The 72,089-nt window shown below is 38.9% G+C and overlaps 3 protein-coding genes and 1 long non-coding RNA gene across 7 annotated transcripts; 2 read left to right on the forward strand and 2 right to left on the reverse strand.

The window, feature by feature from the left end:
• Positions 1 to 2,289: 2,289 nt before the first annotated feature.
• On the reverse strand, positions 2,290 to 9,399 carry LOC143849718 (BEL1-like homeodomain protein 2). 4 transcript variants are annotated; one of them, XM_077358877.1, is made up of 5 exons: positions 9,124 to 9,399; positions 7,398 to 8,702; positions 6,159 to 6,544; positions 4,921 to 4,981; positions 2,290 to 2,978 (listed from the first exon to the last, which is right to left on the reverse strand). In XM_077358877.1, the coding sequence occupies exons 2-5, from the start codon at positions 8,628 to 8,630 to the stop codon at positions 2,463 to 2,465; spliced, it is 2,196 nt and encodes a 731-aa protein (XP_077214992.1). In that variant the 5' UTR covers positions 8,631 to 8,702; positions 9,124 to 9,399; the 3' UTR covers positions 2,290 to 2,462. The 4 variants fall into 4 exon arrangements, with proteins under 4 accessions (XP_077214992.1, XP_077214994.1, XP_077214995.1 ...); XM_077358879.1 differs by lacking the exon at positions 9,124 to 9,399 and adding an exon at positions 8,977 to 9,112; XM_077358880.1 differs by lacking the exon at positions 9,124 to 9,399 and adding an exon at positions 8,964 to 8,984.
• A 7,489-nt stretch (positions 9,400 to 16,888) lies between these two features.
• On the forward strand, positions 16,889 to 17,953 carry LOC143850648 (protein FAR1-RELATED SEQUENCE 5-like). Its single transcript, XM_077359867.1, has 2 exons — positions 16,889 to 17,388; positions 17,497 to 17,953. Exons 1-2 carry the CDS (start codon positions 16,889 to 16,891, stop codon positions 17,951 to 17,953), a joined length of 957 nt encoding a protein of 318 aa, XP_077215982.1.
• Positions 17,954 to 20,882: 2,929 nt separating this feature from the next.
• On the reverse strand, positions 20,883 to 23,118 carry LOC143849334 (uncharacterized). The gene is made up of 3 exons (XR_013235647.1): positions 22,836 to 23,118; positions 21,497 to 21,648; positions 20,883 to 21,411 (listed from the first exon to the last, which is right to left on the reverse strand). It is a non-coding gene; the product is annotated as an uncharacterized LOC143849334 (long non-coding RNA).
• Positions 23,119 to 27,629: 4,511 nt separating this feature from the next.
• LOC143851945 (uncharacterized) lies at positions 27,630 to 36,325 on the forward strand. The gene is made up of 3 exons (XM_077361458.1): positions 27,630 to 27,795; positions 31,921 to 35,168; positions 35,281 to 36,325. Exons 2-3 carry the CDS (start codon positions 32,091 to 32,093, stop codon positions 35,287 to 35,289), a joined length of 3,087 nt encoding a protein of 1,028 aa, XP_077217573.1. The 5' UTR covers positions 27,630 to 27,795; positions 31,921 to 32,090; the 3' UTR covers positions 35,290 to 36,325.
• Positions 36,326 to 72,089: the final 35,764 nt, after the last annotated feature.

Raw genomic sequence — 72,089 nt, forward strand, 5'->3', positions numbered from 1 at the left:
TGCCCTTGCATGTTTTATGGACATGATTAAATTAGGAATCAAACTTACAAAGAGTGTTTATATCCAAAACTCCAAGTTTGTGAATAAGGAGAGGTGGCATCTTAATAACCACTACCTCCTTTATATAATATAAAAAGGAATTATTAAGGTCCATACACTTTAGTTTTAGGTGGCTAATCAATTCAATGCATCATGTCTTATAAAGCTAAGACCAATTCATTATACTAGTCACTCTTGTGAAAGCTTGGATCAATTTGGTCTCAAACCAATGCATCTAAAGTTAATAAACCCATCACAACTAATTATATACATGGTTTTAAATTTGGACCGAATTTCGGATTTCAGTGGAGACCGACACCGAAACCACACAAAACCGAAATTGTCATTTATTTCGGCCGAAATTTCGGAATTTTTCCGAGATATGACACAAAAAAACTGTTTTTTTAATATTAATTTAATATTTCACTGAAATTTCGGTAATTTCGGCCGAAATTTAACAATGAATAAAATATTGTTTTTTCGTTTTGTACCAGATTTCGACCGAAATTTCGAAATTTCGATCGAATTTCGAAATTTCAAGGTCCAAAACATAGGGCTGCAACTTGGGTCGGGTTTTGGAGAACCCAACCCTACCCGAGAAATATCTCGGGTCGGGTCGGGTCGGGTTTTTTTTCGGAAAACCCACGATTCCCAAACCCGGCCCTACCCATGATAAATCTCGGGTCGGGTCGGGTCGGGTCGGGTTTTTTCACGTTGACGCAATTTTTTAAGGAAAATTCTTGTTTGGCAAGGCAACTCAACTCATAGAAGTAGAAATTACACTCACATTACACTCGAATCAAACAAATGATGTAATTACACTCACATTACACTTGAATCAAACAATGCTGTAATCAAACAATGTTGTAATTACAATCAAACAATGCTAAATCAAACACTTGAATCAACTCAACTCATAGAAGCAGAAATTACACTCACATACAATAACAGTGGGTGCGTGGGTTTTCACTTTTAACTTTTAACTAACAATAGAAAAAAATGTACATACTATAACTTATGTAACTCGGGTCGGGTCGGGTCCGGCCCCTTCAAACCCGGCTCGACCCGAGATTCATGCGGGCTTTTGAATGCTCAACCCGGCTCGACCCGAAACCCATGAAACCTGCAACCCAGGCTATTTTCGGGTCGGGTCGATGCGGGTCGGGTAAAACCCGGCTCGAGTTGCAGCCCTACCGAAACGGGTACCGAAACCGAAATTTTAAACCTTGTTATATATATCACGGCAATAAATTTGGGTTCTACCCGCAGATGGACCAAACAAGTTCCCATTTTTCACGCAACATGGCAGTTTGAATACGTATAACAGCTGCAATGAGTGTTGTGCATCTGTAGTTAGCATTCCTCTATCAATAATTATATATAAGAAACTAAGTTAGGTACCACCAAATTTAGTATAGAAATGTATAGAAAAATGGAGCATTTATGATGATATTTAAAACTTTTAACTGCATAGTTACGCAAAACTAGTTTAGAAGTCAAGCAATATTGTGAAAATGAATTCTTCCTACCATATTGATAGTAAAGAAAAAAAAAAAAAAAAACTGTCCAATGCTCCAGTGTATGAAGTAAAATTCTACTAGTGCTGGCATACATGGAGTTAAACTAATGATATTTGCAAATAGAAACCCAATTTTGTAGCAATGTTCAATAACATTTCCATATAACTAGATTTGAGTTCTGCCTACCATATTGATTTTAAAGAACAAAAAAAAAAAAAAAAAAAGCACTGTCAAATGCTCCAATATATCTAGTAAAATTTTACTAGTGTTGGCATACATGGAGTTAAACTAATCATATTTGCAAATAGAAACCCAATTTTGTAGCAATGATCGATATTCTTCTTCAAAAAAAAAAAAAAAAGCACATACAGTGTAGACAACAATAACCAGACCCTAGCCAGAATCAGGTATTGGAATCGGTTTTACCTTAGAAATGGAATATGAAAACTTAAAATAAGAAATTTAATTAAAAAAAATATTCAATAAAAATTTCATTCTGACATGGGCAGAATCAGAATACCACCTATTCGAATGGGAAACAGTTTCCAGCATTCTTTTACTTTTAATTCCACCTCGTTGTAAATTCCGCCTCCTCATTGCTTAATCAAACACTGCAATCAGAATAGGATACCAATTCTTGCTATAATTCCGGCAAGCCAAACACACCGTAATCGCACATACATCTATAATTTTCCAAAAAAAAATTAAAATAATAATAACACAGAGAATATTAAGTAGCCAACCATAATAATCAATCTAATAATCTACTATACATTTAAATAGATTTAAAAAGTTTCTCATTCATATCTTCTTTCATAATAAAAAAAAGAAATAGAAAATAAGAAAAATGGATTGATTTTCTAGCTTGTTTTCCTTTTATTTTGATATTTTTTTTGAATTAATCTAACAACCCCCAAAATCTCTAATAGAAAATCTTGTCTTTTCAGGCATGTTCCCAGCATGCCTTAGCCCCAAAGTAAGAGACACATCCCCACTAGTCCCAAACCTGACCATGGTGGGCCCATTCCCAGTGGTCCCAAACTCTCCCATATGACACGTGTCCTCCTGTGATAGGACAGCCATTCCTCCCCTTTGCATGTCAGGCTCATGGGTCATGGCCAGCGCCGGTGCTGGAATCTGACCCACGTCGCCGGCGGCGACTTGGTTTTCCGAGAAGAGTTGTTGTTGTTGTCTATTGATTGTGTTTTGTGAGGGGTCGTTTTCTATAGCATTGAATTCGGATCTTTTGCCTGTTGTTGTGTCTGTTGTGGGCTTTGATGTTTGTGCTCTTTGGTGGGTTTTGCCCTCTTTATTTGTTTCTCTCTCATCTTCTTCATTTTCTTTGGACTCTTGTTGGTACATGTCTTCTACCATGGGTTTCCACAACCGAACCCTGGCGTTAATAAACCAGTTTGAGACCTGAAAAACACAATAAAAATTCAAGACAAAGAGGGTGACAAAGAGAGATAAAGAGAGATCAGAATAATAGAAGTCAAGGCATTGATGATGCATGGGATTGTGCGATGATGGGATGTCTACATATTTTTTTAGCATTTGCTTCTTTTTTTGTGTGTGGGGTGAAAGGGGGTGTCTTTTTTTTCTTCCTTTAAAAAGAGAGGTGTCTAGTTTTAAGTAAAATAACCCATACAGAGGGAAAAAGAGGGAAAGAAGTCTTAAATAAAAAGCACTATAAAAGATCATGCAAAGAAAAAAAGAAGCTATAAAAATAAAAATAACTAAAAAAAATCATGCAAAGAAAAAAAGAAGCTATAAAAATAATGTAATAAAGATAAGTATTGTTTAAAAATGTGGATGCCGCAAGGAATGTGAATGAAGAATATCCTAGTAGACTCGGCATGATGCGGCTGAGTACTCGGTTGATGCAGCCATAATTTGTGAGAGTCGAAAAAAGGAGTTCTTTTTTACTCTTTAGGGCAAAACGGAGAACGCGGATGCAGCACAACATAGAATGCAGCCAAGGTAAAAGAGAGACGACTTGGGGGAGTCAATGCGGATGTGGTAGTGTTTTAAAACTATGAAAATAAGTATCCATTAATGAACCCGTTTGAGACTTGAAGAAGCAATAAAAATCAAACCCAAAGAGAGAGGTCAAGAAATTGATGATGCAGAATGAACTGTGGGATGATGTATATCTACATTTTTTTTTGTAAGCATTTGATTTATGATTTTTATTCTTGTTTGCTGAAATGGGTTGCTTTTTTTTTTTTTTTCCTAGCTTGAATTTTGTTTGCTTGGCGTCAGACTGACTGGAATAAATATGAGAAAAATAACTAAGAAAAGTGAAGGAAACATCAAATAGAGAAAATATATTTTTAATATTATTTTATTTCTATATTTTGAAAAAGGGTGGGTAGAGGGAGAGAGAAAGGACAGAGAGGGGAAGAGAAAAAAATGCACATAAAGAATTAAAAAGTCCTATAAAAATAAATAAATAATATAATAAAAATGGTATCCATTATTCATTGTGTGTATGTGTCATGTGGCAAATGATATTTTCACTTCCTTTGGCTTTTTTTGTCTTTTTCTTAAAATGACTTCATATTTTTAGGAAAATGCAACCAAAAGGGAGTGGAATTTGGAAATGCTAAAAAGGAAATAAGAAATCTCTCTCTCTCTCTGCGGAAATGCTGAAAAAAGAATAAACGGAAAAGGAAATATGTATACATAAAATAGTTGCCAAAATAAAATTTAGTTAATTTTGTTACTCGAGTCACCTTCTAATGTTTGAAATGCTTATTGCTATTAGAATAATGAAAGGCATTAATACAAAAATACACAAAAAAGAATAAACATAAGAAAGTAGAAGAAAAATTCAAAGAAATAAAGTAAACTAAAGAAAAAAAATAGAAGAAAAATTCAAAGAAAATGGAGAGCTACAATCATCAGGTCCATTTATAAGTAATAAACACTGTTTTGATGCATCTTCCCCTCTTCTGCTTCTTATCTAAGGCCATGTTTGGATTGCAGGAATTTTATGGAAAAGTTTGGAAAGGAAAATATTTCTTAATTTTTTTTACCTTTTATACTTACCAGAAAAGATAACTTGAACCAACCCTAATCATTTTTTATGGAGAGGGACCTTCAATTTCTGATAATATTCCTCTAAATTAACCACAATCATATCACTTCCCTCTAAATTGTGTAGAGAAGAAAAATTTCCCAAGAAATGTTTTTCTTTCAATCCAAACAAGGCTTAAAGAGAAAAAAAAAGTGGGAACTTTTGTGAGAAAAAAAGGAACCAAAGAATTTAACAGACCAAAAAACAAAAAATAAAGAAATTAAAGAAACATGAACAAACTTTATTGCTGTCATTTTCATTTTTGAAATAGAAGAGACTAACCTGATTTCTTGATAAACCTGTCTGTCTAGCCAACAAATGCTTATCTGCATCACTTGGGTACCTGAAAAGTAGGGAGAAAATGACATCAGACCCTATATAGATCCAAGATTTATGTACTGTTTTTCTTATGGCGTGAAAATCTAGAGAGAAAGATAGACCAATAACTGAGAAAAAACTGCACCACTGATCTCTCTTTCAATGATGATAATTATACGATTATATGATTTTTTTTTTCCATTGGGTTTTGTTAACTAACTAGAGGGACCACGATTGGACACTCTGCAGCTGTTTTGGATCTGAAAAAAAGCAAAAAAGGAAGAAACTTTTTTCAGCTTTTTGGTCTAGGGGACAACACACAAGGACACTGCATTACTGATCTTTTAATACAAAAGTTAATTAAATAGAAAGGGATAAGCACTGTCAAATAATATTGGAAGACTCCTAATTCATACAACAATCATAACAGAAATATAGAATAATAAAAGATAAGAGACAGTTATATGTTATTCTTTGGTTGAATTATATGTAAATTGCCAAAATTCCTTTGAAAAACTCGTGGATCCAACTATCTTCAAGAGGCCTCATCTGCAGGGTGCCTCTTGTTGAGACTAATTGGTAGGATGAATGATGGAATTATGGAGATGCAAATGATCAAAGTAGGAAACACAAGGAGAAAATAGAATGAGGTATAGAGACAGGAATTAGGCAAGGCAACCCAATTAAGACTTTATCTTAAAAGACTTTTATTTTCCACTTATGCAGGTGGCTACATGGAAATAAAGTTCCAATGGTACAATGCCTACAACTATTAAGCTTGGGGAGACCTAGTAACCCCCCACATGGATATTAGATAGAACAGAAAAAGGACAAGGAAGACCACATTTCTAGAGACCCTAGATCATTATCAAATATTTTTTTTAATATGAGACACTGAGCCTTCTTTTATAGAAAATTACAAGACACTAACGAATCCTTTCCCATAAAATACCCTTTCATTTAAAATAAATATTTTTGAATAATCAAAAAACCCTTTTCATAAAATTAAGTGTCTTTTGAAACAAAACATATGCTCACATTTTTATTAAAAAATAAATATATTTTGAAACTATCCAACACCTCTAAGCTAAGATTAAATTTTATGTGCAAGCTCACTCCTAAGAAATCTTTCTAGAGTTAATTATCGTTTAATACTTTTTAGCATTAATGAGCAATGACTGATAGAAAGAAGGAGAACATACGGGTGAAGGAAATGCTCAAAGAGCCAAGCTCTCAAGATACTGACAGAACGCTCTGGTAAGCCTCTCTGAGGCCTCCAAGTTTCTTGCTCCATCATCCCAAACTGGTGGAAGGCTCTTTCTTGCCTAAGGCTTTGTTCGAGCATTCGAAGCCTCGGTGTCTCTCCTTTCGTCACACCCGAAGCTCCTCCGCCATCTTTATCCCCTAAGAATTCACATGTAATCTTCAATTGCGTGGTAATTGCGTCCTTGAGGCATCGAAAGTGTCGAGACATGGCTTTTTGAGCAAGGGCTGTGTATGGAGTTGCAGCCCTAAAACCCATCACTGATTCAAATGAGTTCACCACCATTTGCATCTGCTCGCAGTAATGGTTGTACCTTCTATCCACCTGCAACACATAAGGGAATTAATGGATCTAAAAATACAAAACCCATTTGGTCTTTTATTATTTTTTATCACTACATATCTAATTTTTTGGCATACAATTTAGAACAAGAGTAGGAAACCCATGTCATAGATAAAAAAGTTCACAATGACTACATTGCAAAACCATGTTTTTTGGCTCCTTGTTGTGTTGTTCTATACTGTTTTTCACTAACCAAATGCAAAACTATAAAAACCCAAAGTCATATAAAGATAATCATTGGTTTACTAACTCATCTTGCTAGGTTTGATTTTCATGAAAGAAGAAAAAAAACAAGAAGATTTGAAAACCATTTTGTTTCTACTTTGTTTTAGATTCCTTCCCATAACTGATAAAAACAGCAAAAATAGAATCAATGAATGCATGAAAAACAAGTCCACCCCTACTTGCAGCAGAATGATTGTGTGGAAGAATATACTGATATTTTTTTCCTCTATGGTTGTATAAAAATTTCCTAGGTCAACTTAGGGTGAAATCAATGGCTTTTCTGAAGTTTTACTATCATGGGTATGATCTCTAGGAGCAGCAGACTTCCTAACAACCTCCTACGTGTTATAGGGCTTATAGGCGATTTTCCCAATCAAAGGGGTGTCGTTTCCCATTGGTCATCCCCCTAAGTTCACAGGTTGCCTCAAAGAAAAATCCAAAGTACAAAAGCTGCATCAAATAAGAAACAAGAGAAACAAAATACCATGGAATCAACTCAGCTAACTAGTATGCAGAAAACCAACATAGCAGTCGGCTAACTTTCATGGTTTTTTCTTTTCGGTGTGTTTGAAAAACAATAGAGAGATAGAGAGAAGGGGATTTTACATGCCTCATCAAGCATGGATAAGAGCTTGGCCTTCCTTCTCTGATGCTCAAACCTCTCAGAAGGTGACAAGGGAGGGAGATCTTTTGAGGTAGATGAAGATGCACCACCACTGACAAGACTAGGGTTAGGGTTTGTGCTAGGGTTGGGCCTCCCATGCCCACCACTGACAAGACTAGGGTTAGGGTTTATGCTAGGGTTGTGCCTCCCATGCCTGTTACCCTTGAGCTGCCCTCTCCCTACACTGCAAAACTCCTCCAATAACTCTTGTGCTGCTTTCACATACCTTGAATTCCTCAACAAGTTGACTACACTCATTGACCCAAAACCCACATGAACTTGGTGTTGGTGGTTGTGACCAAGAGTTTGGCCATGACCAAGACTTGGTCCTTGATTGTAATACAAAACACCATCTCCCATCCTCAATTGCTCAGCCTTGTTTGCTTCTAATTGCTGTAGAGAAGACGACAAAGACAGCGAAAGCCCTTGGTTTTCCACTCCAATTTTGTTACTATTGGGATTGTTTTCACCACCGCCGGCAGAGACCCAAGTGAAATGGGAGGTGGGGATTGGAATGTTGCCTAGAGTGGAGGGATTTTGAAGAGTAGGAGGATTAGGGTTTGGAAGCAACATGTGGAGGGGTCTAGTACTAGGAGGAGGAGTTGGGGTTGGAGAAGGTGATCTTGGTTGTGGGTTCATCAGAAAAAGCTGCATAGCTGCTGCTGAATCTGCATTTATGCCTGCAATCCTATGCTGATGAACTGCTAAGTTGTTGTTTTCACTGTTATTTACTCTATTTTCAACCCCCTTTCCTTCCCTGGGCCACCCCACTCGTTGCCTGTTTCCATACCAATTGCTGCCGTTGGCCGCCGGGTGACGGTGGAGGCGATAATTCGCTTGGATCTGATTCTCGAGCAGGTCAGCCGTCGTCGCCGGTGGGAAATTGAACATCTCTGACAGCATTCCGTAGGCCGTGGAGGGTTCTTCTTCGTCCTCCATCGCCAATAGTGGCGGTTCGAATCCACTTTGAACCCTCAATTTATCTCGCCGGCTCTGCTGAGCGATGTGTTGGTGATGATGTTGTTCTTGGTGGGTCGAATTGTCGAAGCCATCGGAGAAGTTGAAGATCCCTTGAGGGAAGCCTTGGGACATAGAAGTGGTGGAATTAGGCGCGAAGGAGAGTGCAATTTTGGCAAGTAGGTTTGGATGAGGGAGGAGAGGTTGTGTTGCTATGCTCATGTTGGTGTACTCTTCTTCTTCATCTCTTTCTTTCTTAGCTGCCGCGGCCGTTGGTGATTATTCTGTTGGGTCCTGTGGATTGCCATGGATCAATTACAAGGGTGAGAGATAAAGAAGACCCATGATCAAATTTCAGCAATTCATTATGGAAAATAAAAATCATCAGAAAGGATAACAAAAATGAGTAAAGGTAGAGGGATAAAGAAGACCCATGTCTTAATTCTAGTTGTTAGACTTTTCTAAAGAGAAAAAACACACAAAGGATGACATGAGAGAGAGAGAGAGAGAGAGAGAGAGAGAGAGAGAGAGAGAGAGAGGGAGAGAGAGAGAGACAAATGAACCAGACCCATGATCTAATTCCATTGATTACAGACTACGGTAATTAAGGATAAAAAACACAGACGAGAGAGAGAGAGAGAGAGAGAGAGAGAGAGAGAGAGAGAGAGAGAGAGATTTTAAAGTTTTTCCCTTCACTTTTTTTGTTCTTGTTTACCTAGAGTTGCACGGTTGAAAGAAAGGGTATAAAGCTCTCAGACATCGTTGTCTTTCTGTGTGATTGAAATCTTCTTGAATGCCACCATCAGTCTTTCAATCTCTCTCTATCTTCACCCTTTTCTTTTTATGTTGTTGCTCTTTCCACTCTCCTACAATCGCCTTCTGAAGAAAAAAATAAAAGAAAAATGAAGAACTTGGAACTGATCTCAGACAGATCCAAGAGAGAAAAAAAGGGGGTCGCTGTTCTTCTTGCCTCCTTCCTAATACCCTCCAAATTTATCTATAATATAACTTCAAAGCAAACAAAAATAAAATAAAAGACAATGCTTTTTTTTCACTAAAATGACCGAAATTGCCTTCAGTTTAATAAGACCACACCACAAAAATGAGGGTACTCGTGTCCATACACAGTTGAAAAAATATCACCCCTAGTTCCACACCAAGGGATGACAACTTTGGTCAAATTGACTAAACTGCTACATTCTGCTAAAAATTTGACATGTAAGTCCTCTACTAGTGATCAATAAATGACTAGAAACAAGTGAGTGGTAAATCAATTACACCCATTTGATTGGAGGAAACATATTTCTGGTGGGAATTTTTTTTCCTATATGATTTACAGGGAAAGGATATGGTTATGATTATTTAGAGGGATATCATTATGAATTGGTCCTGTACAAAAAGGAGTCATAAATACACTAGTGGCAGTGGGGGTGGCCCAGGGAAGAAAAGGAGGGTGAATATATCACATCCCTTACTTTTATTTTCATAATCAAATAATGGAAAAGTAAGAAATTCTAGAAAGTTTCTTATTTTCTAAAATTTTCTTGCAACCGAAATTAGGCCTCATTAAAATAGAGGAATGTTAAACCTGAAAGACACCCCTGCAACCTCACTCTTTCCCCCTCAACTATGTCCCTCTCCCATACTACTTGTCCCTCTTCCACCATTGAACAAACTAAATATTCCAGGGAATAAATTTTCATGGACTCCAAACATGGCCTTAATTCTATATGTTTTCAGTGTTATCAAATACAATTGGGCGTAATCATTCTACCTCTATCTTGCTTCTTCCTCCCGTTCCTCGTAGCTTTCTAGCATTTGGTACATTCCAGCTCCTAGAGTTTGTGCATTTGGATGGACAGCTTATTAATACAAAAAATACAAGATTAAGACCATAAAAAATACGTCTTTGCCACTTGCTTATAGTTGACCATTGTGCCCTGTGCGGGGGATGGAGAGATAGGGGACTACATGCTTATTCATTGTATCCTGGGGAAACATGGGCTAGGATTTTTGACTTGTTCGACATTCAAGGCTCTCCCCTGCTCGTATTCTTGGTCTCCATGCCAGTTGGTTTTTTGTGCCTTGGCCTAGTAAGGGAAGGATCCTGTGGAAGCTTGTTTTGTTGCCCTCTATTTGGGTTATGCGGAAGGAGAGAAATGCTCGCATGTTTAAGAACGCGTCTAATAGTGCTTGCACTTCTTATTGGATGATCATAGCTTTAGTCATCTCCTAGGCTAAAGCCCTTCATGAATTCAATTTGTATTTGGCTACAGATATTAGACGATGCCAGAAGGAAATTTGTCTTAGCAGGGACTTTGAGGAGATTGTTGCCCCTAGGGACTTTGAATACCTCCTAATCCTGGATGGAGGAAGTTAAATTTTGATGGCTCAAGTTTTGGTATACCGGGGCTGTTGGGTATCGACAGGGTTCTTAGAGATGAAAATGGTTTCACAAAGCGTACATTCTCTAGGCCGATAGGGATAAAGGACTCAAATGAGGCTGAAGTTAGAGCGATTCTTCAGGGTACTAGAGCGATAGTAGGTGGAGCATTGGACAATATTATAGTAGAAGGAGATTCCCTTATTGCCATCAGGTGGATGGAGGGGAGGTCTCCCTATCCCTGGAGATTTTTAGAGTTTATTGATGAGATCCTGGACATATTGAAGGGCCACCTAGTCCAATTGCATCATGGCAGGAGATCGGCAAATGAAGAGGCATACCAGCTAGCTCGAGCGGGAATGTCTAGAGCAGCGTTTGAGATATTCAATTTCTTAACCCCTTCCCCGCTCCCTGAGTCCTGTTGCCCTTGTAGAAATTTTTTGCTTTTTCTTGCACTCTTAATTACCATAACGGTCTTACTTGTGGCTTTGATTATCTAATAAAATTCCACCATTTCAGAAAACATACAATTAGCTGATGTGGATCTAATGGGGTGCCCTTGCAAGTGGATTTTTGTACCCTTCAAATTATTATTATTATTATTATTAATATTTAATTATCCCAATAAAGAAGAGGTTGTTCGTATGCTCTTTTTCATTTTTTTATTAAAACCCAACTTTATTCCTCTTAAAAAAAATAATTATACCAGTGAATGTTGTAACAGCTGCCTCTTGCATGCACACATTAACAAATTATGATATTTTACTAATTTCTTAATACTATTACAAGAGAACCAACCAGTGCTTTTATAGAGCACTTACATGATAAACATAGAAATGAAATTATGATAACCATGGAAAGAGATAATAACAGAATATTCTAATCTAGCCTAATTTCTAATTCAATCTAGTTGCTTAATTTAGTTAGGTTAGCTCACTAACCAACTTGCCTAATCTACCACAAAGATGATCCGGTGGTGAGATCTACACCCGATCTAACGGTTGGATCTCACATATTCTAACATGCCCCCTCAAACGTATATGGATTGGAAATCGATATACATTTGATTACAATAAAATTCCCCGGTAAAATTGAAATCCCCAAATTTCTACCAATTTGATTAACAGTGTCAAAAGTTGACGACGAAGATCCCTTGATGATGGCTATGTTGTTGTTGCCGATGATTGCCGAAGAATGCGCCGCCTTGTTGATGTGCCGTCGAGAGCCTCAATGGGCTTGGTCGGACTCTAGCCTCAACGAGCGAGTCTTCGTGGGTTGGTTGAAATACCAAACCTCATCGAAATGGGTCACTAAGGACCAATTCCATGATGGGCAAGAATGGCTCAAGCCTCGATAGGTGAGTGAAAATGGGTCACGATGGACCAATGCCAGAATGGGCAAAAAATGGGTCACAATGGACCAATGCCGGATGGGCAAGAATGGGTCACTATGGACCAATGCTGTAATGGGCAAGAAGAACATGGGTCAGCTTTAGATACCGATCCTCATGGAAGAGAATTACACTCTTTGGCACGCACTTCAATGAAGTACCTCAACCAAAAGGATTGGATATTTCAGGAACGCACTTGAAGAAAGGTAGAAGGATGATGAAATTGAACAAATATGAAAGAAAGGGAGATCACAAATAGCGGTTTGGATCACGAAGGCAATCATCAATTGAAAATTTTGGACGGTGCATATATAAAATATGGAGAAACTTCCAAGAAAATGAGTGCTTTAAAAATGCAAAGGGAAAAATATGGAAAATGAAATCCAAGGGGTGTCAATATCAATAACTAGGGTGAATGTTATGGTAAGGATCAAAGGAATTGGGTGTCCTGAGTAGAATAGGATGATGTTATTCTCACCATATCTTTACAATGGTCTTAAACCTTCTTGTCTAGACACATTTACGGTTTCCAGTGTTAGATAAAATGAAAGCTTCATTGAAAAAAGAGTGGGGCTTGTTGTTTTGTCTCATCTGATGGTCACCACAGAAAGGCCTCAAGTTTGAAGCAAAGCTTGATGAATGGCGATTATTATCCGACCAATCAAATATACAAGATTAATGAATAGGCAACATCAAAAGCCGAACCTTCTTCAATCTTTAGATGTGTTGATAGTGAAGGCAAGACCAAGGAGAAGGGACGGAGGCTGCATGGATCAATGGTGATCAGGCAAACATGGTAGGAAACATCACGAGGATCAAGCGATTAATGAAGGAAATGAATACAGAGACAAATAAGTGGAAAAAAAGCCGGGCGGACGGCTAGATTAGCCGCCCGCCGGAGACTGAAACTTTCTGTGTTGTGCTCAAGCCGAGGTCTGATAGACCTGCTCTGATACCATGACAAATTATAATATTTTACTAATTTATGAATACTATTACAAGAGAACCAACCAATTCTTTTATAGAGCACTTACATGATAAACATAGAAAGAAGATTATGATAACCATGGAAAGAGATAATAACAGAATATTCTAATCTAGCCTAATTTCTACTTCAATCTAATTGCTTAATTTAGCTAGGTTACCTCACTTAACTAACTTGCCTAATCTACCACAAAGATGATATGATGGTGAGATCTACACCTAATCCAACGGTTGGATCTCACATATTCTAACACACCTGCATGAAAAAGAAACTTCAGGAAGTTTGAGAGCTTCCTTAATCGACTAAAGAAAATAAAAAGGACAAGTATGGCCTTTTCTCCCTTATACACCATATAACTAACCGAGAGACATGTTTCTCAGTCTTTTACTGATGAAAACACAAGCTACAAGTTCAAGAAGAAAAAATGGCTATAAACTTTTACCCCGAAATCCCTTTTCCCATATTATAGGTACTATAAACGCCATTTGAGGCCTTATTTTTCACTCTTGTTTTGACGAAAACCCAGCTTTCAAGTTTAGCTGATAGAAATGCCCTAAAACCAACCGATTGAAGGTCATCTCCCCTATTTTTTAGCTAGCCTAACTTCACTTCTCTATTAACTGAGAACATTACATCTGCTCCCTCATCGACAAACTACCATTCTCAGGTAAGCCATAATTTATATATTTTTCTATTTTAGTTTATTTTCCACCTTTAGATAACTAGAAACAATGGGTAGTATATTGATGATAAGTGGATGATTTTTTAAGTTGGGACATTATTGGTGATAATTTTTTGTATTTAGATAACTAGAGTAAATGAAGAAATTCTACAAATTCTATGTATTTTTAGGATTGGAGGAAGAATTTTGAAAAGGATTCAAAAGTGGGCGTCGGGTATTTTAGGTGGAGTGTAGAATATAAGTGATTTTCCACTTTCTCTAGCTTGTTTGTAAGTGATTTTCCACCTTCTCTAGTTTGTTTCAACATGATATTTTCAAATGGATTTAATATAAAAAAAACCTCTTTCAATTAAATCATGTTTGAATTTTATTTGATCAATGCAATCTACTAAAATACATTATTCAGATCAAGTATGCAAAATGGTAAATTGATTTCTATCATTGGAAAACTGCTTTGATTTCGATGTTAAACGCTCTGGCTCTGGATTACGAACATATCATGTACTATGATATTCTAGAATTATTTCAACAAAACTCTGGATATATGTTGCAAGATCCCACACTGGAAAGTTTTTGGGCTATATATGTGGATTCTCCCTCTCCTTGTCTAGACACATTTTTAGCATATCCAAGGGGCGGGCCCCACAGCATAGTTAGTGCTGCTGGAAACTAAAGCTGGGGAGGAAGGAAAACCAGACAATATTTACACAGTGAGGTCGGGGTGTGACAAAATAGTATCGGAGCAGGACCTCCCCCAGATACAGAGCGCTAGCGAGGACGTTGGGCTCCAAGGGGTGTGGATTGCGAGCTCCCAGATCGAAAATGGAGGGAAAGTTTTTGGGCTATACATGTGGATTCTCCCTCACCCCGTGTAGACGAGTTTTCAGCATCTCCAAGGTGCGGGCCCTAAGGAGTGGGTCGAGCATGGTTAGTGTTGCTGAAAAACAAAACCGGGGTTGGGTGGACCAAAACCGAACAATATTTACGCAGTGTGGTCGGGGCATGACATATGTATTCTGTTCTGTATCTGTTTTCTGGCACAACCCGATGGGTATGATCTTAACCTTGCCAGTTGGGGATTATGCGTTGGTACATGCATGTTCCTGTTCCACATGGTTTTTTATTTTGGACATGTGCTACAAGTCGATATGTGGCTTCTAATTCTGGACCATTACCTCAGGGTAATATGTGGTTCCGGGCCTTGTCAGAGGGATAGAATATGGTCGTAGTCACAAAGGCTATGGATTTTTAGAAGCAATTTTCACAAAAGGCCGTAGATTTCCAAAAAAAATATTTTGGATATGTAGGGCCCTTAATTGTCTTATACATGATATAATGTGAAAATCAGCACATTCCATCATTCCTAGACCGCGGACCAAAGACATTAGGGTGAGAAAGCATGAGAAGCCTTGGCACACCCAAATGATGTTAATTTGATCCTGATCCTTCCCACATCTCCCACATGAAGATGTATACATTTGTAACCATTCGATCATAAAAAAAATTTTGAAAATAAAATAATATATATATATATATATATGAGAAAACGGTTCCTACACATGTGTGTAGATAAACTCTCTACACATTAGTAACCTCTTTAGCCCCTTTTAGCAACAGCCTTTGGATCACTTTGATCTCAACCGTGTATGTTTGAGAAAATTAGGGCGTCGACCAAAACCAACGAGTGAAGGAAAAAACCCATCTTCGTCGTCTCCTTCACTCGCTGGTTTTGAGGAGAAACCAACGATATAGCAAAAAAAAAAAAAAATGGAAAATCCAAAAGCCTTCTTCCGTCCCGCATCTCCTTCTACGGATATCATCCCCCTCCCGCAGGTAAGGGTGTCTCTACACTTTCTTTCCTTTTCTCTTTTATTTTGTGACCTAAAATGTGGGTTTTCTACCATTTTCTTCCATTCTATCCGTTGGAAAAGGGGTTATGGTTTCTTTTTCTTTTTTTTTTAGCTTCGGTGGGAGGGGAAGATGGGTTTCAAAATTCAAGAAATCTAGATTATTGGAATGGGTTACGGTCCCTTACTGTTTTTCCTCACTTCTCACCCTCTACCCATTCTCTCCACTTGACAAACTAATTTATCTTAAAAATAAAAAAACATGGCCTAAATTTGAAGTGGATTATTTGTTTAGGGCATAGTTGGCAACCATGGAAAAAATCATGGAATATTTGTTTAAATAATGTAAGGGAGTCAAAGAGGTGGGAGAGAAATAGAGAGATTTTGGAGGGGTGGTGAATGAGGAGAACATGAGAAAGGGAAGGAAAATTGGGAAAACAAAAAATCCAATTTTTCTTGTAAACAGGGAGTTTTTTTTCTTCTTTGTTTATCAACCCTATCACATGCTCTCACTCACGGCCCTTTCAAGTCTCTCTCTCACAAGCCTTCTCTACCCTTCTCTTACCTTGCATGCACAAATATATTTCATGAATTTTATTTTCATTGTTTCCAAACATGCGCTAGTGTCGGACAATTTTGGGGTATGGTAAAGCTTTGCAGAAAATTAAATTTATCACAAAACAAGTGGCCTTCACACGTACGTTTACCGGAACACCATTCAATCCAGGTTTTATTTTTTCCTTGTTTTTTAGCCACTTCTCACCCTCTACCCATTCATGCGCTCCCAGATCTCTCCTCCTCCCATCTGCCCTAATCCTTTCTCCACTTATATTGATTGCAAATGATTTTTGGGCTGTGATGTTGGTTTTTTTATGTGTTGTTGTGTATTTTAGGGGGATTTGGTTAGGGCCTAACCAAATCCCCCTAAATTACACAATTAGGGTTTCACATGAGTTGTAGATGAACCAATGCTTTCTATAAGTAGCTACTATAGACACTTCTTGGTTTTTGATTTCTTATGATGGTGGTTTTTGGTGTGAGATTCATCTTTCAGGTTTCTATTTACTTACATCTCTCATCAATTTGCAATTTTCTAAATTTTGAAGTTATATGTTTATCTCGATCTGATGTATTTTGCGTTTGTATGGTTGATCACTTGCATCTTCAGGTTTTTTCATCTGCCTTTAGAGTATATGGATCTGTTGGGGCTGTCTATTGTGGAGGTTGATGAAAAGAGATTAATTATGGGTGATGATACATTGTCGCAAGCCGATAGGTTATGTGTTGATAAGGGAAATAGATTAGAAATGGGTGATGAAGAGGAACTGCAGGTTCCTCTAGGTTGGGTGGATAATGACGAGGGTGGATCTGGTACCTCAGAAACGCCTAGTAAGGATAATGCAGGGAGTGTTTTAGCTAGCAAACCGTTTGAAGGCCAACTTTTTGATAATTGTGAAGATGTGTATGCATTCTATAACTCATATGCGTTGACTACAGGTTTTGGAATTCGAAAAGGCAGGACCAATAGGTCCATAAAAACAGGTGAACCTATAAGGAAGAGTTACGTATGTGATAAAGAGGGATTGAGAAATCCTAATGATAAGAGACAGATTGGGAAGGATGTGAAACGGCGTCGTGAAATAAGAGAGGGTTGCGAGAGAAAGATGGATATCAATTTCACAAAAGAGGAGAAGTGGGAAGTTAGAATTTTTGTGGACGAACATTGCCATGATCTTACATCTCCATTGAAGACACAGTTGCACCATTAACATAATACATTACATAAGAAATCCTCATGCAGGAACTTGATGCATAAAGTGCACAGTGATGGGTTTGGGCCTACTGGCATTGCAAGGGCAATTAATGCTTCCAACGATGGTTCATCTAGTGCTCTCACACCAGATCAGGTGTCGTCTCATTTGAGAGCACAGAGGGCCAACAATATGGGACGAGAAGCTGCCACAGTAGCTAATCAGTTCCAACAAAAAAGGGCAGAAGATCCTGATTTTGAGTTTGCCATGGAGATAGATGTTGATGGAAACCTGAGATCGATGTTTTGGGCAGATTCGAGGGCCAGGGAAGCGTACCTAACCTTTAGCGACGTAATTGTTTTTGACGTCACTTATATGACGAATAGGTATAGAATGCCGTTTGCACCATTTACCGGTGTAAACCACCACAGACAGTCTACACTTTTTGGTTGTGCCCTCCTAGCAGATGAGACGGAGGAGACATTCACTTGGTTGTTTCGCCAGTGATTAAAATGCATGTTTGACAAAGCTCCAGGGTGTATAATAACTGATATGGATGGGGCGATGAGAAACGTAATTAGGCGTGTTTTGCCAAATACACACCATCGCTTTTGCTCTTAGCATATTAGTAGGCATCTAGTTGAGCATGTTCCACGCATGCGAGATGAAAGTAGTCAGTTTTATAAAGAATACAACCATTGATTTTATAGGAAATATAAAACCGACAGTGAGAAGGAATGGGGACCTTTGGTGGAGAAATATAATTTAGATGAAAAACATTGGTTATGTAAGATGTGGGATTTACGAATGCACTGGGTTCCTGCTTATTTCAGAGACACATTCACAGCTGGAATGACTTCAAGTGCACGTAGCGAAAGCATAAATGCTTTCTTCGATGGATTTGTTAACCAAAGTACCACTTTACAAGAATTCGTGGTACAATATGAGAAGGCACTTGTGGATCGGCGGAGAAAGGAAGCTGAAGAGGATTGGAGGACTAAATCATCACATGCAGTATTGAAGACAAAGAGCACATTGGAAGCAGATGCTGCAAAGTGTTATACTAGAAATTTTTTTGACTTGTTCAAACTTCAATTTCTAGCTAGTATTGATTGTTGGGAGGACATGGAGTGTGAGAATGGGAACATCACTGAATACAAGGTAAGAATGCGTAATGAGGAGGAATGGAAGAGTTACAAGGTTATATATGATGTATCTGAAGGTGTTAATGCTACATGTGAGTGTGCGATGTTTGAGACCACAGGGATTCTATCCAGACACATACTTCGCATAATGGATATGAGGCGTTTAGGTTCTATTCTGGAGCGATATCTCTTAAATAGGTGCACAATTGGGGCGAGATATCAAGTGAATGGTTTGGCATCTACAATCATAGGAGATAGTGACGATGTAACTCCATTTGAGAGATGGTGCATTACATCAAGGGTTCAAAAAGTACTAGATGAACACCCGAGAAAGAAGAGTATTTTGAAGAAGATGGAAGAAGAGTTAAATGTGTGGTTGACGGAATGCGACCAAGCAAAGAAAGGCAAGGAAAGCAGTCCAACTATCTTGGAAAGCAGTGGCAGTCAAGTACAGTCCAACTATCCTAACGAAACACCCGAGATATGTATTCGCGACCCTCGAGTTGTGAGAACCAAGGGTCGGCCGAAAAATGCTACAAGGTTTAAATCTAGTAGAGGCCTCTCAATCTCAACCCAAGCAGCAAAGGACGTGTAAAAAAAATGTGGAGGAAGAGGCCATTATGCGACCACGTGCAAAAACATACTCAAGGTTTTTATTCTTGCTTAGTATATATATATCTCAATGTGTTTGGAATGAATTTTTTCAATGTGCAAGATTTATAATACGTTTCTCATATAGATGCCTACAACGGAGGTTGAAGAGGAAGGAAATAGAGTGGGCGAGGACAAGGAAGAGGATCACCATTGGAGTAGACTAAGTGTTGACAATCATCATTTACATTGGCTTCATCTCGCATAATTGGTGTCATCTTTTAGTTATTTATTTATCATTTGAATAGTCACTTGGTGTCTTCTTTTTTTTTTATCATTTGAACAGTCACTTGGATGCAGGTCAGTAGAAGAGCAAGAAAATTGGTGAACGAAGACTGTCATCCATATTTGGAGCCTAGGAGGGAGAGGAATGGGTGCACCATAGGAACAGACCTTGTAGACATGTATGGTAGCTGTGGGAGTTTTGGTAGCATTTTTCACGTCCTTAATGTGATGTCTGTGAAGAACAATGTTTGTTATGTGCCTATGTGAAGAACAATGTTGTAATGTAACTGGTGGTTTTGTGAAGAACAATGTTATATCTAACAGGTGAAGAATATGTAACTGGTGGTCTCTTTATTTAATACACAATGTAACAGCCAAACCAATTTTAATCTCCACTCCTTAGTCCCTTGGTGCTGCTCTTAAGTTTTGCATTCCTTGTTACTATTTTGGTCCTTCTTTACCTGTTTTTATTTCCTTGTTACTTATTCGAGTATTTTGATTCGAGATATGTGAGGATTTCTTATTTTGAAGAATGTTGGGAATTGCAACTGTCAAACTTTTTGGACTTAACGATTTGTGGGGCTAGTGAGGCTACTGAAATTTCTGTAGTTCAATTTGAACGTTTTGAGAAGTCTCTGATTTTTAAGAACGTTGAAAAATCAAATTTGTTGTATGAATTGATCTATGAGTCTAACTTGGAGAATTAATGGAGTTTTTGATTGAATTGGCATGGCAAAACTTGGACTCGGTGGGGCCCATCTGTTTTCATTTGTAGATCAAAGAAGCAAGCAATCGTAGAAAATTTGGATACCATCATTTCTCAGCCCAAAGATTTTTTTTCCAACCGTTGAGTGAAGGCAAGAGAGGGGTAGACCTGAGAGGCTATGGGCGAGGGTATTGGGAAGGCTGAAAGACAAGGGGGAAAAAACACTCCATTCAATATACGTTTTATTTTTTTTCCTATTTTTCAGCCACTTCTCACAATCACCCCATTCATTCCTAGCCTCTCATTCTTATTCTCCCACCCTACTTGTCTAATATTTCATAATATTTCATGGAAAATAATTTCACGGTTGCCAAACATGGCCTAAGAAATGTTTTTCATGTACAGGGCCTAAAAATTTTCTATAAAAAGAAATAACAAAGGTGTAGAAAATCTCGGTTAAAGACAATTAGATGAACGGTCAAGATCATGTTGATTGCAAAGACCATGATCCCCATCATTATCATAAGGCTCTTTGCCTTTGAACATCTTCAAGATTTTTGGTATAGACATCCTTATACCAAAAAAGTCAGGCCTTGGCTCTCACTCTTAGCTGGGAGGTGTGCTATCTGATATGAGTTTTTGTTCTCATTTGGGAGGTTCCATAAAATAGGAAACACATATAATCTGCTCAAGGCTCAAAGCATTGGACTGTGGTTAAAGCATTTACAAGTGCAACCATGGCGAAAGTATATGAAGCTTACAACTCTACAAGCAAAGCATTACAAGAGATGATGTCTGTTACAATATGATTGAGACTCTTTCATTCTTCCCACCTCACTTAGTGCTACATTGATTAAAAAAAACAATAAGGAAAAAAACCACAACACCCATAACTTTAATCCACCCAGTTTCATTCTCAACCACTTTAACGGCTTCACGTCCCTGTTGCACCACACCTTCAATTGAGCAACCTTGTTATCCAACCTTTCGACCACTTTAATGGCTTCACGTCCCTGTTGCACCAACACCTTCAATTCGGCAACCTCGCTCTCCAACCTTTCCACCACTTTAACGGCTTCACGTCCCTATTGCACCAACACCTTCAATTCGGCAACCTCGCTCTCCAACCTTTGCAGACGTTGATTTGCAATCATGTTATCCCTCCTCAAACGAAATTCGTTGTCATCAACATCATTTTGACACCAACGGAAATACTCACACTTCTTGATGCCAAGTTCCTGTGTGTTGTATGAGCTTTAGGGATTTGAAATTTGGTCAAGAAATAAAATCACACGTATTGAAACGTATTGAATGTTTACTTACAACGAATCCACATGTGTAGTAGGGCCGTCCTCGGTTGCCATTCTTATCTGACTTAGTTATTCTGATACAGGCTTTCGTTTGACACTCACAATTCACCACAGTTGAACTACCATCACTCTCGGTAGACGACGCCATTGATTAATCTTAACTATCTGCACAAAAAATCATGGATTTCATCATAAGTAAAAGAATTGGTTACGTATATATAAAGAAAAATTCAGGGAATCAAGGATGACGTATTAAACATCGATAACTTCAGATCATGCCAAACATCCTCAGAATGAAGAAGAATTGGTTAGGTATCCTTAAACCTCTCAGCTATTAACAAATGAATAACAATATCAATAAAATCACAATAATTTGAAATTAAATAAGGTTTCATTGCGGTCATGGAAACACAATCAGAACATATCCCATATTTCCACTTCAAATGTCACAGAAAATCCAGTAAATGATGTTCACAAAAAATCCTCTTTGAAACCCACAAAAAAGGGCCGTGAGTGAGAGCATGTGATAGGGTTGATAAACAAAGAAGAAAAAAAACTCCTTGTTTACAATAAAAATTGGATTTTTTGTTTTCCCAATTTTCCTTCCCTTTCTCATGCTCTCCTCATTCACCACCCCTCCAAAATCTCTCTATTTCTCTCCCACCTCTTTGCCTCCCTTACATTATTTAAACAAATATTCCATGATTTGTTCCATGGTTGCCAACTATGCCCTAAACAAATAATCCACTTCAAATTTAGGCCATGTTTTTTTATTTTTATGATAAATTCGTTTGACAAGTGGAGAGAATGGGTAGAGGGTTTGTCAAGTGGAGAGAATGCCATAACCCCTTTTCCAACCATAGCTTTAAATCAACAGAAGAACCCTAAATCTATAAAATCAAATATTACCTGTGATATTAACTAGTTTTTAATGGAGTTTTTATTTCCTTGTTTTTCAGGATTTTCCAACAAAAAACAGTAAGGAACCCTAACCTAACCCCTTTTCCAATAATACAGAATTCCAATAATCCACTTCAAATTTAGGCCATGTTTTTTATTTTTATGATAAATTAGTTTGTCAAGTAGAGAGAATGGGTAGAGGGTTTGTCAAGTGGAGAGAATGGGTAGAGGGTGAGAAGTGAGGAAAAACTGTAAGGAACCGTAACCCCTTCCAATAATCTAGATTTCTTGAATTTTGAAGCTCATCTTTCCCTCCCACCGAAGCTAAAAAACAAGAAAAAGAAACCATAACCCCTTTTCCAACGGATAGAATGGAAGAAAATGGTAGAAAACCCACATTTTAGGTCACAAAATAAAAGAGAAAAGGAAAGAAAGTGTAGAGACATCCTTACCTGCGGGAGGGGGATGATATCCGTAGAAGGAGATGCGGGACGGAAGAAGGCTTTTGGATTTTCCGTTTTTTTTTTTTGCTATATCGCTGGTTTCTCCTCAAAACCAGCGAGTGAAGGAGACGACGAAGATGGGTTTTTTCCTTCACTCGTTGGTTTTGGTCGACGCCCTAATTTTCTCAAACATAAACGGTTGAGATCAAAGTGATCCAAAGGCTGTTGTTAAAAGGGGCTTAAGAGGTTACTAATGTGTAGAGAGTTTATCTACACACGTGTAGGAACCGTTCGTTCTCTCTCTCTCTCTCTCTCTCTCTCTCTATATATATATATATATATATATATATATATATAGAGAGAGAGAGAGAGAGAGAGAGAGAGAGAGAGAGAACCTACAAACCAAAGGGACAAGGAGTCCCTGTCACATCTATGTACTTTGGGCCCCAAAGGGGTGCCCACAAAAGGCACACCTACCTTAACCCCAAAAAACAGTTCTTTTAAGCACTTACAAAAAACCTGTTCCAACCTCCTACAGCTATAAACTTCAGCAATATCTAGAACATACCTGCAGATCTAGTAGTAGAGATTCAATTTTCATAGTAAATACTTCTTCATCAATTCCGTTTACCAAAGCCTCCTCTTCCGTTGGAACCTGTGACTGAAATGAATGCCTCCTCGAAATCATAGACTCCAACTTCTTCATGCCCTCCTCCCTATCCTTTACCCATCTGAAGCACCTTGCTACCCGCTCATCGTCCATTGACTTGATGAAAAACGGGTGTTTGTGCAAGGGGGAATGAGATTCTTTAACATTCCATGTTCCAGACAGATTATAGAAGGTTTCCAGCCTTTTATTCGATCATAAAATTTGAACATGGGCCATTGCTCTTTCCATCTGAATTGTCCATTTCTAAATTAATCAATTAGACATTTAAGATCAACCGATAAATATGATATTCTCAAATCATGTCATTACCATGACGGGTCCGATCATGCTAACATCATTTGGGATGGGCCCTGATTAGGTGTCTCATGCACTTCTTATATTAAAGCTTGTCATTGTAAAATTTTGCATTTTTCATTCCAAAATAGTTTAAAATATTTTTTTATCTTTTATTTTCATAATGTATACATTACTAGTGCTGGTTGTAGTTTTTCACTTTACTAATGGGCATGGTTTCAAACTTTGGTTTCGGAATGCGGTTTCGGTCCTCACCGAAACCGTAATTTCAGCCGAAATCTGATACACCAATTAAAAATAATATAATATTTAATACCAAATTTTGGTTGAAATTTCAGGAAAATATTATAAAAAAAAGATTTTTTTGTTGAAATTTCGGAAATAAAGTACCATTTCGGGTATTCCCAATTTCGGTTTCGGTGCTTACCGAAATTTGAAATTTCGAAATTTTGGATTTTAATTGATATTTAAAACCATGCTAATGGGAGCAAGAGATTTTTCTAAAAAAATAAATAAATAAATTATCAGCGTTTTGGGTGTTCTCACGTGAAACTCACCCCCCTCGCTCTCACCATACCAAACTGAATATACTATGGAAAGATGTATTCCCGCATTTTCTTCCCTAGCCACCCCTTCTACTCTAAATAAGAGTGCTCATAAATACAATAGTGGGGTGGAAAGTGGTAGAAAGGGAGGAAAATATATTACTTGCCTTTACTAAAATGCCCCTACGTCTCAATCATTACCTTCTCTAATATCTCAGACCACACAAGCCAAAGTGGGCTTTGCCCGTGCCATTTCGAGTAACTATGTGTATTTTATTCCTTTTGCGTTTCTGTGAGGACCACGTTTATTTGATTGTGTGGCTTAGCTCGGTCTAATTTGGTGGAGTCTTTAGTTGAGTTGTTTGTGTAGCTCGAGGGACTACAGAAATGAAAGTCTTGGCTCTACTTGTTTCAGTGGTGGGGCCATTCATATGATCATAAAATGATCTTGACCGTTCGATCAATTTAATCCAACATTGCTAATAGGTTGATCACCACGGTGCATCCATTGTGTCCACCATTAGAACCACGGCCCGCGTGGGGAAGAGACGCAAAGGGCAAAGAGAGGGTATTGGGTTTTGATGGTAAGTTGGTAACCCTGTTTGGATTGGAATTTTTTGATGGAAAATTATTTTTCTTGAGAAAATTTCTTCTTCCCATGATTTAGAGGGAAATGATATGATTAGGGTTAATTGTTAGTGACATTATCATAAATTGATGTGGGTGCAACTTGGGTCGGGTTAGGTTGAGCTTTGGCTAAAAAATGAATAGGAATCAACCCGAACCTGACCCAATTTTAAGGTAAAAGCTTATCTTGAATGCCCAAAAATCAACTTGAGTTGCACCCCTATAAATTGAAGGCCCCTCAAGTAAAAATTGAATAGGAATGTTTCAAGTAACACATTTTAGTATGTAAAAAAAGTAGGAACATTTAGAAATAATGTTCCTTTCCAAACTTTTCTTGAAAATTCCTGCAATCGAAACAACTCTTATTACGGCAGGAAAAAGAGGAGGTCGAGGATATTGGGAGTCATTACTGGTGTGTGTAGAGAGAGAGAGAAAAAGAGAGAGAGGGAAGAGAGAGTGAGAAAAAATGCATCATTCTTAGAAATTCAAGAAGAATTATATATATATATATATATAGAGAGAGAGAGAGAGAGAGAGAGAGAGAGGAAAGTGTCGGTGAGCTTAAGCTCACCAAACTTATGGTGAGCTTAAGCGCCCCAATCACATGGGTCCCACATTTTCTGTGGTGATCCAAACCATTCATTTGCAAGGCCCTATCATTGATAGGGTGTGTACCAAAAATCAGCTCCATAGGATCATCCTAACCCCTCAATTTGTGGAGGACAAAAATGGGCAGATTTGTGGACAAATAATGTCTGTCCATTTTGACCTCAACAAATGGATGGGTTAGGATGATCCTATGGAGCTGATTTTTGGTACACACCTCATCTATATAAGGGCCTTTTAAATGAATGCTTTGGATCATCCTAACAAAGTAGGCCCCAATGTGATTGGGCACTTAAGCTCCCTGTAAGTTTGGTGAGCTTAAGCTCACCAACACTTTCCTCATATATATATATATATATATATATATTTATTTATTTATTTATTTTTATTTATTTATTTATTTATTTATATATATAGCTAGAGAAAAAAGGAATTTCTTTTCTTTTTATGTGAGATTTACACGTCAACATTACTCTTTTACCATTAACCCCTTTGCTGATATGTAACATTTATCTCTATGAGAAATTATTTGAGGGTAAAATTGTAATCTACATACGAAAAGTACTGACTCAGGGTACCTGTCTATGACAATTACGGAAAAGAACTACGCAGAAAAGGTAAAGACATATGACAATGACGAAAGAACTACTTTATATTACGCGTGCAGGACACTTGCAAAATATTGACGGATTCCGGGCACCTGAAGAAGAACAACAATTATGGAAACCTCTATCGATTGGAGGGCTAGGATCAGCCTATATCGATTGGAGGGCTAGGATCAACCTATGGAAATGATTTTATGGGCACAACCTATTGATGTTGTGTTCCATCAAATAGACGGTTTGGAACAACCTATAACCCTCTATAGATCGGAGGGTTCGGATCAACCTATGAAAATTATTTTTGGGGCACAACCTATGTAGGCAGTGGCCCATCTAATGGACGATTTGGATCATCCTATGGTACGGGCCATACCGTACATTTTAATAAAGTGAGGAGTGCGATCATCAAAATACGGTGAGTAGTGCCATTATAAAATATGGTAGTGAGGACATTAACACTATATATAATTTGGAACCATCGTTGGATGTTCCCACGTGTAGACACCCCATTTTGACCGGACCCAAGTTCGCTATGCTTGGACGTGTAGACACCCCATTTTGCTCTGCCTTAAGAAATTAGGTTTTTTCCATCGGTTTTCCAATGTCTTTCCTTTCCGCGTCCGTTTGTTACATTTCTAAATATTTTTGGTCGTTTCCGCCATGTTTCGTATTTTTCTGTTGAATATTGAGAAGGGTTATTCATGAGAATCCGAGCAAAAGAGAATGTGGGACCCACTGGTGTGGGACCCGTTTGTGTGGGACCCGCTAGTGTGGGACCCGTTTGTGTGGGACCCGCTGATATGGGACCCGCTGGTGTGGGACCCGTTTGTGTGGGACCTGCTTGTGTGGGACCCGCTGATGTGGGACCCGCTTGTGCGGAACCCACAAAGTGGGACTCACCATTAGCATGACTTAACTTTCTCTACCATTTCCACCAACTTCATTTTTCCCTTTAAAATAACACCATTATCTCCATTACCATTATATATTCCATTATTCCCACCACCATTCCCACCATTACCATTATATATTCCATTATTCCCACCACCATTCCCACCATTACCATTATATATTCCATTATCCCCACCACCATTCCCACCATTACCATTATACATTCCATTATCCCCACCACCATTCCCACCATTACCATTATATATTCCATTATCCCCACCACCATTCTCACCATTACCATTATATATTCCATTATTCCCACCACCATTCCCACCATTACCATTATATATTCCATTATCCCCACCACCATTCCCACCATTACCATTATATATTTCATTATTCCCACCACCATTCCCACCATTACCATTATATATTCCATTATTCTCCACCACACCCACCATTCTCATTATTTATTTCCACCTCTCCACTAAGTTTTTCACTATATAAAGAGAGGTGATGAGAGAAAAAAAAGGAGGAGAGAAGGAAGAGAAAAAAAAAAAAGAAGAAAAAAAAAGAAGAGGAGAACAAAAAAAAAAAAAGAAGAGAGGGAGAGAAAATAAGAGAGAAAGAGAGAGAGGAAAATATAAAAACAAAGAAGGAAGCGGAGCGGATCGCACGTCGGCCGGATTTTTGGATTTCTTTGGCTCTTGGATTCGGCGAGGAACTCATCACAGGTAGGTACACTGTTTTCGGAATTTTTTAGAATTATTTGGTATATTTTCGGATTTTTGCATGATTTTTAACAAAGAAAACTAAAAGATATACTAAACAGATTCCACAAATAATGAAATTTCGTGGGAAAATAATATGATAATGATACATTCTACCATGAATTTGTGAGAATTTTTGGATTTTGTTTGGTATATTATTTTATGCATTCTTTGAAAATTATCAGATTTTGGGAGAATTGTTACTGATGTCAAATCACAGATACAATTCTCCAAATTTTTACAGTAGTCTTAAATTCTATACTTCTTGCTTCTGTAAAATTTTCAAGTGATTTTGATCTTGTTTCATATGAGCTGTAGTGTTAATTCATAATCTGGTTTGAAATTTAAAAAATCCGAAACTGATAGTAAATAGTTTTCTAAATTCATGGAAATCTTACAGCATGCTATTTTCACTTATATCTTACTAATGTAGAAATTTCATGGAATTTAGATTTCTATTTCTAGTAGTTTCTGTGTTATTTTTGCAATCTGGTCTTATTGTTGTTAAATCAAAATTAAATATGAGCTTAATGTACAAATCCACAAAATTCATCCCGTAAGCTGCATGGATACCCATCTTACTGCTGTAGAAATTTTGATTCATTTCGAATTCGTTTGCTACAGTTTCACTTGTAAAAACACTCATATGTTTAAAATTGATAAAATCCATTGAAAATCCGAAATTAATTGAAAATCATCTGAAAATTTCTAAAGAACCTTAAATCTCTGTCACATGTTAACTCATTAATCCATTGAAACAGAAATCTTAGGGTCTTTAGATTTCCCTCGAAAAATGGCCAGTGCATCCATAATCGTATCCCAATTGCAACCAATCTTTGACAATTTAGATATTTAAGCTATAACATGTTATTGGCTCCGAGGTTACTGTCCACGGAAATCCTGAGATCTGCCAGGCAATAAGATGCTATAACCTAAGTATTAAATTGCGCAAGGAAAGAACGCACGATTCCCTCCCTTGGATGCCATTCTGGGCCGAAATTGGTGTACCCATAGGAGGCATGCTTTGCCTCATATAAGAGTCTTTGACTCATTTGTTTGTGTGATGTTGTTGTCAGTGAGTCTTTGACTTGTGTTTCCATCTCTTTTAGGGAGTCTTTGACTCGTCTATCCTTTAGTTGTTGTCAGTGGAGTCTTTGACTCGTTTTTCCACCGCTATTAGAGAGTCATTGACTCATTTGTACCCTTCTTTAATATTTTTAGTTAGGAGTTTCTCCTTTAGAGTTGTTGATTACTTCGCTTTAATTAGAGGCTAACTCAGTCTTATTAGAGCTTTGCTTGCTTGGGATCTTGGATCGTTTTCTCTCTTCTTGGGACGCTATCTTTCTTGTTATGGTTCGTCTCTTTGAGACGTTAGTTGTTTGTTCGGGGTTTCCCCTTTTGGATTTAGGGCTTTGCCCTAGTTTGTGGTTGTTCTTGCGTGTTCCCTTTAAGATTGAAAACATTTAAAAGTTTAGAGCATTGGAAAAGCTTTAAAATCCAAAAACATTAGAAATTTAAAACTCAAAAAACATTTGAAAACTTTAAAAATATCAAAAACATTTGAAAAACATAAAAAAGTCCTTAAAAAATCTGAAGTGTGAGTGTTTCTTTTAGAAGCGTAGTTTGAGAGTTCGTATCGAACTACGTTGGCTTGATCCTCTTCCGAGGTACGTAGTGCAGCTTGGGATTTACATCCCAAGTCCAGCCAAACTTTTTTGTAAATAACTATTTTAAACCTTCTTAAAAAACCTTTAAAATCTTATTTTCAAAAGATCTTCTTCTAGAGTTAGGAGTTTCTCCTAGATAAAGAGTTTTAGAGTTAGGGTTTTTCTTTTGATAGGTTATTTGATTGTTTGTTTGTTGTGTGCTTGTTTTAGAGTTAGGGGTCTGTCCTAGAGTTATAGGAGCGCCTCCGTCCGGTCAGTCGGCGATCCACATCGCCGAGTGATGACTAGAGTATGATACGCTAGTCCACCCTTGGTTTTCCTTAAGAAATACAGCCTAGTCACACATAGGTTGTAAGAACCACCTGCATTAGCTTAGGGCTAATCTGCATTTAGTTAGGGCATATAGGGTGTCATAAAATCCACAATTCACTGAAATTTAAATAATCGTACAAGAAACTTTAATAACCGGTTCGGTCTTTTAGATCGAGTCTAGGATAGAAGTCTAGGTGTCTTAGGCATCCTAGCTTAGAATAGGCGCGAAGAACTACGTTGCCTTGATTCTCGTGGAGGCGGGGATACGTAGGCTTCTTTGGATGAATACCAGATCATCTGAGGACTCGGGCTAATCACTTTTAAAACTGTTGAAACAATCAAATCACTTAGGATTTTCCATGAAATTAGAATTTTAGGAGAACTTTCACTTAGATTGAATCCAAACCAATTAAGAAATCAAGATACACATTTAGGATTCACATTGAAATTAGATCATAGGATGCATGTCACATAGATAGCACATTAACAGAGAGTTGAATGAGCCATTAAAAATGAATTTAAAAGAGTTAACTTTTGGAATTGAAGACCGATTATCGGGCAGGAATGGTGCATGTGGTGGATAAATCCCCATACCTTCCATTCTTGTAACCAGGTAGCGAGTCTAGATTTCTGGTTAATTATGGGTCCTAGATCCCACATCTAGGTGGCGACTCTGTCAGTCTCTTTTGTGTGGAATTCGGATTGCCTTAGTGATCCCAAGTTCACATAAAAGATGAATTAAAATTAATAATAAAAGGCACACGCCAATCGCGTGGGTACGAGAGACCAAGAGATAGTGCGTGGCGGCTCGCGCCCCACCCCTCTCGCGGGATCGGGTCCCACAGACTGGCGACTCTGCTGGGGAAACCCCTAACTTCATTACAATTCCAAAGGATAACTCATTTGAATCTATTTCAACTGGCTCATGAAAACTCTATCTCTTTTATGCTTGTTAGATTAGTTTGTATGCTTTATTTTCTCATCACATTTACTCAAACTTAATCTAACAAAACCTGAAGGCATCATAGATTGCGCGAACTTATTGCACACACTTACATCACTTTCATCTAAACCCCTGCATCTCACATGCACACACGTCCTATTTTAGGAACCCGGAGTGTTATCTAGCATGGTTGACTGGGATTTCATCACCTGGTGCCTCTGTGCTAGAGAAGCATTCCACCCTTAGCCTAGTACCTTTATGGTACGTAAACGGATCTCTTGTTCACGTACTGATACGCCGGACACTGGTACAGTATATCGAACATGGATTCGCGCTAAGGGAACTCTTGGCCTTACCCCTAGATTAACCCACACATGCATGTAGTATACGAACACATGTGCATCACGTGTGTGAGCCTAGTTTAGGATATCTTACCCAATTGTGTGTGTAAGCCTAGTTTAGGATATCCTACCCATTTGTGTCTAGATTAGGCCGTAGTCCATCTTTCAATGGCTACGATCGGTCCTAGGTACACAAACAAAGTCATGAGTCGAGATCCTCTCTCCACTCCGCTAGATTAGGGTTAGGGTTGATGCCTTCAGGTAACACTGATAAAATGTGCGAAAATTAAAAAACTTTTCCTTTGGGGTTAGGATGTAAATCCCATTCATTTCCAAAGATCTCATAGGATTAGTCATTCATGATCCATCTGTTGAAAGCAATCTTATGCTATCTCATCTCATCTTGATCTCATCTTGTTGTTGATATCCATCATTCAGATTTTAGATCTGGTCCTTGACCCGACTTTTGTCATTCTTATGGCCATGGTCTATTATCTGAGCCATTGATTTTTCATTGATCAATGTTTACCTATCATATATCTTTTACCTCTGGATCATATCGAAATCATTGATGAAAAAGTTTGATCTCACCTGTATTCTTTGAGTGCATGATCGTTGCTGAGATCGAAACTTATTTTGATTAGGGATGTTTATCGTTCCTGACTCTTTCATTCCCAAAAGAAGAACGGTTATACCCTTAAGGAATAGATTGAGGATTCTTTCCAAATTAACATACCCGTTGATGTATTTCAAGATTACTCTTTTCTCTATTTGTTCAGAATCTTTATCTCATGATTATTGATCTAGTATGTTAACTTCCAATCAGGATTCTGAAAGATAGCAACCATCGCTTCAAAAAAGGGCACCCAAGCTAAACCTACCTGGTCTAGACCTACCTCAATATCTAGACTTGTTCGTCACTTTGATCCCACTGTGTCACCAACAGCACCTTTACCATCTTCACCAGAGTTGTCAGGTTCTTTTGAAGTCAACCAAATGGCTAATGATCCAGTGGACCCCATGATAACTATACAGGAAATGTTGAGAAATATGTGTCGAGATATAGCAGGGTTGAAAGATGAGGTGACTCATCTAAAAGACCAGAGTACTCAAAAGGTCTCTACTTCTAAAGATCCCGCCATTCAGCCTCCTCCGGCCACATCTCCTAACCTCACCAGACCAGTCATCTCTCCCGTAGAGATCGATCTAAAAGATGAGCAATATGCTGGGGAATACTTTGTCCCTCCGGTTAACAAGGAGAATGAGTTGTTCGATAAGTATGAGAAGATGGCTCGTGACATTGAGAGCATGAAGGTTCAAGCGTCCAAGGGATTCGATATTTCTGAATTTCTGATGTCCCCTAATGCCATATTCCCGCCTAAGTTCAAGGCACCAGACTATGACAAATATGATGGAACTGGGTGTCCGAGAAACCACGTCAGATGGTTCATCACTCTTTCCCAGCAGCATGGCTTAAGTCGAGAGCAGATGGCTCATTTGTTTCCTATGTCTCTTATAGGGGTAGCCAAAAGATGGTTTTTGAGGTTGAAACCAGAAGAGATTAGGACATTAGAAGAAATCTCTAACCGATTCGTAGAACAATTCTCCATGGAGGAAGGGATCGAGGTCACTAAAAGAGATCTGAAGCTGTTGAAGCAGAATCCTCAGGAGACATTCACATCTTTCATTAGGCGCTGGAGGCGCAAGTCTGCCCAACTGAGCCATAGAATGTCAGAGGAAGACCAGATAAAGTTGGTCCTCAAGAGCTTGTCCCCGCAGTACTTTCACTTCATGGCGCCGCAGCACTATCAGAATTTCGATCATTTGATTAAGACCGGCACCCAGATCGAGGATGCTATTGCTAAGGGCCTCCGAGCCAAAACGCTATCTGATGTCCGAGAGGGGAAGAGGCCTATGATCCAACCGAAGGAAGTACAAGCAGTCAGTTATACCAGACCAGTGACCAAGCCTGTTGATGAAGTTGTTAGACCAATGGTGACGAAGCAGTTCAGGCAGTTTGACCCATTACCATTTCCACTGCCCATGATACTTAAGAAGTTGATCAGAGACAAGAAGATCAGACTTCCGGATGTCAAACCTGTACCTAATCCGCTGCCCGGAAACTGGAGAAGGGATCAATACTGTGAATATCACAGGGGCCCGGGACACATGACTGAGAACTGTTTGGCCTTGAAGCACGCGATTCAGAACATGATCGATAAAGATGAGCTTGCAGTTGAAAGGCCGAATATCACTCAGAATCCTCTCCCCAACCACCGTGCTGTTGCTCCTCCCACTACAAACGCTATCTTTGTAGATGAGCCCATCCTTGATCCCTCTGCTCTCATTTGCGCTATTACATCTGATAAAACATATGTTTTGAACTTTGACGATGAAGAGCTCAGAGAATTCAGAGAAAAAGAACCTTATGTGCTGTCGTTTGACGATGCTGAACTCGCTGAGTCATCTTCAGCCCAGTCATATGCGCTTCAGAATGTTGGTCTGGAAGAAGCAAAGGAAGCCACCTATGTTCTAAGGATGGAGGACTTTGAAGAGGATGTCAGTAATGCACCTTATGTTTTCAGAACGGACGAAGACGAACTGCTATTGCTGGATGATCAGTGTAACGAGATGCGTCACATGACCCGAGGTGGGCGAGTGTTCAAACCACCAGAATTGAGTGTAGAAAACCCGGCAGGGGTTGCAAGAAACTCAGAAAATCAGAGGCAGAATAAAGTGAGCGCAGACGAAGAAGATGAGAGCCTGTTAAAGCAGCTGAAGAAGACTCAGGCTAATATCTCGGTATGGGGTTTACTAATGGCCTCATCGAAGCACAGAAAGCTAGTCCTTCAAGAGCTTAATGCAGCACAAGTTTCTGTTAATACCTCACCTGACGAGCTTGTCAGTCTCGTAGCCATGGCCAGAGCTGCGAAAACATTGTCATTCGCTGATGACGATTTACCTCCTGAGGGCCGAGACCATACTAAGCCTCTTAAAATCACAGTCTTCTGTAACAAGAAGAAGGTGCCAGAGGTGTTGGTTGACAACGGCTCTGCACTGAATGTTTGCCCATTAAGCACCGCAGCAACCCTGGGGTTCAGTCCTGAGAATTTTATTCCATCCGAGCAGGGTATTCTAGCATATGATGGCACTCGCCGAGATGTAATCGGGACTTTGGTCACTGAGATACAGATTGGCGGAGAAGACTTTGAGGTAGAATTTCAAGTCTTAGATATTAAGGCTTCATTCTTACTGTTGCTTGGCCGTCCTTGGATGCACAAGGTCGGGGTTGTTCCGTCTACTCTCCACCAAAAACTGAAGTTCATTCGCAGGAACAGAGTGATAACAGTAAAGGGGGATCCTGATCTCGAGATAGGGCAGATCACTCCGGACATAACTGGGGAAAGATCCAAAGATGTCAATTTGACGGGGTTTTCACTAGAGGTAACTACGATCACTTTCAAAGAGGCTTTGAATGAGGAAATTTGTTTCCTGACCAGTACAAATTCGAATGTCATCAGAATGATTCGCCGACAGGGCTATATGCCAGGCGCCGGGTTAGGCAAATATCATCAAGGTTTGACCGAGTTTCCTGTGTTCAAAACATTCAATGGTTTGTTCGGACTGGGTTACAAGCCTACAAAGAAGGAAATTGTAGAGATGAAGCAGTTGATGCTGAAATGGGCAGAAAACCGTCGTCGGGGCTTGGGGCTACCAATGGCACCCATTGATTTGAAAATGAACGGTCGATTCCGAAAAGAAGGCGCAGCCTTTCCTTTCTGTGGCTTTGCAGAGTTTTGGTTGGATGAGAGCACAGGTCAGATGCTTCCGGGGTTTGAGATTTTCTTCGATCTTGAGCTAGAAGATGAGCCAGTGGGTATGCAGATTGTAGAGACAGAGTCTGAGGCTGATTGGACAGAGCACATAGAGCCGAGTCTTCTGAATTCACTTTTCCAAGAAGGGTCACAGACTGTGGCCGTGATTGGCAGGAGCCCGCTGATACTTGACCCAACTCGTCTTATCACCCCGGCTGAGGAACCTCTGACTAACTGGACTTCTCAAGTCCTACCCCAGGTTATTTTCCAGTACAAACGAATCCCTTCAGAAGAGTCAGTCGTCCATAAATACGTGTCAGTCTCCGGGTTTGATTCAGAGTCTATATCTTCTAATGAGTCTTTTGATGCAGGTACCATAGAGGACCATTCACCTAAGATCGGCGACGTTTCTTCCTTTTCAAGCGAGATTGAGTTGGAGTCTGTTCATAATAAAGCATCTGTTGCTGTTTCCTTTTATAGTTCTGAGTCAGTTGACGCAGGTGTCAACATTTCCATCGAGTCTGTAAAAATGAGTCCAAAGTTCATTGTACCCCCCGATGAGGGTAATTCGTCTGTTGATGTATATGATTCAAATTTCAATGAAATGAAGGATTCTTCTTTTGAGTACATTCCTGTCTCTATTTCATCTGCTGAATCTGCTATAAAATCTGATAATCTTAATAATAACAATCAAGACTCCCCCTCTGATGAGGATGCCGACAAAACTCCCCCTGAAATCAGACATATGATCCAACAGGAGGAGAGTCGCCGAGCAAAACCACTTGATGAGGAAGTTGAAACTGTGAATATTGGTGATGAAACCTCAATTAAGGAAATAAAGATTGGCAAAACTTTATCCCCTGAAGAACGCGAGGAATTGATCACCCTGCTTAAAGAGTTCAAAGAAGTTTTTGCTTGGTCTTACGATGATATGCCAGGATTAAGTGAGGAAATCGTCCAGCACAGATTACCCTTAATCCTTGGTGCTAAGCCAAAGAAGCAAAAACTCCGAAAGCTCAAAACAGAATGGGAGTTGAAAGTCTATGAAGAAGTGAAGAAATTGTTAGAAGTAAAATTCATCCAGGTGGTGGAATATCCTGAATGGCTCGCTAACATAGTACCGGTGCCCAAAAAGGACGGGAAAGTCAGAATGTGTGTTGATTTTAGAGATTTAAACAAAGCAAGTCCTAAAGATGACTTTCCTCTTCCAAGCATTGATCTCCTGGTGGATAACACTGCTGGGCATGCTCTTTTATCCTTTATGGATGGATTCTCAGGGTACAATCAGATTAAAATGGCACCTGAAGACATGTTGAAGACAGCGTTCATCACTCAGTGGGGTACATATTGCTACAGAGTGATGCCGTTTGGCTTGAAAAATGCTGGTGCTACATATCAGAGAGCCGCCACGACTCTTCTTCATGATATGATTCACAAAGAGGTTGAAGTTTACGTTGATGACATGATCGTAAAGGGGAAGACTCGGCCTGAGCACACTGTTGCCCTGAGAAAGTTTTTTGAGCGGATCAGGAAGTATCAGCTTCGTCTGAACCCGAGTAAATGTGTATTTGGCGTTACGTCAGGGAAACTCTTGGGGTTTATGGTCAGCGAAAGAGGGATCGAAGTGGACCCGCAAAAGATCAAGGCGATTCAAGAAATGCAGCCGCCGACGACAGAAAGGCAGATCCGAGGTTTCCTTGGCAAAGTTCAGTATCTGAGACGGTTCATAGCACATCTGACGATGACGTGTGAACCCATTTTCAAGCTTCTGAAGAAGAATTCCTCGAAGAAGTGGAATGAAGAGTGTCAGGAGGCTTTTGAAAAGGTTAAGCAATGCCTATCCTTGCCCCCTGTTCTTTCACCAGTTATTCCAGGCCAGCCGTTGCTGTTGTACTTATCTATCACGGATACAGCGATGGGTTGCATGCTTGCTCAGCAGGATCTTGAGTCTAAGAAAGAAAGACCCATTTACTACATCAGCAAGAAGATGCTAGAGTATGAATTAAAATACACTGTTTTGGAGAAGACTTGTCTCGCATTAGTTTGGGCAACCCAGAGGCTTAGACATTATTTGCTTTCAAACAAGGTTCTTCTGCTTTCACGAATGGACCCTCTAAAGTACTTGTTTGAGAAACCTGCCCTTACAGGAAGGACTGCAAGGTGGTTATTGTTATTGTCTGAGTTCGACATCAGTTATGTCACTCAGAAATCAGTTAAGGGGCGGGTTATAGTTGAACAATTGGCCGATGCTCCAGTTGAGGAGAATGCTGTTCTAAGAGCCGAATTCCCTGATGAAGAAATTATGGATATCGAAGAAGAAGAGGTTCTCAGTACCAAGTGGTTAATGTACTTTGATGGAGCCGTAAACAGTCGTGGGCAAGGAGTAGGTGCAGTCTTGGTCTCTCCGAAGAAAGAATACATTCCTATCTCCATCAAGTTGCAGTTCGAGTGCACCAACAACATGGCAGAGTACGAAGCATGTATTGCCGGACTTGAAGCAGCCTTAGCATTGCAGATTCAAGATATTGATGTGTTCGGGGATTCCATCCTGATCATTTACCAGATTAATGGGCAATGGAAAACTCGAGAAGATAGATTGATCCCTTATAATATGTATTTGGAATCTCTAGTCCAAAAATTCAAGAGCGTCACATTTACTCACTTATCAAGGACCAGAAATCATTTTGCTGATGCTTTGGCCACTTTGGCCTCGATGTTAGATATCTCCGCTACAATGGAAGTTCAACCGTTAGCCATCAGACTGCAATGGGCCCCTGCGCACGTAAATGCTATAGAGATTTCAGCTAGATGTCCAGATGGGAAGCCTTGGTACACAGATATCAGAAACCTCATTTCAGGCAAGGGTCATCCTCCGGAAGCTTCAAGCAAGGAAAGGAAAACTCTCCAGAAGTTATCTGCGAATTTCATCATTTGCGGTGAAGAGCTATATAGAAGGTCATTTGATGGCATACAACTCCTTTGTGTTGATGAAGATAAAGCTGCAGAACTTATTGAGTAGACTCATGAGGGTGTTTGTGGACCTCATATGAACGGGAAGATGCTATCTAGAAAGATCCTTAGACTTGGATTCTATTGGCCTACAATGGAAACAGACTGCTTCGCATTTGTAAGAAAATGCCATAAGTGTCAAGTCTATGCGAATCTTATTCATGTTCCTCCTTCGGAGTTGCACTCCCTGACTTCGCCGTGGCCGTTTTCGGTATGGGGAATAGACATCATTGGGAAGATTTATCCGAGATCCTCGAGCGGACATGAGTACATTCTGGTGGCTATTGATTATTTCACAAAGTGGATAGAGGCTGCATCTTATGCTTCCATCACTTCGAACACAGTTGCGAAGTTCATCCGTACCAATATAATTTGCAGATACGGAGTACCTCACGAGTTGATTTCAGATAATGGATCACATTTCAAGAAAGAAGTGTTACACCTGTGTGAAGAGTTCAGGATAAGGCATCACAAGTCGTCTCCTTACAGGCCGCAGACGAATGGGGCCGTTGAAGCAGCAAATAAGAACATCAAAGTCATTATCAGTAAGATGACTGAGACATATAAGGACTGGTCGAACAAACTTCCTTATGCCTTATGGGCTTATAGAACATCGATCAGGTCTTCAACAGGCGTGACTCCGTATTCTTTGGTGTACGGAATGGAGGCTGTTCTCCCTGTTGAGTTAAGAATCCCCTCTTTGAGAGTGATGGTGGAGGCCGATCTGCCAGAGTCAGAATGGGCGAAGGCCAGACACAATGAGCTACAGATGATAGATGAGAAGAGGCTGAGAGCCTTATATCATATCCAAGGATATCAGAGACGGATTGAGAGAGCTTTCAATAAGAAGGTTCGTGTCCGAGATTTGAAGCCTGGAGATCTTGTATTGAAGTCCTACAGGGCACCGGTATTTGACCCAAGAGGAAAGTTCAGGCCAAACTGGTCTGGTCCTTACATTGTTGATGAAGTCCTGCCTGGAAAAGCCGTAAGACTGCTCAATGAAAATGGAGAAAAATTAAATGAACCTACAAACCTGGATCAATTAAAAAAATATTATGCTTAAGTACACCAGGAGGCCATCCTTGGACGATTTGAGCTTCAAGCCAATACCCAAATGTTTTAAACTATTTGCAAACCCGTTGGGCCTAGAAAAAAATGAATAATGAAACCCCTTTCCGCTAAAAGAACCTGTGAGCCAAAAGCAAAATCAAAATTTCTTTGTTAAACTTAAACCAGGGGCATCTTTTATGACTTTCGTCATAAAAGATTTTAAACCCGAACTACGCGTGACCTGATTCCCAATTTCTTTAAGGATACGTAGGCAGTCTGGAGGATCCAGATTCGGTCCAGATACATGCAAACATACCAAAGTCTAACCGGTTTGAACCTAAGCCCACCCGAAAGTCCTTCTGGTGTACTCAGGCCCAGGTTTGTAGAGAAACAAAAAGAAAGAAAAATGATGGAGTCTTAGACCCGCTAGACTGAAAACCCGCAAGGGCTGTCTAGGCAAAAGTTAGGGTCATTCACCCGCTAAGCTGAAAACCCGAAAGGGCGGCTTAGGCAAAAATCAGGGTGCTGAGCCTGCTGGATGGAAAATCTGCAAGGGCAGACAGTCCAGGCAAAAATTAAGGCATATGGTCCGCCGAATCGAAAACCTGAAAAGGCGATTTGGTCATGGCAGTGACTTCATGGAGAGAGGACAAGGCTTTAAAAAGCCAGCTAAACTTTCGATTTTCTCTGGCACCTTCTCAAAGTCTAAGTAAGCACCATCAAGACTTCTTTTGGTACTCTTTGAGCCAGAGAAGTTGAAATCGAGCAATCTGAAGGGAGGATAACCATGGCAGAAATCCTGAAAAGAGGGTTGAAACACCTTTAAACACGGTATTCAAAAGACTCTAAGAGAGTGGCTTTTACCATTTTTTTTGTTTAAAAAAAAAAAAAAAAAAAAAAACCCTATCAGACTAAGAAGCAGATTTCAGTCTATCTTGGTATTTGAGTCAGGTGTCCGTCAATGTCCTCGTTCGTTGTTTGTCAAAGTCTTTCCTTTGTCAAGTCGAGTTCAATTCTTCAGAGTCCTGTTCCTCCCCAAGCCGGGGTGGCAAAAAAAAAAAAAAAAAAAAAAAAGAGAGAGGAGGGAAAGCAGAACTCTCAGAGAAGCAGAGAATTTATGGCCCCTGTGAACAAGTGCAAAGCAGAGCAATTCAGAGGTTGATAGGCTTTCAGCCCAATTCCAGCATTAGCAGATGGTAGTGATGAAGCAGGATTTTGAGCAGAACCATGTTCTTGTATTTTTAAGAGCCTTATAAGCCCAAGTGTTCATCAGAAAAGTTTGTAACCCCAAGTGTACATTAATGAAAGCCTTTGGCCCATTTTTCTTGTGTTGCTCTCCAAATGAATTTTGTTATGGAAGTAATCATACTAGGGGCATCTTTTATGACTCACGTCATAAAAGATGTCAAATACACATTGATATTTGAAATGGACATTCTCCTCAAATAAGACTAGAGAGTTTGAACACGCTCTTTTTGTTCAAGCTCTCCTGTCGAGTATTTGGCTCGTGTTGCTTTGGTAAAGCTTCAATCTCTAAAAATAAAAAATAAAATAAAAATAATAAAAAAAATAATAATAAGAATGACTCTTTGAGTGTAGCATTTGGGACTTTTTAAGTGTCCGCAGCGTGTCCCTACCTAACAAGTTGGGAGTCAGGCATACCTGCGAGGGGGTTTGTATGGATCCGTGTTGCATGACGGGCATACAAATCTGGATTTATATGGAACCGTGTTACACCACGGGCATATAAATCTGGGGTCTTATGAGATAATTTAGCAATTCCTTTGTTGATGTGAGACTCTTTGAGTAGTTGAGACCCTTCGAGTGTTACAGACTCTTCGGGTAGTTGAGACTCTTTGAGTATAAATGTTTTGGTGTATTTAAGACTCTTTGAGTAGTTGAGACCCTTTGAGTGTTACAGACTCTTCGGGTAGTTGAGACTCTTTGAGTATAAATGTTTTTGTATTGGTTTGAGACTCTTTGAGTAGTTGAGACCCTTTGAGTGTTACAGACTCTTCGGGTAGTTGAGACTCTTTGAGTATAAATATTTTCGTGTCGGTTTGAGACTCTTTGAGTAGTTAAGACCCTTTGAGTGTTACAGACTCTTCGGGTAGTTGAGACTTTTTGAGTATAAAGGTTTTTTGTGTGTATTTGAGACTCTTTGAGTAGTTGAGACCCTTTGAGTGTTACAGACTCTTCGGGTAGTTGAGACTCTTTGAGTATAAATGTTTTTGTGTTGATTTGAGACTCTTTGAGTAGTTGAGACCCTTTGAGTGTTATAGACTCTTCGGGTAGTTGAGACTCCTTGAGTATAAATGTTTTGTGTTGGTTTGAGACTCTTTGAGTAGTTGAGACCCTTTGAGTGTTACAGACTCTTCGGGTAGTTGAGACTCTTTGAGTATAAATAGTTTCTTTGATGTGTTTGAGACTCTTTGAGTAGTTGAGACCCTTTGAGTGTTACAGACTCTTCGGGTAGTTGAGGCTCTTTGAGTATAAAGGTTTCTCTATGTAGTTGAGACTCTTTCGAGTATAAAGGTTTTTGCATGTGTTTGAAGACTCTTTGAGTAGTTGAGACCCTTTGAGTGTTACAGACTCTTCGGGTGGTTGAGGCTCTTTGAGTATAAAGATTTCTATGTGTTTGAAGCTCTCTGAGTGTTTGATTTGAGACTCTATGAGTGTTACATACTCTTTGAGTAATTTGATTTGATATTCTTTGAAGGGTTGATTTACGTCTGCATCGATAGTGGTCTGCTTTCTTTGAGGTAATTTTATTGGGTTCGTTTTCTTAAAAGCTTTGTTTTAACAGAGTATGTTTGTGTTTGCTTTAATAGAGTCTTTGCGTATTGATTTAAACAGTTGAGTCATGAGTATTAGGGAGAGACTATCTCTTTGAGTTGTCGTTGCCGAGTTAAGAGTCGGTGAGAGGCTATCTCCCTATTGTTGGTAGAGTTTTATCTCTGTGAATATCGTTTTAAAACTAAAAACCCAAAAATTTGCTTTGCTTTCGGGTCAGTCAAAATGTGTCGTCTGTTCAGCTTTGCCATTCGCGTGTTACACACGCTTTGCCAAAGAGGGGCATCTGTAGACACCCCATTTTGACCGGACCCAAGTTCGCTATGCTTGGACGTGTAGACACCCCATTTTGCTCTGCCTTAAGAAATTAGGGTTTTTCCATCGGTTTTCCAATGTCTTTCCTTTCCGCGTCCGTTTGTTACATTTCTAAATATTTTTGGTCGTTTCCGCCATGTTTCGTATTTTTCTGTTGAATATTGAGAAGGGTTATTCATGAGAATCCGAGCAAAAGAGAATGTGGGACCCACTGGTGTGGGACCCGTTTGTGTGGGACCCGCTAGTGTGGGACCCGTTTGTGTGGGACCCGCTGATATGGGACCCGCTGGTGTGGGACCCGTTTGTGTGGGACCTGCTTGTGTGGGACCCGCTGATGTGGGACCCGCTTGTGCGGAACCCACAAAGTGGGACTCACCATTAGCATGACTTAACTTTCTCTACCATTTCCACCAACTTCATTTTTCCCTTTAAAATAACACCATTATCTCCATTACCATTATATATTCCATTATTCCCACCACCATTCCCACCATTACCATTATATATTCCATTATTCCCACCACCATTCCCACCATTACCATTATATATTCCATTATCCCCACCACCATTCCCACCATTACCATTATACATTCCATTATCCCCACCACCATTCCCACCATTACCATTATATATTCCATTATCCCCACCACCATTCTCACCATTACCATTATATATTCCATTATTCCCACCACCATTCCCACCATTACCATTATATATTCCATTATCCCCACCACCATTCCCACCATTACCATTATATATTTCATTATTCCCACCACCATTCCCACCATTACCATTATATATTCCATTATTCTCCACCACACCCACCATTCTCATTATTTATTTCCACCTCTCCACTAAGTTTTTCACTATATAAAGAGAGGTGATGAGAGAAAAAAAAGGAGGAGAGAAGGAAGAGAAAAAAAAAAAAGAAGAAAAAAAAAGAAGAGGAGAACAAAAAAAAAAAAAGAAGAGAGGGAGAGAAAATAAGAGAGAAAGAGAGAGAGGAAAATATAAAAACAAAGAAGGAAGCGGAGCGGATCGCACGTCGGCCGGATTTTTGGATTTCTTTGGCTCTTGGATTCGGCGAGGAACTCATCACAGGTAGGTACACTGTTTTCGGAATTTTTTAGAATTATTTGGTATATTTTCGGATTTTTGCATGATTTTTAACAAAGAAAACTAAAAGATATACTAAACAGATTCCACAAATAATGAAATTTCGTGGGAAAATAATATGATAATGATACATTCTACCATGAATTTGTGAGAATTTTTGGATTTTGTTTGGTATATTATTTTATGCATTCTTTGAAAATTATCAGATTTTGGGAGAATTGTTACTGATGTCAAATCACAGATACAATTCTCCAAATTTTTACAGTAGTCTTAAATTCTATACTTCTTGCTTCTGTAAAATTTTCAAGTGATTTTGATCTTGTTTCATATGAGCTGTAGTGTTAATTCATAATCTGGTTTGAAATTTAAAAAATCCGAAACTGATAGTAAATAGTTTTCTAAATTCATGGAAATCTTACAGCATGCTATTTTCACTTATATCTTACTAATGTAGAAATTTCATGGAATTTAGATTTCTATTTCTAGTAGTTTCTGTGTTATTTTTGCAATCTGGTCTTATTGTTGTTAAATCAAAATTAAATATGAGCTTAATGTACAAATCCACAAAATTCATCCCGTAAGCTGCATGGATACCCATCTTACTGCTGTAGAAATTTTGATTCATTTCGAATTCGTTTGCTACAGTTTCACTTGTAAAAACACTCATATGTTTAAAATTGATAAAATCCATTGAAAATCCGAAATTAATTGAAAATCATCTGAAAATTTCTAAAGAACCTTAAATCTCTGTCACATGTTAACTCATTAATCCATTGAAACAGAAATCTTAGGGTCTTTAGATTTCCCTCGAAAAATGGCCAGTGCATCCATAATCGTATCCCAATTGCAACCAATCTTTGACAATTTAGATATTTAAGCTATAACATGTTATTGGCTCCGAGGTTACTGTCCACGGAAATCCTGAGATCTGCCAGGCAATAAGATGCTATAACCTAAGTATTAAATTGCGCAAGGAAAGAACGCACGATTCCCTCCCTTGGATGCCATTCTGGGCCGAAATTGGTGTACCCATAGGAGGCATGCTTTGCCTCATATAAGAGTCTTTGACTCATTTGTTTGTGTGATGTTGTTGTCAGTGAGTCTTTGACTTGTGTTTCCATCTCTTTTAGGGAGTCTTTGACTCGTCTATCCTTTAGTTGTTGTCAGTGGAGTCTTTGACTCGTTTTTCCACCGCTATTAGAGAGTCATTGACTCATTTGTACCCTTCTTTAATATTTTTAGTTAGGAGTTTCTCCTTTAGAGTTGTTGATTACTTCGCTTTAATTAGAGGCTAACTCAGTCTTATTAGAGCTTTGCTTGCTTGGGATCTTGGATCGTTTTCTCTCTTCTTGGGACGCTATCTTTCTTGTTATGGTTCGTCTCTTTGAGACGTTAGTTGTTTGTTCGGGGTTTCCCCTTTTGGATTTAGGGCTTTGCCCTAGTTTGTGGTTGTTCTTGCGTGTTCCCTTTAAGATTGAAAACATTTAAAAGTTTAGAGCATTGGAAAAGCTTTAAAATCCAAAAACATTAGAAATTTAAAACTCAAAAAACATTTGAAAACTTTAAAAATATCAAAAACATTTGAAAAACATAAAAAAGTCCTTAAAAAATCTGAAGTGTGAGTGTTTCTTTTAGAAGCGTAGTTTGAGAGTTCGTATCGAACTACGTTGGCTTGATCCTCTTCCGAGGTACGTAGTGCAGCTTGGGATTTACATCCCAAGTCCAGCCAAACTTTTTTGTAAATAACTATTTTAAACCTTCTTAAAAAACCTTTAAAATCTTATTTTCAAAAGATCTTCTTCTAGAGTTAGGAGTTTCTCCTAGATAAAGAGTTTTAGAGTTAGGGTTTTTCTTTTGATAGGTTATTTGATTGTTTGTTTGTTGTGTGCTTGTTTTAGAGTTAGGGGTCTGTCCTAGAGTTATAGGAGCGCCTCCGTCCGGTCAGTCGGCGATCCACATCGCCGAGTGATGACTAGAGTATGATACGCTAGTCCACCCTTGGTTTTCCTTAAGAAATACAGCCTAGTCACACATAGGTTGTAAGAACCACCTGCATTAGCTTAGGGCTAATCTGCATTTAGTTAGGGCATATAGGGTGTCATAAAATCCACAATTCACTGAAATTTAAATAATCGTACAAGAAACTTTAATAACCGGTTCGGTCTTTTAGATCGAGTCTAGGATAGAAGTCTAGGTGTCTTAGGCATCCTAGCTTAGAATAGGCGCGAAGAACTACGTTGCCTTGATTCTCGTGGAGGCGGGGATACGTAGGCTTCTTTGGATGAATACCAGATCATCTGAGGACTCGGGCTAATCACTTTTAAAACTGTTGAAACAATCAAATCACTTAGGATTTTCCATGAAATTAGAATTTTAGGAGAACTTTCACTTAGATTGAATCCAAACCAATTAAGAAATCAAGATACACATTTAGGATTCACATTGAAATTAGATCATAGGATGCATGTCACATAGATAGCACATTAACAGAGAGTTGAATGAGCCATTAAAAATGAATTTAAAAGAGTTAACTTTTGGAATTGAAGACCGATTATCGGGCAGGAATGGTGCATGTGGTGGATAAATCCCCATACCTTCCATTCTTGTAACCAGGTAGCGAGTCTAGATTTCTGGTTAATTATGGGTCCTAGATCCCACATCTAGGTGGCGACTCTGTCAGTCTCTTTTGTGTGGAATTCGGATTGCCTTAGTGATCCCAAGTTCACATAAAAGATGAATTAAAATTAATAATAAAAGGCACACGCCAATCGCGTGGGTACGAGAGACCAAGAGATAGTGCGTGGCGGCTCGCGCCCCACCCCTCTCGCGGGATCGGGTCCCACACCACGCGGGTCGAGTTCAATCCGAATTTGGGTTGGGTTGGGTCGAGTTAAGCTTTTTCGCAAATCGGGTTGGGTTGGGAAAAATCAACCCGAATTCGAAATCGGGTCGGGTCGGGTTGGGCTGTCGAGCAACCCGGCCCCACCCGAAAACCGAATTTGGGTTCCATCTGAAGAAGTTCTGTATATGTGTTTTTCTTTTTCAACATTGAAATAGTCTCCACAGTCCACAATGGACGGTTTGGATAATCCTATGGTGTGGGCCATACCGTACTTTAATAAAGTGAGGAGTGTGATCATCAAAATATAGTAGTGCGGATAACATTTCCCTTTGTTAATTGTTAGTCCATGTTTGGTTTGGATTTTGAGATCCAATTGTGAGTTAAAGCTGATTATTGGTGACTCACTATTGGTTCTCAAAATCCAAAACAACCCGGATTGCGTTGAGGTGGTCAACAATTGGTACCATATCAAATCGGGTGATCCCGACCCAACTCAACCCGAATTGCAAATCGGGTTGGATCGGGTTGAGGAAATTGCAAATCGGGTTTGGTCGGGTTGAACCTAGTCGGGTTGGAAATCGGGTTGGGTTGGAAAATATGGGTTCCTCGAGTTGGGTCGGGTTGAGACCCAAGTTGCACCCCTAACGATGACGAAAAAACTACTTTTCCTTATTCACTATGTGCGGGTCAAATTACGGAAAGTTTGATATTGCGAATGTAGGACACCTGTAAAAATATTGACGAATTCTGGGCACCTTAAGAGGAACAACAATTATGGAAACCTCTATAGATTGGAGAGCTAGGATCAGCCTATGGAAATTATTTTACGGGCACAACTATTTATGTTGTGTTCCCTCACATGGACGATTTAGATCAACCTATGATGTGGTCTGTACAGTTCTTTGTTGGCCCGTGCATAACACGGGGTTTTTTGCTAGTATACTATATATTAGAGGAGAAAAGAAGAGAATTATTTGAATTTCTCCCAAAATTTCTCCACATAATTTCAATCCTACCCCCCTCTCTTTTATGCTTTTTTAATTATAGATACCTCTATAGATTGGAGGGCTAGGATCAGCCTATGGAAATGATTTTACGGGCACAACCTATTGATGTTGTGTTCCATTACATGGACGGTTTGGATCAACCTATGATGTGATCCGTACAGTTGTTTGTCGGCCCGTGCATCGCACGGGGTTTTTTACTAGTATATATATATATATATATATATATATATATATATATATATATATATAGAGAGAGAGAGAGAGAGAGAGAGAGAGAGAGAGAGGAAAAAGAAAGTTCTTTTCTTTTTATCTGGGATTTACACGTCAGCATTACTCTTTTACCATTAACCCCTTTGCTGATATCTAACATCTATCTCTATGAGAAATTATTTGAGGGTAAAATCGTAATCTACATATGAAAAATACCAACATAGGCTACCTGTCTATGACAATTACGGAAAAAAACTACAAAGAAGAGGTAAAGACATAGGACAATGACGAAAGAACTACTTTATATTACTCATGCAGGACACTTGGATATTCCCACGCGGGTAGGGTTCAACCCGAACCTGGGTTGGGTCGGGTTAAGCTTTTTCACAAATCGGGTTGGGTTGGGTCGGAAAAATCAACCCAAATTGGAAATCGGGTCGGGTTGGGTCGGGTCAGGCTGACGGGCAACCTGACCCGACCCGAAACCCGAATTTGGGTTCCATCTGAAGAAGTTCTGTATATTTGTTTTTCTTTTTCAACCTTGAAATAGTCTCCACAGTCCACAATGGACGGTTTGGATAATCCTATGGTGCGGGCCATACCGTACTTTAATAAAGTGAGGAGTGTGATCATCAAAATATAATAGTGCGGATAACATTTACCTTTATCAATTCCTAGTCCTTGTTTGGTTTGGATTTTGGGAACCGATTGTGAGTTAAAAACTGATTATTGGTGACTCACTATTGGTTCTCAAAATCCAAAACAACCCGGCTTGAGTTGAGGTGATCAACAATTGGTACCATATCAAATAGGGTCAACCCGACCCAACCCTACCCGAATTGGAAATCGGGTTAGGTCGGGTTGAGGAAATTGCAAATCGGGTTGGGTCGGGCTGAACCCAATCAGGTTGGAAATCAGGTTGGGTTGGGATGGAAAATATGGGTTCCTCGGGTTGGGTCGGGTTGAGACCCAAGTTGCACCCCTAACGATGGCGAAAAAACTACTTTTCCTTATTCACTATGTGCGGGTCAAATTATGGAAAGTTCGATATTACGAATGCAGAACACCTATAAAAATATTGACGAATTCTGGGCACCTTAAGAGGAACAACAATTATGGAAACCTCTATAGATTGGAGGGCTAGGATCAGCCTATGGAAATTATTTTACGGGCACAACCTATTTATGTTGTGTTCCATCACATGGACGGTTTAGAACCTATTTATGTTGTGTTCCATCACATGGACGGTTTAGAACCTATTTATGTTGTGTTCCATCACATGGACGGTTTAGATCAACCTATGACGTGGTCTGTACAATTCATTGTTGGCCCGTACATCGCATGGAGTTTTTTGCTAGTATACTATATAGCCGAAGAGAAAATGAGAGTATTATTTGAACTTCTCCCAAAATTCTATGAGAATTACACATCACTTTTTGACTTTTTTTAACAAAGGCACTTATTCAACCCACATATTTTCAATCCTACCCGCTCCTTTACACTTTTTAACAAAGGCACCCATTAAAGCCACATAATTTCAATCCTACCCCCCTCCTTTATGCTTTTTTAATTATGAACACCTCTATAGATTGGAGGGCTAGGATTAGCCTATGGAAATGATTTTACGGGCACAACCTATTGTTATGTTCCATCACATGGACAGTTTGGATCAACCTATGATGTGGTCCGTACAGTTTTTTGTCCGCCCGTGCATCGCACGGGAGTTTTTACGTATATATATATATATATATATATATATATATATATATATATATATATAGTGTATTTTGGCTTGAATTTCATAGAGAAGGGACAGGGGTGACATATCAGCAGACATGACATGATTAAATAGAAGACATCTGTAGGAGTCTCCTGGGATGGCAATGCTATATTGGCAACCAAAGAAGGGATTTTGTTGACATGCCACCCAAATGCCAAGCACAACAAACCCCTAAGCCATATATGCTTTTGTTCAACCAGACAAACCCTTGATCCAAACCTTGAGCCAATTCGTAAATAGGCTGCACATAGATAATCTCCACGGAAGATCCTAACCCTCTGATCTATAGAGGTTTATATAAATGTGCAGTCCCTTGACAGATCGGAGGGTTAGGATCTTCTTATAGGAATGATCGGGTACAACCTATTTATGTTGTGGCCGGACAAATGAACGGTTTGGATGACTATATTTCTTGCAGTGCCAATGCTTAGCGATGGGATCATTCATCCCCCGCCAATGACTAATTGGATGGTTAGGTTGTTCAATCAAAACCAATTTTCACGAGTGAGGCCTACAAAAGATGAAACGTCATGGTCGTATTGGCACAGTGTTGATGGGTCCAATTAATGCATCTCATCGGACCTATCAACAAAAGTGCATTTTTAGGTGTCATTTGGTCATATTTCCCCTTTTCTTTGATAGTGAAAACGATATCGATGATGTAAAGGTAATTAATTTATGTAATTGCAACTTTTGATAATGGCACTCTTTATGCAGTTCATTCTTCCAGGGGCCTTTGGATATAGGGAAAAGAAAATTATGAAGAATAATATTTTTCATAGAAAAATATTTTATGAAAGAGGAGAAATTGCATGATGAAAGGCCGACATAAGTACCACCCTTGATATTTGATCCAACAGCAGCTCACTCAAAAATGGGAGCTGCCGTTGGATCAAATATCAAGGATGGGATGATGGGTATGCGTTTATATGGCCTTTCAACATATAATTTCTTAAAAAAACATGTCAAGGTCTAGTAGGTTTCTAAGTTTCCGTCGGAAACAAGAAAATTCTTCAATTTTGGAAACAAATCCATGGAAAATGAGTTTATTAAATACTAGGAAATTAGGGCATGGTTACCCCTTTCTCACTCCCATTTTTCTAGAAAGGGCGAAACATGCCAATGAGAACTTGGTGGAGAGATCACACTTCACAACTGAAAAAGCGCCGAAACGCGATCAAGAAAGGTTACCATGGAAAAAGATGAGGAAATTTTTTCTCTACATCCAAACAAGAGCCTACCCCTCATCTCTCAGCACACGGACGCACGAAGACTCAGTCCAAACCCCAGTGGCTACAAGATAGGTTAGTTAAAGATGTAATTTTGTGAGGGAGAAAAGTACGGAATGTGGTACGATGTTTGGACAAATTATGGATTGCGGGCACCTTTTAAAACAAGAACTAGAAACGGGCTAATCTTCAAAATCGGGTTGGAAAAAGACCCCAATACCCTTCTGACACTATGAGGAGTCCTCGTATGTTGGTCCTCATCATTTACTTTTTCATTATTTTACTAGTTTCTTCGGAGGGAAAACCCCCTGTATTTAATGCATCTCACCCCCATTTACGTTTGGCGCACTACACGAAGTTTCGTTGGGTTCGTCTGAATGTATATTTGATCCGACAGAAGCTTTGGTTCGTTTGGATCCTGGCTGTTGGAAATAAGTGCAGACGGAAGGATGCTTGTCATGTCGTAAATAAACTTTTCCGAACAGTGGCGCCTTTGTTGATAGCTGGTTTGGTTTGGATTCGAAATTTTCCTTTGAACCAAGAGTCCCTTGGGTTCGTTTAAATCTTGGCCGTCGCCAATATGCATAGACAGTCGGATCAACGCTACGTGGACATCTGCACAGAACGGTGGAGTCCTTTAGTAATACCGCCGGCGTTAGTAAAAAATTTAGACCAATACCGTCCCACCCTTTGCGCTCCCCTCTCATTTCAACCATTTCTATCTCTCTGTATTCACTATCTTCTTCATTCGAACCCTTGCCTTTCAACAGTTTGTTCAACCCACCCATACTTTTGTTCATCAAACTCCCTCCATTCATCAAATCCTCTCCCCCCATTCTAAAGGCAAAATGGGCCGGAAGAGATCCAAGAAGGCCGCAACAACTACACCAACTCCGTAGGTTCCTCCTGTGGAATCACTAGTGAAGCATGGAAGGATGAAGAGAGAGAGGTATGAATGATTTTTTTTTCATGTTCCATGTTACACTGTAACTGTAAGTAACATGATATTTGAAAAGAAACGGCAGGGACCACACCGGAGTAATGTCATTTTCTAGGTTAAATGGTCATGTGAAAAAAACACTTAAAATAACGGTGGCGTTATCACCTAACCGGTGGTGTGAACACAATACCGGTGACGCTATCGATTCGATTTTGTGTAAATATCATGTAGATTTGATAGCGGTGGCATTTCCGATGCCGCCATCCATTCGACCTTGCCGCAGTAACAGGGTAAATTCGATTGCGATGTCGTTTCCGGTGGCGTTTCCGTTAGCGCTATCTATTCGACCTTTCCTTATTACTGGGTAAATTCGATAGCGATGTTGTTTCTTGTGGTGTTTCTGTTAGGGCTATCTATTCGACCTTTCCTTATTACTAGGTAAATTCGATAGTGCTGGCGTTTCAGGTAGCGCTATCGATTCTACTTTTCTGCAGTAACAAGGTTCATTCGAGAGTGCTGGCGTTTTCGGTGGCGTGTTCGGTGGCGCTTCCGGTAGCACTACTGATTCGACCTTGCCTCATTAGCATGGTCATTTCGATAGCGCTGGCGTTTCTGGTGGCGTTTCTGGTAGCGCTATCGATTCGACCTTCTCTCATTAACTGGGTAAATTCGATAGCGCTGGCTGTTCCGGAGTCGTTTTCGTTGGCTTATCTGGTAGCGTACTCATTTGCCGTTGGCATTATTTAATTCTGCTGTGGCATTAATACATAGCGATGGCGGTATATTAATTTCCGGTAACATTTTCGGTGGCGTACTCCTATAAAAGCTGTATTGTACGCCACCGAGAATTTGTGGTACATTCTGTTTCCTTCCCACATAAAAATTTAACTCTTCCTCACTGACCCGCCAGTGAGGAAGAGTAAATCTACTATTCATTTAGATGGGTTGGGTCATTAAGTTAGGTGTGATTTTGATTGCAGTTGAAGAACTTAATTACGTCGTCTTGTTTGCAGGTTCTGTATGATTCGAGGTGTAGTGCCACCAAATTTTAAAACTACTACAAACAATTAGCCTTAAATAAGGACCATCTGCCATTGTTGGGGAGGACTCCATTCTCCACGTTAGCGCGGAGAATAGATAACATGCCTATAAACTGTGCCCTTCTGAAAGAGTTGATTCCTACTTGGGAGACAGAGGGCAAGTCATTTAAACTTGGTGGGCAGCCGGTACCATTTACTGCCCTCCATGTTGGTGCTATATTGGATTGCCCATAGAGGGGGAGCCAATTAAATTGGGTAAGTCTTAAATTACCCCATTCAGGCAATCATTTGGCTCATATAGTTCCATTGATTGTGCGGTAATATTTGATAGGCTGAAACAATATGTAGCCGATCCTCTCAAAGTGGACTCAAAGTGGACGAGAGTGTACGGCTACTTATTTTGCTTTTGTTTTCGACTTTCTTATTCGTTACATCGAAGCACAAAGTCAAGTCTCTATTTTGTGACTATCTTGATGATGTTGGTGAGATCTGTAAATATTCATGGGGAAATAAGGTGCATGATATATTGGTGGAGAACAAGGGAAAGACGGAGGCGGGACACAAGACTACATATTTTCACGGTGCGGTAGTTGCGTACCAGGTTATGATCGCATACTTATTCCATACTGCATAGTAATTAATTAGAATATTCAATGATCAATTTTTTAGATTTGATTAAGTGTATACTCTTCTTGCTTGTGAAATCGCAGGTCTAGTTTTATGACCACACCGGCTTCGTATATCCCTCCAATATGAATGTCGTGCCACGGTATTTTAGATGGGAGGGATACAAAGCCGGGAAGTCCATGGACCAGGAACTGTACAACAAATATTTTAGATTTGAAGAGGGTCACAAGGTAAGAAAATATCATTATTTGATGCAATGTTAACTTGTGGATACGTAGTTGTTTATAGAGCTTTGACATGTATTTAAGTTGTTCGAAATTTTGCAGATCATTGTTGATCTACAACTGTCAAATGAGGAGTTGTTAATCATCTAACCCACAGTGAGTGATATAAATTAGCGCAAAATGTTTAACGTTCAACTGTTTTTTTTATGGAGGTGAACATGTTCCGTAATTAGGCAGCAGCAGAAGAGATAGGGTATGCTGGTGCAGATGGAGGTTCAGGGATAGGTACAAGATCCGCAGAGGTAAACCTGTAACTTCGTAGTAGGGAAAGGTAAAGCTCGTTCCATATGTTCCGTCAAATAAATCTGTGACGGTATTGTGTGTGCAGGAGGATGCGGAGGCAGATGAAAACTGGGGTTTTGAACACCAGGAACCCACTAACGAGGTATAGTAGTTATTCTCAATACTAGTTGCTTCCGTATTCTTTTACATGTAATGACTTTTGTGCTATTCTTTGTTTCTCAGGGTAGCCCAGCTGTCCCCCCTGAAGCTGCACATGAGGTAGCTTGTAGGGAAGTTGATTTTCAAAACAGGAAACTTTCTTTGACTTTGAGAGACAGAGAACTAAGTACCAAGGAAGCACTTCTTAATGAGAAGGACGAGGAATTGAAAAGAAAAGAAGCGGAGTTGAGGAAGTTGGAGGCTGACCTTAAGGGGGTAGATGAATTGCGGGCCGAAAACAAAACGCTCCATGGTGAGATTTCAACGTTGAATATGAAATTATGGCAGAAGAATGCTTCAGGCTTCTTCATAGAGGAGAAGAAGAAGAAGCATAAAGGGCAGAATAAAGATGAGAAGGCTGTTAAGAGGGCAACAAAAGATTTACCTGTGGGGGATAAGAAGAAGGAAGTTAAGGTCGGGAAGGGTGAGGCTGTGGATGTGGCTCCAGAGACAGTTGAAAATAAATACGTATTCAAGAGTGCTATTAATGAAAGGAGAGAGACCCTTAATAATAAACGATCACGGCCGAAAACCGAAGAACCCCGAGAAAGCACATCGGTTGCCTCCCAGGGAAAGGACAAAGGGGTGAAGAAGTAGAGATCAAGTCAGGTGCCCAAGCTTCCAACCTTGTCAAAAGCTGGGAAGGACAAGGGTGTGGTTGAGAAAAAAAACCACGAACCCCAAGGAAGCACAGCTGTTAGCCCTCGGGAAAAGGATAAAGGGCTCAAGAAGCAGAAAACAAGTCATTTGCCGAAGCTTCCAACATTGTCAGAAGATGCGGAGGAGTCGGAGAAGGCGAGCAAACAAGGCACAACTGTTGGCCCTGAGGAGAAGGACAAAGGGCTGAAGAAGCAGAAGGCAAGTCATTTCGCGAAGCCTCCAACCTCATCGGAAGATGGGAAGGGCAAGGACGTGACTGACAAACAAAGAACTGGAACTATTCATGTCCCATCAGTGGAAACCCCCTCCGCTTCCTCAAATGTTGGAGGCTGACAAAGAGAAGGTCGTTGAAGAGTTTCAGAGACAACATGCGGGGGACAAGAAGCACGACTTCAGCACCATCATCGAAAAGGGGGAGGAGGTTATCAACGATGTGAGTACAAATCTTATTCCTACCAATGTTAATGAGACTATACTACTGATCTCTGTTTAGTGATCTAATCATTTGTATAAGTGGTGCAATATGTTTGCTTATCTTAGGCATTTGATTCATATGTTTAGAAAGTAAATCGCAGACTAGCGACTCAACCGGAAGGAAGGGTGCACGTTCTACCTGTCTCCTTTCACGTAAGCACATGCTCTACCATGATACTTTTAATGCACAATAAGCAGTGACAAATTAAACCTTGCGTCACTCTTTTGATTGTATGACTATGCAGCAATTGATTAACCCAGATATCCCGACGAACCCGTCCAAAGTGGGTAAGAAGAAAGCTCATGTGCCTGCCGTGACGAATATGCCCACCGACTTACCTTTGTATATGGAGTCGTTTATCCCACTGGAAGCCATACGACTGGCTCCCAGAATTTTCATCCCAATTCTGCATTCAGGACATTACATACTTTTGCTTGCCGATGTCGATAGAAAGACGTTCATTATATACAACTCAATGTATAACAAAGACAGAAAGTGGGCAGAAGAAGCACCGGTTCGCAGAACTGTAAGTATCTGAGGCAGCCTACAATTATTTATATGTTGTAAAGTAATTTACTTTTATTATGTTCTGTCTGCAGTTGGATATTGTAAGACAGTTTAAAAGTCTCGGCGGCCATGAAGCTGATGATTGGCCTACCATAGAGGCATCAGACTATCCGTAGTAAGATAATAAGTAAGTTTACAAAGCACTTTCATTGTTCAATAAATGTGTGTATGTATAAAAAGCATCTGATGCTTAGTTTATGATATAACAATCGATGTAGAACTGATTGCGGTATTTTCGTGATGCGATACATTGATCGTCTCTCAATTTTCAAGGGTATGGACTTCGGGCAGGTAAAATTATTGTCCATAATTTTCCTATGCAGAACCGATTGCGGTATTTTCGTGATGCCATACATTGATGGTCTCTCAATTTTTAAGGGTATGGACTTCGGGCAGGTAAAATTATTGTCCATAATTTTCCTTCTCTGGTGTAAGAGGTTATATTTATTATATCATGTATCTTATAGTATATTTCCTTCCTATCACCAAGATATACCTTACCTCAGAAGGCACTATGGGTATGAGCTCATTAGAAATGACATTATCTAAGCAACTACAATTGACATAAGGAAGGTTTCATTGTAAACAGAAGAAGGTTTGGATGAGGCAGAAGAAGATTTGATTGTGCTCGGTGAGTGGGTGGATATTAACTTGATGAACTTCGTTATGAACTAATGCTCCTTTTAATGTTGTAATTAATAGTAGTTTCTAATTTGTTTCATCTGTACGAGCATGAGTACGCTCTTGACCAGTAATGGTATGTTGTGACATCTGTTAGTAGTTAATTGTTTCAACCAATGTCTCTGTTATTAGTTTAATTGATAGTGGTTTTTTCTACTAATGTGGCCTTGATTGCCATCTGGTCAATTTAGGGAGAGAACTACATTCCCCATCATTTTGAGAGAACTGCATTCCCCATCATACCGGTGAGGTGTTCATTTCGGACGCTGCCATACTCAATATATAAGGTGGCGTACTGATATATTCCGGTGGCATACCGGTGGCATATCGATATATTCCGGTGGCGTACCAATATTCTCAGCTGGCGTACATTTAACACCAGTGGCATACCAACTGATTCTAGTGGCGCATTGAACTTCCAGGTAGCACACGGTGAAGGTCCGCATTATGTTTGTTTGCCTCATTAACTGGGTAAATTTTATAACGGTGGCGTTTCTGATGGCGTTTCCGATGGCGTCTGAAAAATACCGGCGGTGCACAATTAATAATGATGTGAGTACAAGTTTTTACCGGTGGCGTATACAGTACCGGTGGCATTTTCGGTGGTGTAAATTTAGATTCCAGTGGCGCATTGAACTTTTACATAGCTTCTGTTGAAGCTCCGCATTATGTTTCTTTGTGGTTGCATTGGCTCTTTATCGTATTCCTGTGCAACAAGCTAAAGAGGGAATTTGTTGAATTTGCGTTCGAAATTTTCCATCACCTCTTTGCAATGAAATCTACCCAACAACCTACTAATGTAAAATGAAGTGAAATTTACCAACTTAATTGATATGTGCCTTTTCGTTAGGGTTGGTGAGATTGGTGGGGAATGTATTGGTAATCTGTAGGAGTCGTAGTTGTCTGCAATGTAGTTACTTTGTAGCAGTTTATTTCCCTCTATGGTATCGCAGCGAGAAGTGACTAATATCTTCCGGACCTGTAACATTAATCAATATCTTATTTAAAAGAATTTGTAGGAAGAAAGGGGTGGGTAAACATGAGTCTAAATTAGTAGGAAGAAGGGATTATAATATAATCAGTAGTCCAAATTATCAACCATTACATCTTACAATGTCATTTCTCACTAATATTTTCCCCACAATTGTCATTCCCACGAATTGTTTGCTGTTAGTATAAGCGATGTTGGGGGTGAGGAGGCGAGTCGATTCCCTTCGGGCAGAGAGGTAATACCGTTTACTCTTAAGGTGCAGCCGTAGTTTTTGGGTGACGTAAAGTTGGACGGTTGAAAGAATTAGTAAGAAGAAGGGATGGGGAAGCAATATTAGAGAGTGTACAGCTACTTATAACGTTACTGATAACTTGCTATAGACAAGTGGAAATAGTTACCTTATAAGGAGCCGTACAAATTCTACTACTACTTCCCAAACCCCTCTTCCTACTAATACTTTCAACAGTCCAACAGTACATCACCAAAAACTACGTCTGCAAATTAGGAGTAAATGATACTACCTCCCTGCCCGAAGGGAATCGCCACGCCTCCTCACCCCAACATCACTTATACTAACAGCAAATTTGCTACAATAAAAGATAACAACATTACAAGAAGCAGTGCCAGAAGAGTAATGGCCGATGTAGGTGTAGGCTGGACGTTCACAGGATCCTCTACTTCCCCTCGTCCTGACAATGGCACTTACCGAAGCCTGTACTCCCTTAATTGTTTTTCAGCCTCCTCCAGCGTGGTAAAAGAATAATGTAAGGTGCCACTGTAGCCTGTAACATGGGGCTCACACTCAGGCCATGAAGTGAAGATTCCCTGTTGCCTTCCTCTGAAAACTACATAGTACTTCTTCCTCCCCATAATTTTCCAAGGTTTTTGGTGAGAATGTATCTGTGCAAGAAAATCAGTAAAGAAAAAGGAGATCGAACAAACCCTAAATGCAACACATATATTAGTGATCGAGAAGAAGGAGATCAGTTACCCATGTACTATTGACAATGTAACGAAATCAGGATAGGAAGAGCTGCGGTAGCAATACTGCGCTAGGGTTTCCTTAAGAGAGAGAGAGAGAGAGAGAGAGAGAGAGAGAGAGAGAGAGAGACAACGAACCAACGAAGGGTTAGGGTTACGGGTTGAATACAAAATAACATCGCCGTTTCTATAATAAGTCATCGGCACATTATGTACAAACTTCACCAATAGCATCCAAAAAAAAAATCACGCCTAGCCAGTACGCCACCAGTACACCACCGGTTTGCCACCGGATTTACCCACTTATGTGTCTGGTGGGTGTTTTCAGCCCAACTATGTGAGAGCGCAATTTCGAGGATAAACCACCTGACATACCAGGGAACGGCACCGGAATTCTTACTGAAATTTACCCAGTTACAAGTTGGGAATCTTGAAGTTATACATCTGGATAGAATTCATTGCTTTTGTTGGATGAATTACGAGGAAGAAAACTGACAATGAAATGAGTATTGTACATACTCTCGAATAAAAAGGCGGTTGCCCAACTATTTCTAACCTGCAATCAACGAGAGAAAGGGTATCGCAATATTGGATTACAAGCGATACTAAGTTATACTGTTTTAAAAAATTCATGGTGTAGATTTTACCTAGCTAACGGCCGTGAATGTAGGAGGCGGTTTCCGACCGGTACCATTTCCTCAGTGAAGTCAAATGCATCGTCTTTTCTGAAACCAATGGCTACCATTGCATGAGCAAATGGTATTCCGAAAGTTTGAAACGCACGACATGAACATGTCTTCTCTCATAAGTCAACTCTATCTTGGTGATACTTAGAGGACACCTGAAAGAGAAGCGAATCGAGAGCACTAACATTCATCCTCCTTCCCTTCTCATTGGCCAATTGTATGGTCATAACGGCGTAGGAAGTCAAAGGACCTTTCCAACCATTACTGGCTTCTCTACATTTTGCAAATGATTCAGACGTCTTCTACCTCATGTGCTCCACTACTGTGGCAATAGGATATTCTCTGGCATTCTTCAAAACAACATTCGAAACCTCACAGGCATTTGATGTATAAATATTGTATCTCCTCCCCTTCAAGAAGAGACCAGCCCAATTTTCCTTATCAATCTTGCATATCCATTCATATGCTTTTTTATTGGCTGCTTCTATATCGACCATGGTCGTGCGAAAAATATCCTCTCTCAAGGTAGTTGCTGCCTTCCAGAATTGTTCCTCGACATATTCGTCCTTAAATTGCTCCTTAATGTTCACTGACATGCCTAATGCAATAGGAGTGATATGATTCTAGGAACACATTATTGACTGCTTGTATTATTCCTTTCTGTCGGTCGGAGACAAAAGTGATGCCCGTTCTCCAATGTGGTTGACAAATTCTTACACGAAGTTGGCACAAAAACCAACTCCACGTCTCGATATTCTCTTTCTCAACAATAGCGGACATGAACGGAACTATCCCATTGTTTCCATCCATCCCGCATGCAATCAACAAAACACCAGGATAATTCCCCCGTAGGTGAGTACCATCCACGGTGATAACGTGTAAGCCCAAGGGTTCCCATGGGTTTAACTAATCACCTTATTTTGATGATCAACAAACCTAAATTGATTAGTCTTTTATGGATTGATGTGTTGCCTTTGAGTGTTGTGCTATAGACAAGTATTTCACAGGCTGACATAGGCTAGCACACCACCATACATGATCTATGTTTGAAGATGAACCAAACACAAGTCAAAGGAACTGGAGCATACTTAGATTAATCATGCTTTGGAGGGAAAACCAAGGAGAAGCTCAACATCAAGCATCTCAAGCATTCGAACAAGCAAATGAAGATCATTGAAGGTCAAAGCTTAAGGATCAACATTCAAAGGAGCTTGGAGACATTGGTGGCATCATCCTTGGAAGATGTCAAAGTAAGGAGCTCAAGTGAAGATCCCACAAGCAAGCCAAGAACCATATTGAAGATCAAATGAGATTGGCTCAAGAGTTCATTCAATAGAGTGTTCAAAATGGTAGAATGTATTCCTTTCTCTCTTGGATTTTCTCTTGATCAAGGCACATCTTAAAACCGCTAAAAAATAATTTTCAAAGAGATTCACAATCTTAAAAAAGACTTAAATGGATAAGTGAATGACCATGGTGGTGTACCAACATGTTGGGACCCATATGTCATTCCATTACATGGTATAAAAAAGAGTTTCGAAGGCTAAACTGAGATCAGCATCTAAAACCTATCATAACTGGTCCAAAACATTTTCATATATTTTTGAAAATATTTTTAACAGAATGATCTCATCATTTCCATTCAAATCGAGTATAAAAGTTTTTAAATCCAACGAGAAACGAAGGAGATATGAATTTTACAAGATCGGTGTTGAAATCTGGAATCCAGGTACGGAACTCCGGGGAGCAACCTGTTGGAAAATAAAAAAAGGCCTAACGGTCACTACGAAGCTCCGTGGGATGCCTCTGTACTAGCCGTTAAAGACTCCCAAATGGTCATATTTGAGTCTCTTCTATAAAAATGAAGGTCTAGAGCTCATTTAAGCTCTCTAACACCTTGCCTAACCTTCTTGGATCATAATACACATACCTTAGCATCATTAAAGATCCTTAATCTCTCTCCAATTCTCTTTGTGCCTTGATCTTGAGCAAAACCTTTTGAGATTGGATTAAGCTTTATTTGTAATCATTTTTTAGAAAATCTTGTGAGCTCTACATTGTATCAAGCCTTCAAGAGGCTAAAGAGTTTGCTTCTATCTTCTTCAACCATTGAGAGGGTCTACGATTCGGCCCGATAAGAAAGGAGAATCAAGCTTGTAGAGAGAGGGTCTTCGATTCGGCCCGTTAAGAGAGGAGAATCAAGTGTTTTATAGAGGGTCACCAATTCGGCCTGCTAAGAGAGGTGAATCACATTGCAAGAGGGTTCATTGATCCGGCTCGGTAAGAAAGGAGGATCGTTTAGTGGAATCTCCAAGGAGCCAAACTTGGAAGAGTGCACGTAGGGCTTGCCCCGATCCACTATAAAATCTTTATGTTCATCTCTTGAACTATCTACCTCCTTCTCTTTATTGGTGATTGGCACACATTTATCTTACTCTCTCTTGTATGTGCTTTCATAATTCATATCCATGCTTGAATGGGTAAGTAACACTTAAGTTGAAATTGCATATTCATCTCTTGCTAATTAGGCCTCTCATCATTCTAATCAAGTTATAAAATCAACTAGGGAATAAAGTTGGCATCATTACTATTAAGCTTAATTAATCAAACAAACTTGATTAAGAAAAGTTAAGACTAGGGTGAACCGAAAAAGTTTTAAAAATGGTAAAATCTTTAAAGACAACCAATTCACCCCCTCTTGGGTTTCCTATTGGGTTGCCTAAATTTTTGCTATTGAAATACAGGTGTGACAACCCAAGATGAATTGGTCAATTAGAAAGTTTAGGCTTGATTAGATGGGAGATTAATACTTAATCTACTAATTAAGCACTATTTGATCTAACTCTTGTTCAAATAGGAATATTAATGAAAGCTAGGGTTTAGACATTCTAATCTTGCACATTTGTTAACCCTTGTTCAAATAGATATATAATTACAATTAGGGTTTATACATTTAATTCAAGTGCATTTACTAACCCTTGTTTCATTAAAACAATAAATAAGTTAGTGTTAGAGATTACCAATCACCACACGTGCAAGAGAAGGAAAGGAAGAGAGAGAGAGAGAGACAATGAACACAAGATTTATAGTGGTTCGGTCTATCACAAGATCTACTCCACTCTTCACGTCCGTGCGTGAGTTTCACTATCACGATCCTCCTTCAAGGCTGGATCAATGAGCCAAAGCGAAGCCCATCTGTACAAAGCCTTCGGCGAGGGGCACACCCTCATATGCCGTCTTCACCTTAACGGGCTTAAGAGGAGACCCTCATCTTCATGATTCTTAAAGGGCCAAAGAGAAGACCCTCAATGAAGAACAAACAAGCCTCTTGATAGGCGGATTACAACTTTGAAAGCTCACTATCACTCCAAGAAAATACAAATGTAAAGCCCTATGGAGTGCCTCTTGATAGAATGTAGAAATTAAGATCAAAGAGGTTTTTGCTTTTGAAATAAAATGTTGAAGCTCAAAGAGAAATGGGATTTGATCTTTCTCAAATGTTCAAAAGCTAATAGAGATAGCTTTAACGATGTATATATAGTGTATTTGAAAATATGACCGTTTGGGGTAAAACTGTAAATAACTGGGTTGAAAAAGTCAAGCAGAAAATGCCCCAACGGCTAGTTTGCTCGACCGCGGCGGTCGACCGAGCCATCGTGTAAGCTCAAGGGTTTCCATGGGTTAATCATTCACCTTACCTTCTTGTTTTAATGCTAGTAAACTAAATTGATTAGCTATTATGGACTAATGAGTTGCCTTGAGGTGTTGTGTCTTATATAGGAATTTCATGTCATAATCGCCATTACACAACTCAACTCAACACATAGCTTGTGGATCAAGAAAGCAAGGGATAAAGAGCTTGCACCTACATTGGAGTCATCACCATTTGGAGATGATCAAGTCAAGGAGCTCAACATGAAGATCCCACAAGTTCCCCAGCAAGTGTCAAGAAGGAGCTTGAAGTTGAATATACCATGGTGACACCTCATGTACCTCAACATGCATTGAAGATTGGAGGACAAGTCACAAGAGCCAAGACAAAGTTGAAGTTGTTCACTCAAGCATAAGAAGTCAAAGGAAGTGCAAAGGAGCCAAGACATTCCAAGAAGACTCAAGGTTCTTATTTTTAGAATGTATTTAAAGTCCTCTTGATTTAATGTTTAAATGCACTTTCAATAGGTTTTCAAATGGTTTTCGTACTTAACTTTTATATCTTTGAAAATCATTTCACACACCCAAATATGTGTTTGAAAACCTAAGACTTAAGTCCAAAGACCAAACCCCAAAGTCCCTTGAATTTAAAGTTGAAAATAGAATGTTACTCAGGGCCGGTCGACCGGGCTATGTAGGGTGACCGCAGGAAGCTACCTGGAATTCCAGAGCATCACTAAATTTATCAGGCCGGTGGACCGGGGTAAGCCGGACGACCGCGGATATGTTTTCTGAAAATTCAGAAAACATCCAGTTTGGGCTTGGAGGTCGACCGCCATAGGTCCGGTCAACCACGATAGTGTTTTGAGCAGAAAATTTATTTCAAACAGGTAGCCTTCGCCGGGCGACCGCGCCGATATGAATTTTGAAATTCAAATAGAGAGCCCGATAAGGGCAGGCGACCGCCGTGCCTCGGTCGACCGCCGCGACATGGAAATAAAGTCGTTGGAGCTTTCGCAGGTTGACTTTTTTAACCATGTAATTTACACTTTTACCCCAAACGGTCATATTTCCTTGTGGGCTATGTATACCCTATCTAAACCTTTCTAAATAACCTTTTGCAAGATTAAATCCTATCTTCTTGAACTTAAACTTTTAAATGAAAGGTTAAACCTCTTTGAACTTAGATTTTTACATTTTATCAGGAGGTACTCCATAGGCTTTACATTTTATCTTCCTTGGAGTGTTTGTGAGCTATACAAGGTTTGTAATCCGCTTATTCAAAAGGCATTGATTTTGACTTGTCTTCCAATCTTCAATGCATGTTGAGGTACATGAGGTGTCACCATGGCTTGTTCAACTCCAAGATCCTTTTTGACACTTGCTAGGAACTTGTGGAATCTTCATGTTGAGCTTCTTGAATTGAACATCTCCAAATGTTCATGTCTCCATTGTAGGTGCAAGCTCTTGGTTCCTTTGCTCCTTGATCCACAAGCCATGTGTTGCGAAGAGTTGTGTAGTAGCGATTATGACATAAAATTCCTGTATACAACACAACACCTCAAAGCAATACATTAGTCCATAAATTCTAATCAATTTAGTTTGCTAGCATCAAAACAAGAAGGTAAGGTGAATGATTGAACCCATGAGAACCCTTGGGCTTACATTCTCCCCTTTTTTTATGATGGCAAACAAATTGATTAGGGAGGCAGGAGATATTAAACAAATATATAAATAAGCATTGAAACACTATAAACAATGAAGCAATGCTCCCCCTCACTATATGCACAAGTGTAATATATGAATGTAAAGGACCGCATATACAAATGGACTACCTAATCAATTCCCAAAATTCTCCCACTTTTGGCAACAACAAAAAGGTAGGGATATGCATGTGTGAGTGCAAGTGGGGTGTCAAGATTAATGATAGCTTATGTAAGCTATTTATAAGGTATATGATATTACATTAAAGCTCATAAAAGGCTTATCAAATAGAAAACAAAAGTAAAATGCAAGATAAGCCATTTTTTTATTTAAAAAGATATACATGTTAAGCACAAATATGAGGGCAATAGGTCATGTAAACATATCATAATGATCTATATAAACATGAATATGATACCCTTTGGCTCTCCCCCTATGTGTTTGTCATTGGCCCTAGGTGAAACCTATGTGATAGGGCATGACAGACACTATGATGGAAAAGGTGAATGATTTGAACACTTGGGCTCCATGAGCAACTTTTCTAAGCACGTAAATATCTACCTAAGAAAGGATATGCTTAGATCTATGAAACAACTATTTAGGGTTACAAGTTGCTTCAAGACAGGGTTCTCTAGACAGTTAGCAGACAAGTCTCTTCAAGAGCATAGATATGTTCTGAACTATTAACATAACTTTTAGATATCACTTGTTACTTGCCCTTAGAGATTTACACAAATAAAACTGTAAGCTCCTCTTGACTGTGTGCATCCAATCTAAATGTGAATTCCAAGCACATAGGCCCTTGATTCAAAATCACCTTAACCCATCAAAATTTTGCCTCCATTCAATTGAAAATCACAGATTGAATTGGAATGGATGATTATTAGATATGAGATATGGCAATGAAAAGAGTATAGTCTAATAAACACATGGATAAGAGATTTAAACCAAAAAAGGTACATATCCATGGCAGCCAAAGATCATGTATATATAGATAAAACTATAATGCTCAATATACATGATCAAAATGGAAGATTAATACCACATTTCTTTTATTACTTCAAGAAATGATAAAAGTGGTATTTGGAAATCTCTCGAAAGAAGTAACACTGGACTTCTTTTCTTCTATCTAGGACTCTTCTACTAATGAATGTTTAGAAGAGCTTAGATCATTGCTTGACCATTTCTTCCATCTAAGGGAGCATCTTTTGTCAAATCTTTCCAGATGAGAGATTGGGTACTTGTTTTAAATCTTCTCCTTCATCAAAGGCTCATCCTTGAGAGAATGAGCATGAAGTGCACATGCCAGCCTTTAGACATGAATCTTCAATTTTCTTAGTCTCTGTTCATCCTTCACTATGGAAGAATGTAGAGATGGACAGAGAAAAATTGAGTACATCTACCATCTTATTACATCTGGCACAATGGAGGGAGACAAGTACATAGACAAGCTGCGAAGGACATATGATATGAGTGAAGTCCTCCAAAGCTAGAATCTTATAATGTAAAGCCTGACAATATATAATGGCTTAGATATGAATGTAAAAGCACAACCATTGGATCTTATCATGATAAAATATTTTCATTCAAAAATACATGATAAGAGATTACTTCATAGACAATGAGATGATCATCCCAAGCATTGTCAAATGAAGAAGGATTCTAGAGATTTTTTAAACTCTAGAATAAGATACTTATCATTGGCAGATATAGAAACATATAAGTATATCCAAGATAAGTATAAGGCCTAAAAAAATGATATGGCACTAAGGCTATAGGCCAAGGGAACTTGTCAAAAGATGAGAGATGATCTCAAATTTAAAGAATATGACAAGACCCAACTACAACACATGGAGCAATGTGGCTCCACATGAGTGTACTTATCATATGTGATGCACATCAAACATCATATGATAAGATGGATGGACAGACATTGAGCATGTAAGTGACTCATACAATGCATGAATCCAAAGGGCTGTCCAACTAAAGGGACACCAAGGGATTTAAAGGTGAATAATTTTCAAACCACACTTGCACCATTAATGCATGATTTGCTAAGGTTTAAGGTATCAACCTAGCATACCATGCTCCCCCTAAATATGTGCATATAATATGTATATATATATAACACACAAGACACATATGGCTTGTTATGGTTAAGATGCTGGCTAAAAGCCAAAGAAATTAGTGTTTTAATTAAAGGTGAGTGTACACTCTCCATCTTACAGGTAAGAGGACTAAGAGTACCAATTTAGTGATTTTTAAATTTAAGTTTACCATCTTTACCATGTACCTAGTAGCATACAAGGAGAAATAACTATAGATTATATAGATTATCAATTAAGCTTAAATCTATAGAACTTAGACATTGTAAGAGGGATCAATAGAATCCCATGTCTAAGAGAGACATCCATGGCTCATGCAATGAGAACATTTATGGATAGTCTACCATGTTTGGACATAAGAATCATGGTCTAACATCTATGCCTACATTCACAAACCACTATATAAAGATAGGGCAATTAAGCACAAAGTACAAAAAGCCCATGAAAAATCAAAATGTGGGGGATACAAGTGTTCCCATCACAATATGTTACATGATAACCACTACAATGAGTATCTGCCCAACAATGATACTAGATTCCTATGATATATTCAATTTTACTCAATTGAGTTTCATACATTAAATCTAGACTCATTTTCAATTTTGTACAAAAGAATATTCATTTAGGACAGTGGAGAATAATCCAAGGACTTCTAGAGAAAACTTAAGTGACAAACACCATGGATACATGCATTCCAAAATGAACTACTATGACTAGATAGTTTTATCTTAGTCATAAAAGGATATTCATTTCAAGCTTTTGGAACACAACATTTTAACCCATCAAGATTTCTTATACATTTAATTATAATCATTAAGCATATAAGAATGGGTTTGAAGGACAACTAGGTGCATAAACATACTTACTCACCTAGGGCATAAGTGATGTCTAAGAAAGGATTTGAGTGGATTTCCTTAGACATGGCTTTAATCACTCAATCTTGCTAGAAATGATATTCTACCTAAGTTGAATATTTCAAGATCTAGCAAATGCCAAAATTGTCATAAATAGAGTTCAAGAATGAAATGAATGAACTTGAAAGATCAATTTGAACTCAAGGGAAAAAAGCTGGCCAATTTTCATGAAAGCACATATATGGTTTTCACATTAAATTTTCTATTGTGGATTTACTTCGTGGATGCTAAGTGCACAAGTGATGTGATTTGCACTTAGATAGGCTTTTCAGGAAAGGATATTCAATAAAGCATATAAATATAGTCTAAGATAAAATATTCAGTGAATTACATTTAAACTATATCAAGAAAAAGATGTGATCATTTAAGCACAAGAAAACTAGAAACAAAAAGTATTCCATGAATTTAAAGTATCTAACATGAATGTAAATGATATAATAATTTAGCATAGCCCCTAAACTAGCTCATTCAGTAATTAGTTTAGAGGGATTCTTTTGGAACCCAAATTCCTTTGGTTCCATCCAAGTTTGTCTGTGGGAGTGTACATTTTCTTATCCAAACAAACTTGTTAGATTTCACAATTCTAAGCTTACACTCAGAATTGTGATGTCCAGATCTACCACAATGAGTACAATAGTAATAATTGGTAGATAAGGAACAAATAGAATCACAAGACTTAGAAGTATGTTTATCTTTTTCTTCTTGAAGTCTTTGATTCTTATTAGAGAGTTTTTCATTTATTTGTTCTTCATTTTCACAAACATGTTTATATTTTTCAACAAGTTCAATGTTTGTGATTTCAAGACTTTTAATTTCTTTTTCAAAGGTAATAAGTCAACATTTTTATTTATAAAAAATAAGCTCAATTGACTTAATTTTTTTTTCTTTTTGAACTCTCATTTATCTCCAATTTTATATTTTTAATTTGAATCTCCAAATTAGAATTTGAATGTTTGAAAGAAACTTCTTTTGCAAAAGATTTTTCTGAAGTCTTTTTTTTACTAGAAATTTTATCATTTGAAAATAGACACATATTTTTCTCAAAACTGTTTTCTAATGAAGTCCAAATATCTTTTGCAATGATGTAATTTGAAATATTGTGAAAAATGTTAGGAGTTAAACCGCAACACAATAAAATCATAGCCTTTGAGTTCAAGGAAAATAATTTCGTATCACCTTCAGTGCATTTCCTTGAAAAAGAAAATTCCTCTTCAATGACATCTAAAATGTCATGACCTATGGATTTGAGATAGGCTTGCATTTGTGCTTTCCAAGCTCCATAATTCGTTCCATCAAAGAATTGAGGAATTAGGGTGGATCGGCCTTTCTCAAAATCCATATGGATTGTCACAGATCTTTTCTCTTGTAGATTTTAAAATTAAAAATCTCTTTAAGAGCCTGAGCTTTAATACGAAATGAAGTACAGGTGTGACAACTCAAGAGGGGGGGGTGAATTGGTCAATTAGAAAGTTTAGGCTTGATTAGGTGGGAGATTAATACTTAATCTACTAATTAACCACTATTTGATCTAACCCTTGTTCAAATAGGAATTTAAATGGATTTAGACATTCTAATCTTGCACATTTCTTAACCCTTGTTCAAATAGATATATAATTACAATTAGGGTTTATACATTTAATTCAAGTGCATTTACTAACCCTTGTTCTATTAAAACAGTAAACAAGTTAGGGTTAGAGATTACCAATTACCACACGTGCAAGAGAAGGAAAGGAAGATAGAGAGAGAGACAATGAACACAAGATTTATAGTGGTTCGGTCTATCACAAGACCTACTCCACTCTTCACGTCCGCATGTGAGTTCCACTATCTCGATCCTCCTTCAAGGCCGGATAGATGAGCCATTACATGACCAAGCTTTTTCATTCTCAAGGGCCAAAGCGAAGCCCATCTACACGAAGCCTTCGGCGAGGGGACACACCCTCACATGCCGTCTTCACCTTTCTTAACGGGCCAAAGAGGAGACCCTCATCTTCATGATTCTTAACGGGTCGAAGAGAAGACCCTCAATGAAGAACAAAGAAAATAAAAACTCTCATGCCTCTTGATAGGCGGTTTGAAAGCTCACTATCACTCCAAGAAAATACAAATGTAAAGCCCTATGGAGTGCCTCTTGATAGAATGTAGAAATCAAGATCAAAGAGGTTTTTACTTTTGAAATAAACTGTTGAAGCTCAAAGAGAAATGGGATTTGATCTTTCTCAAATGTTCAAAAGCTAATAGAGATAGGTTTTAATGATGTATATATAGTGTATTTGAAAATATGACCGTTTGGGGTAAAACTGTAAATAACTGGCTTGAAAAAGTAAAGCTGAAAATGCCCCAACGGCTAGTTTGCTTGACCACGGCTGTCGACCGAGCCATCACGGTCGCCCGCCCCTATGGCGGTCGTCCGGCGAGGGCTACCTATTCGCTCAAATTTTAAGCTAAAAAACCTATCCTTGAAGACTGTTATGTTTGAAACAGACTGTTAGCCCGCCCAAACCCATGACGGATTGTTATGTTTGAAACAGACTGTTAGCCCATGGGTTCCCCATGGGTTCATTCAATCACCTTATTTTGATGATTAACAAACGCAAATTGATTAGTCATTTTTGGACTAATTGTTTGTCTTGAGTGTTGTGCTATGGACAGAAAATTCTGAGGTTAATCTATGATAGCACCAACACACCATTGATGGCCTATGCTTGAAGATGGACCAAATGCAATACAAAGGAGCTAAAGCATACTTGGATCAATCATACCTTAGAGGATCAACCAAGGAGAAGCTCAACATCAATCATCTTAAAGCATTGAACAAACAAAGAAATATCAATGAAGGACAAAGCTTGTGGATCAACAACTTGCAAAGGACCTTGAACCAAATGGTAGCATCATCCTTAGAAGGTGTCAAGATAAGAAGCTCAACCTTGAAGATCCCAAAGCAAGCCATGCACACAAAGAGAAGATCAAGCAATGGCTACCTCAAGAGTTCATTCAAGAGAGTGGTAAAAATGGTAGATTGTATCACCTATCTCTCTTGTATTTTCTCTTATCAAGGCACATATTAAAATTACTTAAAATATATTTGTCAAAGAGACTAACACACCCTTTAAGGACTTAAATGGATAAGTGAATGGCCATGGTGGTGTACTAACAAGTTGAGACCCATATGGCATTCAACACAACATTGAACCAAACAGAGTTCCGAAAAAACAACCTGAACCAGCAACTAAATCCTATCAAAACTTGTTTATAATATTTTTCAATATTTTTGAAAGTATTTTTAACAGATAGCTCTCATTTTTTCCATATCCGTAGAGTACAAGAGCGTCAAAATCCGACGAGAAATGAGGAAGATATGAATTTTACAAGTTGGAAGCAGATTGCTGGAAAACCAGTCTCAGAATTCTGAGAATTTTCTCGGAGCTCTGAGAAAACAACTTGGGACACAAAAAATGTAGCCGTTGTGGCTACAACGACTAGTTATTTTTTGACCTGAAAATGACTGAAATACCCCCAAAACGGTCATATTATGTTGGGAGTCTATATTACCCATTGTATGGGTTCAAACCAAAATGATGAACATGTTCCAACTCCAAGAAACCCTTGAAAATTATTTGGCCATTATTTTTGGGTAAAATCTCCCTCAATCTCACTTGTGCTTTGATCTTGAGGAATTCTTTTGAGATTGGATTATGCATTACTTGTAATAATCTTTGAGAGTGTATTGTGAGCTTTATATTGTATTAGCCTACAAAGAGGCAAGAGAGCTTGTTACTTCTTGTCTTCACTGTATCTGGCAACAAAAGGAGCCGTATTTAAGACCCTTAGAGCTTGGACGCTCGGATTGTACTTGGCGGAAGGAACGCCGTATTTAAGTTCCTTGGAAGAAGACTAGTGGAATCCTCAACCAGACAAACTTGAGAAGAGTGGAGTAGGTTTTGGGTTTAAGACCGAACCACTGTAAAAACCCTTGTGTCAAGCCTCTTGTCTCTTCCTCTCTACTCTTGTGGTAAGTGCTTAACTCTTGTGGTTGAACATTATTCTTAATTTTGTTTTACTCGTATGAACCATACACAAATTGTTTGTCAAAGGAACTAAAGAGAGTAGATCAATTAGGGTTCTACCAAGTGTTTGATAAAAGGCCTAAATGAAACCACTGATCCTAATCCTTTATCTTGTTGTGGGATTTGCATTATATTTGTAATCTTTAATCATTCACCAAGTAAAGCTAAATATCTTAATTTTTCTAATCAAACTAAAACTAGTGCAAACAAAGTTTTTAAATCCATAAAGTTTTAAAAGAAACCCAATTCCCCCCTCTTGGGTTGCCTAAGTGGGATTTCACTTGGTATTAGAGCTGAAGACTCTTATATTGATTTTTGGACTTTCAAATTTCTTAAAAAGAAAAGATCTATATTGGCAACCTAATGGCTTCTAGACTTCCTTATTTTGATGGAACCGACTATGGATCTTGGTCTATCCGTATGAGGTCTTATTTAAAGAGTCTAGATAGTGAATTATTAAAAGTAATTCAAAATGGCTTTTGCACTAAACTCAAAATCTAGAAAAATTAGTGAATATGATAAAAGAATATTTTATTTGAATTCAAAGCCATGATTGCTTTATGTTGCTATTTCCCATCCAACATATTTGACAAAATATCTAATTGTAAAAATGCCAAAGCAATATGGACCTCACTTGAAAATATGTTTAATGTAAAATATTTTATGGGTATAGAAAACAACAATGAAAAAAATAATAATTTAGATAGGGATGAGTCTCTTACTATTGATGAACTTATTGATGGATGTGAGAAACTAAATGATGCCTTAAATCTTGAAGTCTCCAAAAATTAAAAACTTAAAAAGTCTCTCAACTCAATTTCTAAGGAATTTGAAAAACTTCAAAATGATTATCAAATCTTGTTAAATGAAGAAAAGAAATTGATGGAGGATAGTAAAACTTTGAAAAAGGAAAACTTAGAATTCATTAAAAAGTTGAATTGCTGGAAAAGGAAATAAAAAAATTGAAACTAAAAGAAGAAGAAGAAAAGTTTAAAATGAGCTCATCTCATGAGAT

The sequence above is a fragment of the Tasmannia lanceolata genome, unplaced genomic scaffold, assembly GCF_043159265.1.
Source record: "Tasmannia lanceolata isolate RefF3 unplaced genomic scaffold, GAP_Taslan_0.1 ptg000018l, whole genome shotgun sequence".
Classification (NCBI taxonomy): domain Eukaryota; kingdom Viridiplantae; phylum Streptophyta; class Magnoliopsida; order Canellales; family Winteraceae; genus Tasmannia; species Tasmannia lanceolata.

Bases quoted from the DNA above. Each gene is read 5' to 3' on its own strand.
- LOC143851945 (XM_077361458.1), top strand. From the start codon at position 32,091: ATGGCTAATGATCCAGTGGACCCCATGATAACTATACAGGAAATGTTG.
- LOC143849718 (XM_077358877.1), bottom strand. From the start codon at position 8,630: ATGAGCATAGCAACACAACCTCTCCTCCCTCATCCAAACCTACTTGCC. The intron at 4,982-6,158 runs GTATGTTCTCCT...CCTACTTTTCAG, and splicing joins TTTGAGCATTTCCTTCACCC to GTACCCAAGTGATGCAGATA. The intron at 2,979-4,920 runs GTTAGTCTCTTC...TGTGTTTTTCAG, and splicing joins CAGGTTTATCAAGAAATCAG to GTCTCAAACTGGTTTATTAA.
- LOC143850648 (XM_077359867.1), top strand. From the start codon at position 16,889: ATGGATCTGTTGGGGCTGTCTATTGTGGAGGTTGATGAAAAGAGATTA. The intron at 17,389-17,496 runs GTGGGAAGTTAG...ATCCTCATGCAG, and splicing joins AATTTCACAAAAGAGGAGAA to GAACTTGATGCATAAAGTGC.